Genomic DNA, 72,089 nt, shown 5'->3' on the forward strand with positions numbered 1-72,089 from the left:
ATTCAGAGGAAATTCAAAAAATCATTAGATCTTACTATAAAAGCCTATATTCAACAAAACTTGAAAATCTACAGGAAATGGACAATTTCCTAGACAGATACCAGGTACCAAGTTAAATCAGGAACAGATAAACCAGTTAAACAACCCCATAACTCCTAAGGAAATAGAAGCAGTCATTAAAGGTCTCCCAACCAAAAAGAGCCCAGGTCCAGACGGGTTTAGTGCAGAATTTATCAGACCTTCATAGAAGACCTCATACCAATATTATCCAAACTATTCCACAAAATTGAAACAGATGGAGCACTACCAATTCCTTCTATGAAGCCACAATTACTCTTATACCTAAACCACACAAAGACCAACAAAGAAAGAGAACTTCAGACCAATTTCCCTTATGAACATTGGATTTAAAAAATACTCAACAAAATTCTGGCAAACCGAATCCAAGAGCACATCAAAACAATCATCCACCATGATCAAGTAGGTTTCATCCCAGGCATGCAGGGATGGTTTAATACATGGAAAACCATCAACGTGATCCATTATATAAACAAACTGAAAGAACAAAACCACATGATCATTTCATTAGATGCTGAGAAAGCATTTGACAAAATTCAACACCCCTTCATGATAAAAGTCCTGGAAAGAATAGGATTCCAAGGCCCATACCTAAACATAGTAAAAGCCATATAAAGCAAACCAGTGGCTAACATTAAACTAAATGGAGAGAAACTTGAAGCAATCCCACTAAAATCAGGGACTAGACAAGGCTGCCCACTCTCTCCCTACTTATTCAATATAGTTCTTGAAGTTCTAGCCAGAGCAATCAGACAACAAAAGGAGATCAAGGGGATACAGATCGGAAAAGAAGAAGTCAAAATATCACTATTTGCAGATGATATGATAGTATATTTAAGTGATGCCAAAAGTTCCACCAGAGAACTACTAAAGCTGATAAACAACTTCAGCAAAGTGGCTGGGTATAAAATTAACTCAAATAAATCAGTAGCCTTCCTCTACACAAAAGAGAAACAAGCCGAGAAAGAAATTAGGGAAACGACACCCTTCATAATAGACCCAAATAATATAAAATACCTCGGTGTGACTTTAACCAAACAAGTAAAAGATCTGTACAATAAGAACTTCAAGACACTGAAGAAAGAAATTGAAGAAGACCTCAGAAGGTGGAAAGATCTCCCATGCTCATGGATTGGCAGGATTAATATAGTAAAAATGGCCATTTTACCAAAAAGCGATCTACAGATTCAATGCAATCCCCATCAAAAATACCAATCCAATTCTTCAAAGAGTTAGACAGAACAATTTGCAAATTCATCTGGAATAACAAAAAACCCAGGATAGCTAAAACTATCCTCAACAATAAAAAGGACTTCAGGGGAATCACTATCCCTGAACTCAAGCAGTATTACAGAGCAATAGTGATAAAAACTGCATGGTATTGGTACAGAGACAGACAGATAGACCAATGGAACAGAATTGAAGACCCAGAAATGAATCCACACACCTATGGTCACTTGATTTTTGACAAAGGAGCCAAATCCATCCAATGGAAAAAAGATAGCATTTTCAGCAAATGGTGCTGGTTCAACTGGAGGTCAACATGTAGAAGAATGCAGATCGATCCATGCTTATCACCCTGTACAAAGCTTAAGTCCAAGTGGATCAAGGACCTCCACATCAAACCAGACACACTCAAACTAATAGAAGAAAAACTAGGAAGCATCTGGAACACATGGGCACTGGAAAAATTTCCTGAACAAAACACCAATGGCTTATGCTCTAAGATCAAGAATCGAACAAATGGGATCTCATAAAACTGCAAAGCTTCTGTAAGGCAAAGGACACTGTGGTTGGGACAAAACGGCAACCAACAGATTGGGGAAAAGATCTTTACCAATCCTACAACAGATAGAGGGCTTATATCCAAAATATACAAAAGAACTGAAGAAGTTAGACAGCAAGGAGACAAATAACTCTATTAAAAAATGGGGTTCAGAGCTAAACAGAGAATTCACAGCTGAGGAATGCCGAATGGCTGAGAAACACCTAAAGAAATGTTCAATATGTTTTAGTCATAAGGGAAATGCAAATCAAAACAACCCTGAGATTTCACCTCACACCAGTGAGAATGGCTAAGATCAAAAACTCAGGTGACAGCAAATGCTGGCGAGGATGTGGAGAAAGGGGGAACACTCCTCCATTGTTGGTGGGGTTGCAGACTGCTACAACCATTCTGAAATCAGTCTGGAGGTTCCTCAGAAAATTGGACATTGAACTGCCTGAGGATCCAGCTATACCTCCCAAGCATATACCCAAAAGATGCCCCAACATATAAAAAGACACGTGCTCCACTATGTTCATCGCAGCCTTATTTATAATAGCCAGAAGCTGGAAAGAACCCAGATGCCCTTCAACAGAGGAATGGATACAGAAAATGTGGTACATCTACACAATGGAATATTACTCAGCTATCAAAAACAATGACTTTATGAAATTGTGAGGGCAAATGGTTGGAACTGGAAAATAACATCCTGAGTGAGCTAACCCAATCACAGAAAGACATACATGGTATGTACTCATTGATAAGTGGCTATTAGCCCAAATGCTTGAGTTACCCTAGATGCCTAGAACAAATGAAACTCAAGACGGATGATCACAATGTGAGTGCAGATCGCTCATGAGAGACACAGCCAGAATACAGCAAATACAGAGGCGTATGCCAGCAGGAAACCACTGAACTGAGAACGGGACCCCTGTTGAAGGAATCAGAGAAAGAACTGGAAGAGCTTGAAGGAGCTCGAGACCCCATATGTACAGCAATGCCAACCAACCAGAGCTTCCAGGACTAAGCCACTACCCAAAGACTATACATGGACTGACCCTGGACTCTGACCTCGAGGGTTGCAATGAATATCCTAGTAAGAGCACCAGTGGAAGGGAAGCCCTGGGTCCTGCTAAGACTGAACCCCTAGTGAACTAGACTGTTGGGGAGAGGGCAGCAAAGGGGAGGGTTGGGAGGGGGAACACCCATAAGGAAGGGGAGGGGGGGGGGATGTTTGCCCGAAACAGGGAAAGGAATAACATTCAAAATGTATATAAGAAATACTCAAGTTAATAAAAAAAAAAAAAATGGTTTTAATCAAAAGAAAACTATAGTTCGAGGTTGGTGCTGCTGTTACTTAGTTTTGGTTGGTTGTTTTTGGTGAAGAAAGTTTTTCTCTTTGTTTTTGTTTTGAGATAAGGTATGACGTAGCCCAGGCAGGACATGAAATCATAATCCTCCTTCTTCAGCCTCCCAAGTGATGGGATGGCAGGGCCAACCAGACCAACTTTGTAACTTTTACTTTGGACCAGTAGGAGGAGAGTGTGGCCTACTTGCTTATCTCAGAAAGAAAGCTAGAGAAAGATACGCTGGAAGGAAGATGCTAAATTGTAGAATGTGAAATGGCTGGGAAAGATGTAAACCAGTCACCAGACTAATGAAGATAATGTTCCAGAACAATCTGGCTGCAGATCAGTATCTAAGACCTTTGTAGACCCTGTGATTAAAGCCACAATAGACAAACTTTCTATATATGAGGAGAGAACTCCAAAGGGTACTTGTAGTTACTCTACAATTAAGGAAGTAGTTAGAAATCTCTGAGCATGACTTATCAGTACCAAAATAGTGTGTGTGTGGTAGGAGAGGGTCCACTGGGTTACTGAGGTACACAAAAACAGAAATTTTATTTTGCTTTAGAAAATTCCAGTTATCTTCTCCACCACTGATAATCAATTTACACAAAAACATTTAATGGCAATTTTGATCCTTCATCTCTGTTCATTATATTTATGTGTCTGAGAAGTGTTTTAGCTAAAGGGAGTAAGAATCCTATACTCTCTTTTATGTTTGAAAATTTTATGTTTTGATCAAATCTACCCTTATTCTCTCCCTTCAATTCCTCCAGTATCCCCCGATTCTACAGTATTTCCCTCCTCTCATGAAACATGTGCTTTTTTCTTAAACCCGCTGAGTCTACTTAGGACTGCCAGTATGCACCCAGATGTAGAGAAATCTACTCGAACATGGGTAGCCTTTCAGAGGCTGCATTCCTGAAAAACAAACAAACAAACTAATGCTCCCTGCCTCAGTAGCCATCAACTACCAATTGCTTCTCAATTAAGAGTGAGATCTGATGAGCTCTTGCACATTCATACAGGAACTCTGGCTGGCTTGATCTTGTGCAGATCTTGTGCGTGTAGACATAACTGCTGTGAGTTTATGTGTGCGGGAGTTGTCACATCAAGAAAACACTGTTCCAAAGCCAGCACCAGGTCCTCTCTGTTCTTGCTGTCTTTCTTCCCATTCCTCTGTGATGATCCCATTTGAAGTACTAAACAAATTATAGTCAGTAGGTGAGCTCACAGGTCACCAGGGAAACCAGGAATGTTAATCACACAGGGTTATCTCCTCAAAGGAGGAAATGAATACCTGTTTTCCACCCAGAAAGCTGGGTGTGCAAGTTGCTAATGACCTTTATCTTTAGAACCAGACCTCACCCAAATAGCACAGAATGTTTTTCCCAGACTCTTCCTCCTTAGACCTTTAGCATTAGCTTTGTTTCTCAGTCAATAGAACAGGCGTTTAGGGGAGATGTAGTCGACTCTCGACCCCTGAGATCACCAGTCAATGTAGGTACCTCGAATGGGTGTCAGGGACAAGAGAAGAATGGAGTCAAGGCAAAGTTCTGATCAAGGCTCAACTTTATTGCAAAGCAGCAGGCTTATAAAGGCAAAAACCATAAGCCCAGCCCCTAGATGTGACTGATGATGTAAATCACCTCATGTTGGCCGCCAATGGCATAGATGTCCATTTCTCCACACAAGTCTCTCTTATCAGTCCAAAAGCAGAACTCCCAACTCAGGCGGGGAAATTCCACCACATGCTGTGATGGCAAAAACAGCAGATGCGGCAACACCTGCTATGCAGGTCAGGGCATAAGATGTCGCATGATGTCACATGTATTATAACCCGCTGACCTCTATGTTATCTTGGTCAGAGACTGCACCAGATTCTACATTCTCCCTTAAGCTATAGAACCCATCTTCATGGTAGAGGTCATATGTACCTTGAGTTGAATTTTAATGTAATTATGCTTCATTATGCACTGGAGATTGTATTATTCTAAGAATCTTCCCTCAAATTGCACTGCCTTTAAATATGCTTAGAATAAACCACCTTGTGTCAGACTCCAGAAGTTTTTGATCCCACACCAGCTAAGTTGTGCTGAACTGAGTTTTCTTTCTTCTCCTGGATCCTTTCCCTGCTGGCAGAAGAGCATTCAGGGACCCTCCCACCACCATCTCCTACCTACCCCGCCCCTGTGCATATATGCACACAAATCATCTTAAACTCCATGCATAGAATTTCTCATAGTAGCTATGAAGAATGCATGAGTCTTGGCTCCACCTTACTTAGATTTTTTTTAGACCAGAAATCTAGAAATATGCAAGTAAAAATCTATTCACTTTGTAAACTCCAAGGATCATTGTCCTATACTGTAAAAGTTTTTCTCTGTGATTCCTTAATAAGATAATGGTAAGCAAAATTTGTGGACGGTTGCTGGATGTGCTGTAAAATTCACACATAAATGACCACAACCTTCCCATTCTTTCTGTTGATTAAATCTGTGCTCTGACCACCACCATCACCAGTATCTCTCTGCACCATCACCACCACCGCTACCTCATAGAACACCAGCAGTTTTCTCCCAGAAATGGATATCCTTGTCCTCCTCCTGAACTTCGAAGAGAGCCATCTCTTTGTAATTCCACAGAACCTGGCCTGTTCCAAGATCCCAAAGCACACTGATCTCTTCCTGTTGAAATCCTGCTGAATTACTCAGACAGCTCTGTGTGTTACAATAAACAGCCACATATATTACATGGCATCAGATTTGTGAAATCAGTTGCTGATTAAGAATAAATACTGTCTTCCAGCTGCTCAGAGAGGTCAAACACTTGAAAATGATTGCAGAATGAAAATAAGTCCAATCTGTTCTGGTCTCTGAAATGCCAATAGAGATGGCTATGCATGCACATCTAAGACATGTTTCTCCTACAAATTACAGGGTAAGGTGGGAGCAGGATAGCATGAATAGAAATCTATATTCCAGGAGAGCTAAGACCATACTGTCAAGTTGAACCTTTGCAGGTTGCTCCCTGCTTCTGATACCTGACTGTAGCTCCATTTCTAAGAGATTTCTAGTGACAGGGCCCTTCTCTAGGCTTGTGATTTTGAGAACTCACTTGTTTATAACACTGGGGTGGGAGGTGCAGCGCCCATTAATACACTGTGTTCACCTTCCCAAGAGCACTTTGCCTCTTCTCTGCAGACAATGGGTCAAGGATCCACACATGCTTTCCAAAAAAGCATTAAAGGCCTACGGTTAAAATGCCTTTGCTTCAATAACCTCATGCCAGCTCCAGTGGCTCTCCCACCTGCTTCCATGTCCACCTCCTCCTCCGTGGACCTGGACAGCAGCTGAATCAGAATGACCACTGCTGCTTAAAAGGAAGCAGAGAAAACAGTTCTCTGGAAAAAAGGAAGGAAGGGAGGAAGGAAGGAAGGAAGGAAGGAAGGAAGGAAGGAAGGAAGGAAGGAAAGGAAAGGAAAAGAAAATAAATAACTTCAACATCTCTATATTGGTGTCATAAGGGTGAGTTTTCTATTTCTGCTGCAGTTGAATTTCGTAGCAGGTTATTGATTTTGTTTCCATCTGAATATTGGTTATTCCCTATACAACCATGTTAAAGAACATCCTGAATTCCTAACATACTTCGGTCCAAACATTAATCACAGTGGAGAAGTGTTGCTAACCCCAGAGCACTATGTATCTCTCCAAGCTCCATCACTCCCTGAAACACTAAAGACCATTTTTCTTTTTCTTTCCTTTTTCCTTCCTTCCTATCTTCCTTTGCTTCTTTGTTGTTACTTTTGTTTTCCAAAGGAAATAATCGATAGGTATGCAACATTTTCTCATTGCTCATAAGATAATGCTAGCTCATGCCTCCACAGTCTCTGGCTTTCATTCATACCGTTAATGTAGAAGTCCCTGTATTTAAAAACAAGTCCTTTTCCACACAGGCTCTGCTGTCTGAGGACTTCAGGAGGATCTGTTAAGGAAAGCAGTTTCAATCTCAAGAGAACTTTTGTAGGTCAGGTGAGAAAAGGTAGATTGCTTATCTCATGCCTTTGATAATTCCTTTCCCCCTCATGCCTAACTAAACCTAATTGAAATAGTTTGTTGAAGTCTCTGATGGCTCTAAGATCTCAAAAACAGAATTTAGGGAGGTGGGGAGAGGTTCATCCTCTGATTATTGTAAAGTATATTAAACTCATCACTTTAGTACATTCCTTTTCAGTTCAAACCAGATATTGATAAATGGTTCCAATACACAATGTTTGGAGAGTTATAAATACCGTAAAAAGCTCCTAACCCAAAACATAGAGAAAATCCAGGACACATTGAGAAGATCAAACCTAAGGATAATAGGTACAGAAGAGAGTGAAGACTCCCAACTTAAAGAGCCAGTAAATATATTCAACAAAATCATAGAAGAAAACTTCCCTAACCTAAAGAAAGAGATGCCCGTAAGCATAGAAGAAGCCTACAGAACTCCAAACAGATTGGACCAGAAGAGAAATTCCTCCCCTCACATAATAGTCAAAACACCAAATGCACGAAACAAAGAAAGAATATTAAAAGCAGTAAGGGAAAAAAGTCAAGTAACATATAAAGGCAGACCTACCAGAATTCCACCAGACTTCTCATCAGAGACTGTGAAAGCCAGAAGATCCTAGGCAGATGTCATACAGACCCAAAGAGAACAAAAATTCCAGCCCAGGCTACTATACCCAGAAAAACTCTCAATTAACATTGAGGGAAAAACCAAGATATTCCATGACAAAACCAAATTTATACAATATCTTTCTACAAATCCAGCCCTACGAAGGATAATAGATGAAAAATTCCAACCCAAGGAGGGAAACTACACCCTAGAAAAAGCAAGAAAGTAATCTCCTTGCAACTAAACCAAAAAAAGAGAGACACAAACATAATTCCAAATAACAATAACAGGAAGCAACAATCACTATTCCTTAATATCTCTCAACATCAATGGACTCAATTCTCCAATAAAAAGACATAGACTAACAGACTGGATACATAAAAAGGACCCAGCATTTTGCCGCATACAGGAAACACACCTCAGAGACAAATATAGATAGACACTACCTCGGAGTAAAAGGCTGGAAAACAACTTTCCAAGAAAATGGTCCTAATAAACAAGCTGGAGTAGCCATTCTAATATTGAATAAAATTGACCTTCAACCAAAAGTTATCAAGAAAAGATAAGGAAGGACACTTCACATTCATCAAAGGAAAGATCCACCAAGATGAACTCTCAATCCTAAATATCTATGCTCCAAATACAAGGGCACGTACATACCTAAAAGAAACATTACTAAAGCTCAAATCACACATTGTACCTCACACAATAATAGTAGGAGATTTCAACACCCCACTCTTATCAATGGACAGATCATGGAAACAGAAACTAAACAGAGACATAGAGAAACTAACAAAAGTTATGACCCAAAGGATTTAACAGATATTTATACAACATTTCATTGTAAAACTAAAGAATATACCTTCTTCTCAGCATTGCACGGTACCTTCTCCAAAATTGACCACATAATCAGTCACAAAACAGGCCTCAACAGACACAAGATCATAGAAATAATCCCTCCCATCCTATCAGATCACCATGAACTAAGACTGGTCTTCAATAACAACAAAAACGACAGAAAGCCCCCATACACATAGAAGTTGAACAACACTCTGCTCAATAATAAATTGGTCAAGGGAGAAATAAAGAAAGAAGTTAAAGACTTTTTTAGAATTAAAGAAAATGAAGGCACAACATAACTAAATGTATAGGACACAATGAAAACAGTGCTAAGAGGAAAACTCCTAGATCCAAAAAGAAACTGGGGAGAGCATACACTAGCAGCTTGACAGCACACCTAAAAGCTCTAGAACAAAAAGAAGCAAATACACCCAAGAGAAGTAGAAGTCAGGAAATAATCAAACTCAGCGCTGAAATCAACCAAGTAGAAACAAAAATAAACAAATATTCAATAAAACCAGGAACTGGTTCTTTGAGAAAGTCAACAAGATAGATAAATGCTTAACCAGACTAACCAAAGGGCACAGAAAAAGTATCCAAATTAACAAAATCAGAAATGAAAAGGGAGACATAACAACAGAATTTGAGAAAATTAAAAAAAATCATCAGATCCTACTACAAAAGTCTATATTCAAACAAAACTGGAAAATCTGAATGAAATGGACAATTGTCTAGACAGATATGAGATACCAAAGTTAAATCAGGAACAGATAAACCATCTAAACAGTCCTATAACTTCTAAAGAAATAAAAGGAATTATTAAAAGTCTCCCAACCAAAGAGAACCCAGGACCAAATGGGTTTAATGCAAAATTCTATCTGATTTTCAAAGAAGACATCATACCAAACTGTCCAAACTATTCCACAAAATAGAAACAGAAGGAGCACTACCAAATTCCTTCTATGAAGCCACAATTATACTTATACCCAAACCACACAAAGATCCAGCAAAGAAAGAGAAATTCAGACCAATTTCCCTTTTGAATATTGATGCAAAAATATCAATAAAATTCTCACAAACTGAATCCAAAAAAACATCAAAATGATCATCTATCATGATCAAGTAGGTTTCATCTCAGGGATGGTTCAATATATGAAAATCCATTAACGTAATCCACTATATAAACAAACTGAAAGAAAAAAACCATATGATCATATTATTAGATGCTGAGAAAGAATTTGACAAAATTCTACACCCCTTCATGATAAAACCCCTGGAAAGATCAGAAATTCAAGGACCATACCTAAATAGAGTTAAAGCTATAAACAGCAAACCAGTAGCTAACATTAAACTAAATGGAGAGAAACTTGAAGCAATCCCACTAAAATCAGGGACTAGACAAGGCTGCCCACTCTCTCCCTACTTATTCAAAATAGTTCTTGAAGTCCTAACCAGAGCAATCAGACAACAAAAGGAGATCAAAGGAATACAGATTGGAAAGGAAGAAGTCAAAATATCACTATTTGCAGATGATATGACTATATATTTAAGTGGCCCCAAAAGTCCCACCAGAGAACTACTAAACCTGATAAATAACTTCAGCAAAATGACTGGGTATAAAATTAATTCAAACAAATCAGTAGCCTTCCTCTACTCAAAAGAGAAACAGGCCGAGAAAGAAATTAGGGAAATGACACCCTTCACAATAGTCCCAAATAATATAAAATACCTTGGCGTGACTCTAACCAAGCAAGTTAAAGATCTATATGACAAGAACTTCAAGTCTCTGAAGAAAGAAATAGAAGATCTCAGAAGATGGATGAAGCAAAGAAGTGCAGACCGACAGGAGCCGGATGTAGATCGATCCTGAGAGATACAGCCAGAATACAGCAAATACAGAGGCGAATGCCAGCAGCAAACCACTGAACTGAGAATAGGACCCCGTTGAAGGAATCAGAGAAAGAACTGGAAGAGCTTGAAGGGGCTCGAGACCCCATATGTACAACAATGCCAAGCAACCAGAGCTTCCAGGGACTAAGCCACTACCTAAAGACTATACATGGACTGACCCTGGACTCTGACCTCATAGGTAGCAATGAATATCCTAGTAAGAGCACCAGTGGAAGGGAAGCCCTGGGTCCTGCTAGACTGAACCCCAGTGAACTAGACTGTTGGGGGAGGGCGGCAATGGGGGAGGGATGGGAGGAACACCCATACGGAAGGGAGGGGAGGGGATGTTGCCGGAAACCGGAAAGGAATAACACTCGAAATGTATATAAGAAATACTCAAGTTAATAAAAAAAAAAAAAAAAAAAAAAAAAGCAGGTGCAAAGGATCTCAAGTCATCAGCAATTCAAAGACCACACACTTGGAAACTATTCTGTAAAGTGGAAACAGCCAAATTTCATTCTCCAAGGGAAAAATATTTTTGATTCACCAAGGGAAAATGGAAGACTGACAAGCCAGCTAACAGGTAAGCTGAGATTTTAAGAAACAACTCAAATTACCTTCAGCTACAAGGGATATAAGGTTGAAAGTCACAATTGAGTTTCTGGAAACGGGAAATTTTTACCAATTTCTCAATGTTTGAGGGTCACTTACTTGGTAAAGCATTAAGAAAGGAGCAGAATAAAGAATTGGGTACAGACTTCAGACTATAAATACAAAGAGATTTGTCTGACCTGTCAAAGTTTAATAAGGTGACAATAATTTGCCAGTCTCATATCAAAAATCAAACAGACCTTTTCATTCAGTGCTAAGATAAACAATTTTATGGTGAGATAAAAAAAATATTTCTGAAGTCTTCGAGAACATTGGATTAGTAAGAAGAAAATTCTCACTAAAACTTCTTATGCAGGGGTTGGGGATTTAGCTCAGTGGTAGAGCTCTTGCCTAGCAAGCGCAAGGCCCTGGGTTCGGTCCCCAGCTCCAAAAAAAAAAAAAAAAAAAAAACCAACTTCTTATGCTGAAAACCCTGTTTCACAGATCTCATTGAAATGCCAGAGAAACAGCTCAGCAATAAAGTGATTAGTAGTAGTAGCAGCAGCAGTAGTAGTAAATCTATAATGCTCACTACTCCCTAAATGAGCTTGCAAATGCGACGTCTGCTGAGTTTATAATGCCCTTATGAGATGTCTTCTATATCTTGCAGTATACACACAGAAAAAGTAAGATACAGAGGTATTGTGTAATTTAAACAACCTCCACAGCCTAGTTAGAGTAGAACTCAGATTTAGATGGTGTGATTCTAGGAATTGTGCTTTTAACCCAAAAGTGAGAAAGTAGCAATGGGGTAATACTCCATTACCCCATGGGTGTTCAGCTGTGTTATCAGGAATAAGAAGTGTTGAAGACCTGAGAAATGGAGGATAAATTTATTGGAGATTTGCACTCCTTCTTAGGCTACACTGGCCAAAGAAGAACAGGATGAATACCGTGGTCTTGAGGATCGAGTGCAACATCAATTAAAGCCTGTGGTAGCATGATTCACCAGTGACAGGAGAAGTAGGATTTTTATGGATTGACTACCAGACACCAATCTCCCATTCATAGCATCGCAGATAAAATACAGTCTAAGATGTGAACAACTACTTAGGCTCCTGAGGAAGTGGAGGCCAATAGAGTTTTGTTAAAAGATTCTTGAAGAGATACTACCTGACCGCCTACATGCTCTGCTTGTTAATCCTTTTCTAAATTAAATTTTAATTGATGCTTAAAACACAAGGACTTTAACATAAATGAAAAAATATTATTGCAATGCGTGCATAATGTTTAAATCAGGTTAAACATCTATACCTTTCCAAACATTTGTCACCCCTTTATGATTAAAACTTTATAAAATCCTTCCTTCGAGCTTGTCACCCCCTCATCAGAAGCACACCAGAACTACTTTCTTCTCTAACTGAAACTTAATACCCATTGGTTACCTCCCTACCCACCACCGTCTTTCCACACCATTATTCCTACTCTCTGGTTACCATCATTCTTCTTTTATGTCTGTGAGACCAGTTCTTTCTGGCCCCGCATCTGAGTGGCAGATGCGGTACTTATCTTCTGTGCTAGGCTGACTGTAATAAACTCCTAATTGTCACAAATGAGAGAATATCAGTCTTTTTACGACTGAATAGCATTCTTTTGTGAGCATACTAGATTCTCTTTTTCTGTTTATCAGTGGATGGAGATTTTGATTGGTTCCAGTTTGTGGCATTATGAATACTGTTTCAATAAATATACCAGCACACTATCTCTGTAGAATGTTGATTTCATTTCCAATAGATATAAACCAAAAGATAGGATAGCTAATTCATAATGTAGTTCTAATTTTCCACATTGTTTTCCATAATTCTGTATTAAATTATATTCTTACCAGCAGTGAACAAATGTTCTCTTATGTCTATATCCTGCCCAGTATTTACTGAGTTGAGTCTTTCTGATACCAGCCATTTTTACTAGAGTGAGTGATGTTACCTCAGAATTTTAATCCACATTTATATGATGATTAGTGGTATGAAACAATTTCTCGTGTACCTACAAAGCATGCCTAAGAAAATGCCTATTTAGATCTGCTACCCAATTTTTAATCAGATCATTTAAGGGGTTCTGCTATTCAGTTTTGGGGTTTCTTTATCTCTTCTAGATCTCAACCCCTTGTCAAACATATAATTTGAAAATACTTTTTCCACATTCTGTAGATTGTTTCTGGGCTCTGGTGATTTCCTTCACTGTGTAGAAAATCCGAAATAGATGTAGGTACTTTAGAAAGTGTCACACAGGTCCAGGTGGTGTCACATAGAGCGGTGGCAAGTGTGAGGATAACCTCAAATAAAGGCTAAAATTGCTCTCATTTTCCTGAACTAAACAAATCCAAAATCCTCAAGTAAAGAAAAGACAAGCCTCCCCTCTGTGAAAAGTGTGTACTACTGGACATCATTCTGTGAAGGTGAAAACTGGAGTATCTGACGGGGAGGAGCCCTCTGCCTCCTTTTCCAGGAACATCTGTAGAACTGTGCCTTGAGCTTGCATACAGTATTGATTTGTAAAGATAATAAATAATTAACTTTTTCTATCAAGAAATGGACATGAACTGTGTCATATGGGGGTAGATGTGGGTGAGTTCACATGTGTATGCAGGTGTGCAGCATATGTGTATAAAGGCTAGGAATGAGTTTCAAAGATGTTTATTCAATTCCACTCCATCTTGCATTTTGGAATAAAGTATCCCACAGGACCTGGTGTTCCTCACTTTAGCCAGACTAAGTGAGGAGTGCGTGCCAGGGATCCATCTGTCTCCCCCTGCACAGTGCTTGGATGGCATTGACTGAGCCATCTCCCTAGCCTCTATGTGAATTTCTTATGTCTCATGTTTAAAATAATTATTATTTATTCACTGTAGATTTATGGATTATTTTCAGCTAAAAAGGACTTCTTTGACTTCACCTGTATTCCATGGATTTCTAAGTAACCAAGGAACTCAGCCAGTTAGTGGGAGAGCGAGTAAGAGAGACATTCTCAAACCTCACTCTAACAATGTCAATATACTTCATTCTTCACAGAAATTTCTATAAGATTAAAAGTGTCTGGCTTACAGCAATGCCAACCAAACAGAGCTTCCAGGGACTAAGCCACTACCCAAAGACTATATATGGACTGACCCTGGACTCTGACCTCATAGGTAGCAATGAATATCCTAGTAAGAGCACCAGTGGAAGGGGAAGCCCTGGGTCCTGCTAAGACTGAACCCCCAGTGAACTAGACTGTTGGGGAGAGGGAAGCAAGGGGGGAGGGTTGGGAGGGGAACACCCATAAGGAAGGGGAGGAGGGGATGTTTGCCCGAAACCGGAAAGGAATAACACAATTAAAATGTATATAAGAAATACTCTGTTAATTATAATAAAAAAAAATATATAAAAAAATAAAATAAAATAAAAGTGTCTGGCTACAGTTCTCAGATGTGTTAGGCAATCGCTGTCCTTTTGTATGACTGCTTTGTACCGGTGGATGCAGTTGTCCTGTGGAAGTAATTCCCACTTCCCATCCGTGTCCTCTGCAGTCTCTCCTGCTTTCAGAAAGCATTGTAGAACACATGAGATATTCACTTATAACCCATTTTTTAAAGAGCGCGCACACTGTGATACGTAACATAAAGGAATGGCTGTTTGCTGATCCTCTTCCTTTAGGCCCAGAGAGACCACGTTTTAGATGAGCATTCAATCAGTCGAGAATATTTTCAAGGTCTCTTTGCACGTAAGTGTGACAATGTGATGGAGAACTGGACTTTAGGAGTGGGGAAGTAGCAAGGGGCACACTGTCTTGGTTTTCTTTCTTCTTGCTCTAACAAAATACCCTGACAAAACAACTTAGGAAAGAAATCTCTCAATTACAGGTCTCAGAGGTCAGGAACTTAGAGAAGCTAGTCACATCTACACTCAAGAGTAGAGAGAGAATGAAATGAATGCATGCATGCTTTCTTTTTTCTTTCACAATACAAGTAATGTTTAATTTACAAAATAAAAATGTGAATCTAGATGTATATTTGTTAACATCACTCTTCTATAAATCATAAAATATTATGGAATTTCTATATATATTCCTCATTATTTTGTTGCAAAATCTGTAGAAAGGAATTTTATACATTTTATTTTATTTTTTTCTCCATCTTTATTAAATTGGGTATTTTTTATTTACATTTCAATTGTTATTCCCTTTCCCTGTTTCCAGGCAAACATCCCCCTAACCGTTCCCCCTCCCCTTCTATATGGCTGTTCCCCTACCCATACTCCTCCCATTACCGCCCTCCCCGCAACAATCCCATTCACTGGGGTTCAATCTTGGCAGGACCCAGGGCTTCCCCTTCCACTGGTGCTCTTACTAGGCTGTTCATTGCTACCTGTGCAGTTGGAGCCCAGGGTCAGTCCATGTACAGTCTTTGGGTAGTGGCTTAGTCCCTGGAAGCTCTGGTTGCTTGGCATTCTTGTTCATATGGGGTCTCAAGCCCCTTCAAGCTCTTCCAGTCCTTTCTCTGATTCCTTCAATGGGGGTCCCATTCTCATTTCAGTGGTTTGCTGCTGGCATTCACCTATGTATTTGCCGTATTCTGGCTGTATCTCTCAGGAGAGATCTACATCCGGTTCCTGTCAGCCTGCATGCATGCTTTCTAATAACTATTTTCTCCTTCTTTAAGCAGTCCAGGACTTGAACCTAGAGAATGACACCATCCACTTTTAGGTGGAGTCTTCCCATATCAATTAACATAAGCAAGAGAACTCCCCTTCCCCAAAATGCCCTCGGACCTTCCTATTCTGAACAATTCCTCACTGAATCTCTCTTCCCAGGTGATTCTAGATTATGTCAAATTGACAAAACTAACTCCATAAGTAACCTCCATTGTCTTCTGCTATTGTCCCAGGAAAGGGAGCTATCTGGTTGACCTCCAAACAGAGAAGTTGGAGAAGAAAGGAAGCACAAAGGCAGAAAACTTGATTCTTTTTCATGACACAGTAGAGTAGCATTTCAGCTTTATGATGTCTCTTCTGTATTTCTCAAATTCAAAAGCCAAAGAAGTTGCCATATTGTTTAAGTTATCATAGTTGATGTTTCTTCCTTGTCTTATTACATGGTATAGTATATGTGAAGATTCAGCGATTAACAGTTTTTAATGATGTGATGGAAATACAGGAGACAGAAGTACTAACATAATGTTTGAGGAATTGTTTTATAGAAAATTAAATGAGAACTACATCACTTGTAGGATACTTGTCTGGTAGAGTGTCTTCATCTTTGTTTTTTATCTGTAATGACTAGTTCTTGAACTACAATTAGAAAGGCACTTATATCATGATAAGGTGTATTTTATCCACTCATTCCCAAATATAAATGTTCTAAATATGCTTGAATCCAAAATTGAAAAAGCAAATTATACTTCTCCGTGCCAATGGTTTTCAGCTTCCCTAAGAACAGTGAAATGATTTACTCAGTCTGTTTATTGGAATAGTTTTCCCTTCTCATAGCTGCCTTCAGAGAAACTAATTCAGGCATCTCTGGCATATTATCTGACTGTTCTAGAGAGATAGCGAATAGCTCTGCACTAAGAGTGTTTTTGATAAACAAGACAGATGATAGAAAACATGACCCAATAGGGAAGCTGATGGTGAGGTTCTGTCCCACTTGGGTTTCTGTTGTTGTAATAAATGCCATGAGCAAAAGCCACTGAAAGAGGACAGGGTTCATTTGGTTTACATGAAATCTCTGTCCATCATGAAGGAAGTCAGGTCAGGAACTCAAGGCAAGAAACTGTGAGGAGAGGCCATGGAAGAATGCTGCTTGTTACTTCCTTGTTCGTCATGTCTTGTTCTACAGGTTTCCTAATGCTATAGAGGTCCACCCTCCCATAGTGTTAGATTCTGTCAAATTGACAATTCATACTAACTTTCATAAGTACCTTGATAAATTGCCCCCTCTATTAATTAGGAACCAAGAAAGTGCACACACAGACTTGCATACAAGCAAACTAATGGAGACTTTTCTCAGTTGATGTTCCTCTTCAGGTTCTTACAAAAGCTATTTGTCATAAAATGCATTCTGAATCACATGGATTAAGGAGGGCACTAAAGCAGGATTTCTCAGCATTTGTACTTTTTCTTCTGTTCTAGTTTGTTTTCTGTTTCTGTGGTAAAACATTCTGACAAAAAGAAAATTGAGGAACAAAATGTTTATTTTAGCTTACACATCTAAGACTCCATCATAATATTACATCTCTCTCCAAACTTGAGAAATAAATGAAATGAAATTCTATGATTCTACCCAGTGAAATCACAGAACTCTGGGAATCCCCTGTACTTGTAGAGACTGTGTCTCTGATAATAGGATATGATGGGGATTTTTACAAAGAATTTGAATAACATAGTAGCTGTTTCATAGAACATGAAGGTACAGAATGACTTTTTAAAAATTATTATTTGTACATTTTTTAATATTCAGATGAAACTCTATAATCTTTATAAACCAGAAGAGAGATGTGATGATCCCTTTGTTTCTTCCCTCCTACCTGTCTTTTCTTTGTTTCCTTTTTAAATGCACTTTGTTCATTTTCGTACATTTCAATTAAAAGAAATTGCATCACAATTTCTTCTTCCCTGTCCTCCCTTCAGTTCCCCCCCAAGTCCCCTCCCTCCAGTTCCTATGCGCCTCTGCTCTCAGACTGATAGCCTCTTTTTCTTTACTATTGTTATATACACAAATATTCATGTATATTTGCATAAATGCATGTATATATCTGCATAAATATATAATACAACCCTCTGAGTCTGTTTTTGTTGTTTGTATGTATATGCCTACAGGAATAACCATTTTGTACTTGGTAACCAATTAGGTGTCTTATCCCTGGATGAGGCTAATTCTCCCTCTCTCAGCAGTCATTAGAAGCCTACAGTTCTTGGTTGTGGTGTGTGTCTTAGTTAGGGTTTTACTGCTATGAAGAGACACCATGACCAAGGCAACTCTTATAAAGGACAACATCTAATTGGGGCAGGCTTACAGGTTCAGAGATTCAGTCCATTATCACCAAGGCAGGAGCATGGCAGTGTCCAGGTAGATGTGAGGCTGGAGGAGCTGAGAGTTCTACATCTTCGTACAAAGGCAGACAGGGGAGGACTGGTTTCTAGGCAGCGAGGACAAGGATCTTAAAGCCCACACCCACAGTGACACACTTTCTCCAACAAGGTCACACCATCTGGGCCAAGCTTATTCAAACCACCACGGTGTCTCTTAGTTAAGGATTTCTATTCCTGTGATAGGTCATGATCACTTTCGGGGGAGGGGTTTTTAACTTTCAGTTTATAAATTCATTTTCCAAAGAAGTCAGGGAGGGAACTCAAGGAGGAACATGGATGTGATAACTGGAATAGAGGTCATGGAAGAGTGCTACTGACTGGCTTATTCTCCATGACTTGCTTAGCATACTGTTTTATATCACCTAGGACCATCATCCCATGATATAACCCACAATGGGCTGAGAACTCCCAAACCAATCACTAATTTAAAAACTGCACTACAGACTTGACTATAGGAAAGTCTTATGGGGGCATCTTTTCAATTGAGAATCCCTTTCCCAAATGACTCTAGCTTGTATCAAGTTAACATAAAACCAGCCAGCACAGAATACGGTCTCATGAGATTTTTCTCTACTTCCACAGTAGTACATTTAATGTCAATGCTGTTGATCTAGTCTTGTTTGTGTAGCCATTTCTATGAAAGACTGTTTCGTGGCAGACTTCTTGGTATTCTGACCCTTACAGTTTACTGCCCCTTCTTCCATGATGTCCCCTGGACCACAGACAAAGAAGCTGTGATTGATATATCCACTGAGACTGGAGTCCCAACAATCTATTGATCATTGCATTGTGTCCAGTGGTGGTTTTCTGTTTTGATCTCTAATTGCCTTAAAAGAATTTTCTTTGATGATAGCAATATTTATCTATGGGTATAAGGATAGGATTTAAAATGTAGTTAGAAATTATGCTAGTATAGTAAAATGGCAGCAAAGGACTCCATTCCAAAACTCATGACCTTAGTAGTCCCAGGAATGTGGCTAAGTTTCTAGTACCAGCCACCATTTTACTCTCTTGGGTAGACTCTAAGTCCAATTAGATACTGTTGTTCACCACGGATGAGTGCCTCTTATGCACTTTATAGTATCATGCTTTACTGGTCATTGTAGTTCACAATGTTTGTAGGAATAGTAACCACTTTCCCCTCTTAGCAGTTTGCATAGTGCCTTTCTAGTAACAGGGAAGCTAGAACACAGAAATGAGGCCTTCAAGTTGAGGCTTTAATGCTCAAATGCCAAGGATGCCCTATTATGGTAGTTGGATAGAATATAAATCCAAATCTAACAATTGAATTCAAATACCTTGTATTCCTCATAGTTGATGTTTCCTCAAGAAAAGAGCAGCCATTATATGCATTAGGTTGAAATAGACAGACAGACAGTCAGACAGATAGATAGGTGGATGGATAGATAGAATTCCAAATTTCACTAATAATAGCTTCAGTGAAATGTCTAGAGTTTAAATGAGACTTTGCACACTAATCTGGAACCTGAGAAAGAAGCTCCAATCACATGTCTTACCTTACAAAGAAAATATATTTCTTCTTTTTTAAATACCTAATATTGGACCAAGGGAGATGAGTCCATCAGTAAAGTGTCTTCTCCACAAGCATGAAACCCTGAGTTTGGATTCCCTAAGTTCATATAAAAGATGCCAGACAGGGCATGTCTGTACCCCAGTCTTAGAGAGACAGAGGGGAGGAGACAAGCGGATCCCTGAAGTTCATTGGCCAGACAACCTAACAAACAGACAAGCTTCCGGTTTAGTGAGATACAGTCTCAAAAAAATAAAAGTGGCAAGAAAAGATATCCAACCACAATTTGGGTCCTGCATAGGCATGAACACATATGTGAGCACCTACAAACACATATGTGCACATGCATAGACCACATACACACACACAGCATACACAAAAATTAAAAATGCCTGATGTTAATGATACAATGTTATAAATACTATTTAAAGTCTATAACATTCCTAATAGAATTTAAATTGTATACAGTACATGTGCACGTGTGACCCAGCTCAAAATAGACAGCATCCACCCAGCAGTCACATGTGAAAAGTAAGAGTATCTTAATATTTAAGCTCATGTGAGCACCACGATAATGGAACCTAAAGCTGCTCTAGATTATGGAAATCAACCCCAACCCTGTGAATGAGCTCCTCCTTCATATAGGGAAGAGGCAATATGCTTCACTCAAGACAGCAGATGCCAGAGGCCAAAATAGCTACATTCACAAGGGAGATCTCCCTGCGGAATCAGCAGATGGTGAAAGCTTCCCAGAAAATGCAGCTTTTTTTAAACACTGGGCCCTGAAAAAGAAAGTAAGATCTAGGTAATTGGAAAAGAAGGTTATAAGGTATTTCAGGTCATAGGAACTGTGTGGTAAAAGATGATCAGGAATGGGAAGGCAAGAGTATACAATGTACCTCCATTGAACGAGGTGTGCGGAAGGAGGAATTCAGGAGCAAAGTATAAGAACCACAATGACTTCCAGAGTGGTTGTACCAGTCTGCAATCCCACCAACAATGGAGGAGTGTTCCTCTTTCTCCTCATCCTCGCCAGCATCTGCTGTCACCTGAGTTTCTGATCTTAGCCATTCTGACTGGTGTGAGGTACAATCTCAGGGTTGTTTCAATTTGCATTTCTCCAATGACTAACGATGTTGAACATTTCTTTAGGTACTTCTCAGCCATTTGATATTCCTCAGCTGAGAATTCTTTGTTTATACCTCATTTTTTCAAAGGGTTATTTGATTCTCTGGAGTCTAACTTCTTGAGTTCTTTGTATATATTGGATATTAGCCCTTATTAGATGTAGGATTGGTAAAGATCTATAAGGAAAAACATTTTAACACTGTTAATGTTTAGCATTGCCAGCACAGGCGATCAAGACTGGATTCAGTTAGCATGTAGAAGTGTTCCTAAGTTCTGCAGATAATGAGCTTCCTCTATCAGAGTACAAGCATGAAAAGCTGCCGTTACCTTGTCCTGGGTATTCACTCTCTGTTTAGGGAATATTAAAGCAACTGTTCTTGGAAATACAATGCTCAGGGCTGGAGAGATGGCTCAGTCAATAAAGTGCTTGCTGCACTATCCTGAATATATGACTTTGATCCTTAGCATGCACACTACAAAAAGTCAGGAAGTGATGGGAGAGGAGAAATGACTCCGCAGTTAAGAGCACCTGCTGCTTCAGCAGAGGGACCAAGTTAGGTTCCCAGCACCCATATCAAGTGCCTTACAACCACCCATAACTCCAGCTCCAAGGGATCTGGTGCTCCCTTTTGGCCCCTGTATGTATCAGCACTCATATGTCTATACACAGACCGACAGACAGGCATACACAGAGATGCACACATTAAAAATAAAATATAATTTTTTTAAAAGCAAAGAGTGGCAGGACACATCTGTAATTCCAGCAGTGGATAAGTGGAAATAGGTTTTCAAGTTAGCCAATCTAGCTCCATTGGAAAGCACCAGGATCAGTAGGAGACAATGTCTCAAAAATTAATTCATTCATTCATTCGTAAAAATAAAGTCTGTCTGTCTGCATGTCTCTGTCTTGGAAAGGATTATCAGTGCTGTGATGAAACACCATAACAAAAAGCAAGTCAGAGAGGACTTACACTTCCACATCACTGTTCAGCACCAAAGGAAGTCAAGACAAGAACTCAAACAGGGAAAAAACCTGGAGGCTGGAGCTGATGCAGAAGTCGTGAAGGAGCACTGCTTACTGGCTTGCTCAGCCTGTTTCCTTGTAGAATCCAGAACCACCTGGCTAGGAATGGCCCTACTCACAATGGGCTGGGCTCTCTGCTATCAATCACTAGTTAAGAAAATGCCCTATAGTTTGCCTATAGCCTGATTCTATGAAGACACATTCTTAATTGAGGTTTCTCCTCTCAAGATGACTGTAACTTGTGTCAAATTGACATAAAACTATTCATCACACATGTCTGTCTGTCTGTCTGTCTGTCTGTCCTTGAACTACTTGTTTCCTAGGCATAGACTAAGTGTATCACATAGGTTTTCTCCCATAATCCTAAAACAGTCCTGTAATTATTGTCACCCTCATTGTGCAGATGAGGAAATGAGGCTTAAAGAAATTAATCGGCTTGCCCAAGTTCATGCTGTCAGTGAGTATAGAAACAGAGCCAAAAGCAGGTATTTCTGGAACTAAACTGCATGTTCTTAGACAGTTTTCCTGGTGTTGTTCTCATCAGTAATTAGTAGTTTCACGTTCCGAAGCCGCTGTTGGTCCTGGCTTTCCTTGTGCGTCCTATGCTGCCACCATCTGGTCGCTTTTGAGGAGTTCAGGCTTTTCTTCAGCAGTTATTCTCAGCCTCGATGGCATGCAATCCCTGAAGAGAGGGCTGAAATGTGTGTGGATTCCGTGTACATGACTTAAAAATCTCCAGTCTTTCAGTATATGCCCCCATTACGCTGATGTGATGTGTGAGGGCCACTGAGATCTGAATAAAAATTAATTCAGTGACTAAATTGTACTAGCGGAAGATGGATAAATCCAAAGCCAGCCAGCCACGGTGGGACAAGGCTGCTGAAGAGAGTAGAGAGAGCTTGACGCACATGAGGAAGAGACGCTAGATTTAGGACAGAAGAGCTAAGACGGAGAAACATACTCTAAGGCAGCATTTCTCAACCCGCTTAATGCTGAGAGCCTTTTATACAGTTCCCTATGCCGTGCTGATCCCCAACCATTATTTTGTTGCTTCCTCATAACTGTAATTTTGCTAGTTATGAATAGAATCGTAAATATCTAACATGCAGGATATCTGATATGCACATCCCCAAAGGGGTCATGACCCCCAAGTTGAGAACCACTGCCTAAGGTCACAGGGAAGATATTCAAAAGGGTCAGGAAGGAGCCAATAAGTATGCTTTTCTTAGTCATTCGCTTGCAGAAGGCTGACGACCATAACCTAATGAAAAATGAAACACCTTCACATGTGTAACCATGGGAATAGATCCTGTGCCAGTGCCTTGCTGACATCCGGTTTCTTCTGCCAGTCTTCACCTACCAAGCCCCAGGGTGTATGAAGCCTGGTTTTCCCTGTGTAGGAGGTAAAGGCAAGACAAAAGCATGTTTTATCTCTATGGCAAAGTGAGGTAACATCTGATGTAGAATGAGCAAAGATTGGCAATTGGAAGCTCTACACTGTGCTCTGACCTCTCTGCCCTCCCAGTGTTTGTAAGCCTTGAAGCCAGCCAAGCTGTCGGAGACATACAGTTCACTCACTTCTCGGATCGCTTTGTGAGGACAGAGCTGTAACACTTAACTGAGGTTCTTAAAATGATGAAGCAGGTGTTCAATCCTGCTCGATTCCCGACACTACACGTATCACTTCAATCTATTGTTTCAGTTCAATCGGGATGACTACCTGTTGAAGACCAACCCTGGGCTGCAGAGTGAAACCCTGTTTCCAAACCAGCAACACCAAACCCACAAAATCTGTTGACAGAGATGCTATAAAGTGTAGATTTAGCACTCCCCTAACACTACACCATAGACACTGTTTAAATGGTCTAACCCATCAATCCTGTGAACATACTAAGAAGGTAAGGACTGTCACTAGGCCTGAGAAGCTGAACAATATGCAGGGCCAAACAGAGCTATGAAGCTGTCAGGCTCCTTCCAAATCTATTAACCAACACTGCATTCTAAAGCCTGTTCAATGCATGGCTGCATCCCATACCTTATATCCACAAGTGCACATGCGTGAATGCACAGCCTCCCACATCTTATGCGTAATGCACAGTCCTGGTTCTGTCCCTTACCCGCAGTGGACTGGCAGAAGGAAGAGATTCAGAGTTCATATCATCGGAAGCACATCAAAGACTCAGCATCCATTGTAACATCCCAGCCCCCTCTATCCACCTGACAAGGAGTGAAGTTTAACACAAGATGACAACAGAACTGACAAGCAGGAAGTTTCCATTACCAACACATGGAACGCATAAGGCCTCTCAGAAGACTCGGGACCAGATTCTGTAGTGATGGCTGTTAATGTTCCAACTAGCCATGGTTATACTGGAACAAGCTATGACAGGCTATATCATACACTGCAGACATATATTTTCTCATAGTCCCAGAGGCTATAACTCTGGAGTAGGTGTGTTGATAAGGTTGTTATCTTCTCAGGTTTCCCCTGCCTGCTAGACTATGATCTTCTCCGTGTTTTCCTGAGATCATTCTTCTGTGTGTCTCTATCGTAGTCTCTTAGGAATTCTTCTGTCAAATATGATTAGTGCTTTTATTAACATCCTCATTTTAGAGCTGGGTGGTGGTGGCGCATACCTTTAATCTCAGCGCTCAGGAGGCAGAGACAGGCAGATCTCTATGAGTTCGAGGCCAGCTTGGTCTACAGAGCAAGTTCCAGGGAAGTTTGGGCTGCACAGAGAAACCCTGTCTCACATATATAATAAATATACATATATTTATATATAATACATATATAGCAACTTACTTATCTCCATGAAGACCTGTCTCCAAGTACGGTATGCTATAAAGATTCTGCCTCCAAGTACAGTCACAGTTTGAGAACTGTGGGTTGGGACACTAATGTATATTTCGGGAAGAGAACGGCTTATAGCTGTCATTCGTAACGACAGTTCCAGGGGATCTAGAGCCCTCTTCTGACCTCTGCAAGCACCAGGCACTCACACAGTGCCCTTACATGCAAGCAAAACACACATACACATAAAATAAAAATAAATAAATCTTTAAAAATACTTGACCCCATGACTTATAATTTAAATACACCAGTCTGTTGGGATTACAGGAAGTTTTGTTCAAAGCAAGCTGATTCAAATTGCCTTGTTTCTTCTTATAATCACATGCATGATTACTCCCACATTAAAAATAAGATTTTTTTCAGGCAGATAGCATTATTATTTTGTCTAGAATATCCTAGCAACAACCTGAGAAGAGCTGCGTACCAATATATTGAAATAAATTCCTGTTTTTCAAAATAAATAAGACTCCGTAATCAGGTTTTTAATTAATTAAATACCCGTGCATATAATTACCAATTTTATACATTTAATACAAATGAAACTCTAGAGAAAATTAGTATAGAGTAGCAATTATAAGTTTAGTGTATTTATATTTCATAAGTTTTCATGTGAAATAGTTGAGAGAATAATAAACAGCTCATCAAAAAAAGTAAATTTTACTCTAAGAACTCAAAGTAACAGGAGTGGTCTTTACTGCAGGGTTGATTATGGGCCCAGCTGTGCATTCTGGAATTTGTTTTGGTCCTTTCCATAACATTCTAGAATAATAACAAAACATCTCAGTAAACTTGGGATGATTTGGTCACTCCTGGTGATGATTCCGACATCTCCAAGCACAGTGGTCTACTACTGCTACAAAATTACTGACTAGTAATTCTGTCATCTTATGGATTTGCCCCACTCCCTTTAATGAGAGAAACTGAAGCAAAAGCCCAAAGTCATGCCAATCAAAAGAATATTAGCTCAAAATCTCTTGTTAGAAGTTTGCTTTCGTGTGCAGTGAGCTGAGGTCAAACAGACTCTAAGCCAATGTTTTCTAGAACAAAAGGTCTGCAGCCCACACTGAAAGCCAAGAGCATCAAACTGGCAAGCATCAATCTTGCATCTAAAGAGAAGATAACTATTGGCCCCGAGAGCGAAAAGCACTAGTTAAAGGTTCTTTGGGTTTAGAACCAAACAAATATTGTATAGATAAAGGACCAAGAGTCAATAACCATATTCCCATTCTCCTGGAAGAAGCTAATTGTGAATTAATAAAAATATCATTTAAGCATTTTATGTTCCCTTTTAAGGATTGATTAAAATAGTTACATGTATAAGGAAAGATAAACTAAAAGCACAAAGTATTGTGTCTCTTGCAATGCAAAGGTTTGAATGGCCAACGATGTGTTTGCTTGGGTGACATTAATTATGATTACAGCCAAGCCTCGATTAATACAAAAAGGAAAACAAATTATTCAGATATTTTCACCCACCGAACAATTCTTTCAGCAAGCTACAAATGATTGTTATGGAGCTGAATTTTCCCCTAATTGATTAAATAATAAAGAGGACAAGAAGCCAGTCACTGGGAGAGGAGGAGGCAAGGCTTCTGGGTCCGGAAGAAAGGGAAGAGGGACCCGCAGGAGAAAGGAACTTCCTTTTGGACCGCAAGAGCAAGGCTTGTAGGCTGGGGCCTGTTAGTTCTTGTGGCAGAATCCACCAGGATCTGCCACTGGAAGATTATAACATAGAATAGTTGGTGACTTTACCATTCTAGATTCTGCATCCAGTAGTTGTGTTATCTGTTGATTCTAAACTAAGATTGTCTGGTGTTTTCCCGTTTCGAGGAGATTCAACTGAGCTCCAGGCAGAGTGTGGGTTTGCGAGAGTGCGCCCCAACTAGCTGTGGAAATTTGGGAGTGCTACCCGGTTTGGCAGCAGCAGCTGCAGGGAGGAAGATCTGGAGAGGCAGAGCCAGCTTTGGTGAGACAGGTTTTGGCAAAACAGAAATATATGCCGTCTTGGGCTATGTGCCGGGCTGGGAATAGACCTAGACTGCCAGCCGGCGATAGCGTGGATTGGTTTTTGTAATATTACACACAACAGTTACCAACATGAAAATGCAAACATTTGATATGGAGAATTGCGTCACGTCATGTTGACTCACTGGTAAAACATTTGCTCCTCATCAAAGGCAGAACCTGAGTGATGGTTATTTGACATTTGGGACTGATGATGAAGTGGGATTGCCGGTGGAGGCTTGCGCTCACCGTGTTAGGATAATACTGGTTTTACATGTTTTCCTGCATTTCGCACTGCTACTTTAGCCACCTAGAAAAGGAACAGAAACTTTCCACTTCTCTTTGAAGTTCTATATCACGTGAGATCCTCTGGCATTTAATCTTAAAGTGCCCGTGCGATTACACTTTTAGAACAGTGCATTGCTCTCAAATTCTGCATAATCAATCCTTATAATAGGTTATAGGATTTTAAACAATTGTTTAACTTAGAGATTTCTTTTACAAAAGGTGTCTTAGTTTGCTTCTTTCTTACTAGGATAAATACCATGATCAAAAGCAAACTGAGGAGGAAAGGATTAATTAGGCTTATAGGCTACAGTCCACCATGCTGAGAAGTCAGAGGCAGGATCTGGGGCAGAAAACAAGGAAAGCTGCTACATGCTGGCTGTCTTTCCGTGATGTGGTCAGCTTGCCTGCTTTAAAGAAAGTTATAATACACATATATATCATATATATTCACATTTGTTCTTATTCAAGAGACGTTTCTGTGCATGCTAATCTTCATGCCAATATTGATTTTTTTTATACAGTGTAGAGAAAGGGATAGGACTGCCCACTGTGGGCTAGACCCTCTGACACTAGCCCCTAATCAAGAATATTCCACCACAGATCTGTAACTTGACTAATCTTCTGAGGGCAGTTCTTCAATTGAGGTCCCCCTCTTTCCAGGAAACTCCAATTTGTAACAAGTTGACAAAAAAAAAAAAAAGCCTAACCTACACAAGACAATCCTGTAGGTTCCTTCTAGATAAACATGGAGATCCTGATCCCAAACCCTATAAGTTATAGGGTGTTATATGAAAAGCTTTTGTAGAACGGTGGAACTTGTGATGTAGCCATTGGTGCTTTCTAAAGTAGAGACTGAGGTAAGCATGGTTCATTTTGCATTCTTTTTCTAGATCTTAAAGATATTTCCCTTCAACTATAGAAATGGCTTTGAGATGTATCACAAAAATCTATTTATCCTGCTTTATAAAAAAGCAAACATCACCAAGGTTCTTCTCTTGCTAACTCAGAAACCATACATGTTTACAAAATGAGGTGTTGCTACAACCGCTGTCTCAGATGTCTTAGATGACTTCTAAGAAGCAGTTATTTGGAAAAAAAAAAAAAAAAAAAAAAAAAAGAACCATTGCTTTCAGCCATGTCTTAGTTAGGTTTACTGCTGTGAACAGATACCATGACCAAAGCAACTCTTATAAAGACAATATTTGATTGGGACTGGCTTACAGTCATTATCATCAAGGCTGGAGTATGACAGTATCCAAGCAGGCATGGTGAAGGAATAGCTAAGAGTACTATATCTTCATCTGAAGGCTTCTAGAAGCCTGGCTTCGAGGCAGCTAGAATGGGGGTTATTAAAGCTGATGCCCACAGTGATATACCTACTCCAACAATGCCACATCTCCTAATAGTGCCACTTTCTGAGGCAACTATATTCAAACCATCACATTCTACTCCCTGGCCCCCATAGGCTTGTTCAAACACATGAGTTTATGGGGGTTATACCTAGCCATAGCATAATGCAAAATACATTCAGTTCAACTTCAAAAGTCTCTGTAGTCTATAGCAGTCTCAACAATGTTAAAAGTCCAAAGTTCAAAGTCTCTTCTGAGATTCATCCAATCACTTAACTGTAATTCCCAAAGCCAGACAGGAAACCAGCTGGGCAAACTCCAAACCCTGCATCTCCATGTCTGAGGTCAAAGTGGCCTTCAGTTCTCCAACTCCTTTTTCATCTTTGTTGACTGCAACAAACTTCTTTCTCCTGGGCTGGTTCCACTCCCTGTTAGCAGTTTTCCTCAGCAGATTTTCCACACCCCTGGCACCTCAAATGTCTTGGGGTTTCCAAGGCAACTTCAATGTTACAGCTTCTTATTCCAATATCTGGAATCCACACATGATCTTCTGGGTACCTCCAAAGGGCTTGGGTCCTATCTCCATCTTTGCCCCCTGTAGCACTCTAGGCTCTGGTTCATTCCACTGCTGCTGCTGTTCTTTGTGATCATACCATGGTACTGGCCTCTCTAATACACTGAGGTCTACCACTGAAACTAGGCTTCACCAGTAGACTCTCTCATAGGCTCTCCTCATGGTGCCAAGCCTCAACTTCTTTGTCTGACCCCTTTTGTCCTGGGCCATCAACTGCAACTGAGGCTGCACCTTCACCAATGGCTTCTCCTGACCTGTCACAATGCCAGGTCTCAGCTGCTTTTCATGACCCCTTCATACCTTCAAAACCAGTACCACCTGGGTGATTCTTACACATTACCAAGTCCACCTGCAGCATGAGGTACAACCTTGGCTATCTCTGGAACAAAGCTTCTTTGTGCTCTCAGAAAACAATTTCCAGATTCCACCTCAGTCAGATGCTCGTCTCTTCTTAATCATCGATAATTTCTTAAAGCTCTAGCTAACCAGCTAACCAATTATCCCAGTAGCCTCCTTCTCCTCTTGACTATAAAGCCAGAGCCAAATGGATAAAGCTACAGAGTTATGCTGCTAACTGGGGATAGAACATGACCTCCTTGTTCTATTACAGTATTACAGTATCACCAGCATTCTTTTTTCCAATTCCTTCACTGCCCAACTTTGACTGTTGTGGAACTTGCTCTGTTGATTGACTTTTACCTCAGAGATCTGCACAGCTCTTTCTCCTGGAATTAAAGGTGTGTATTACCATGCCTAGATTTAAGCTTTTTCTTTACCTATGCTGGCCTTGAACTCAGAGATGTGCTTGGCTTTGTCTCTTGGGATTAAACGTATGTAGCACCTTACCTGGACCTGGATGGGATCTTACCTCAGAGTCGCACTGTTATTCTGCTATCTCCTAGAACATAGGATTCTGATCCATTCCTGGTGCCCCTTTAACACTTGAACCATATATTTTCTATTTTTCCTTTCTCAACTTGCTCCTTTTCATTAAAATGTTCTTCGTAAGAGTAAACTTTAGTAACCACACAACATAATTTATACCAGTATTTGAGACTTCCTTTTTCAAAGCAATTAATCTCTTCACCTTAGCCTCAGGCAGACTATTCAGACAAGGGCAAAAGGCGACCACATTCTCCACCAAAATACCACAAAAATAGTCTCTAGGCCTTGTATTGAAATTTTCTACTGAAACCTCTTGGGCCAGGTCTGCACAGTTCAAAATCACTCTTAGCAATAAAGTCTTCCATAATCCTACTAGGATAGCCAATTAAGCCCCACTTAAAGGATTCTACTGCTTTCCAAATCCAAAGTCCCACAATCCACATTTTTCCAAACAAAAGCATGGTCAGGCCTATCACAGCAATACTGCAGTCCTTGGTACTAACTTCTGTTTTTACTGCTATTAATAGACATCATGACCAAGACAACTCTTATAAGCTGCAGAAATGGCTTTGAGCTGTATCACAGCCAATGCATTTCTCCTGCTTTATAAAAAAGCAAACATCACCAAGGTTCTGCTTGCTAACTCAGAAACTGTGCATGTTTACAAAATGAGCTGTTGCTACAACCTCTGTCTCAGATGAGCCAGTGCACTGACTTCCAAGAAGCAGTTATTTGGGAGAAAAGAAAAACCAAGTATGTTAAAATATAGCTTTCAGCCATGTCTTATTAGGTTTACTGCTGTGAACAGACACCATGACAAAAGCAACTATTGGAAGGACAACATTTAACTAGGGCTGGCTTACAGGTTCAGAGATTCAGTCCATTATCATCAAGGCTGGAGTATGGCAGTGTCCAGGTAGGCATAGTGAAGGAGTAGCTAAGAGTTCTGTATCTTCATTTGAAGGCCACCAGGAGAAGACTGGCTTCCAGGCAGCTAGGAAGAGTATTAAAGACAATGCCCACAATGACACACCAACTTGAGCAAGGCCACACCTCCTAATAGTGCCACTCCCTGGGCCAAGCATATTCAAACCATCACAGGCCACTAGGAAAGTCACCTTAGTTCCTGTCCTGTCACAAGCTAAGATGAAGAGTATTAATTGCTGTGGAAAGAAACTTTGGTCCCTCTACAGAACTAAGTCCTGATCATTAACTTAGAGCAATCTTGCACAATCACATAGTGGTCCACTGATGATAATTTGCACCGAGACAACATGAGAACTTGGTTAGAAGTAACTAGACCATTTGTCTCCACTAGATTGGCCAGTTTTCTAAAGTGACAGTTCTTTGTTGGTTTTATTCATTCTTCTTGTGCTCTCACTGTGGTTCCAGCCACCACAGTTTTGAGATACTGCCAATCTTTCAAGTCCAGTGGTTTGGTCTTAGTGTTCATCTGGCTCAGCCTCTGATCAGTCTGATATTATACTTTTTTAAAGCTCTCCTGTCCATCATTTCCCTCTTCCTGTTTTAATCCCTTTCCCCCACATTCTTGTTCTCTAGACATTCCTCAATAAGTGGTCAGCACAAACATTACCTGGCTGATATGCAAAAAGGTTTTACCTTTACGAAAATCTGTAGAAACCACAGTGTTTAAGAATTGGACCCTTATGGGAGCTGGAGAGATGGCTCAGTAGTTAAGAGCACTGACTGCTCTTCCTAGAGGTCCTGAGTTCAATTCCCAGCAACAACATGGTGGCTCACAACCATCTGTAATGGGATCTGGTGCCCTCTTCTGGTGTGTCTGAAGACAGCTACAGTGTACTCACATACATAAAATAAATAAATATATCTTTAAAAAAAAAAGAATTGGACCTTTAGCCAGGCATAGTGGTGAATGCCTTTAATCCCAGCACTGGGAAGATAGAAAGGCAGGTGGATCTCTGTGAGTTCAAGTATAACCTGGTGAGATCCAGGACAGACAGAGCTATGTAGGAGACCCTGTCTCAAAAAAAAAAAAAAAAAAAAAAAGAAAGAAAGGAAGGAAGGAAGAAAGAAAGGAAGAAAAGAAAAAGAAGAAGGATGGGGATAGGGATGGGGAGAAAGAGGAGAAGAAGAAGGGAAAGAAAGAGGAAGAGAAGGAGAAAGAGGGGGAATAAGAACTAAACTCTTGGAGCTGATGCCCCAACACTTGACTCAAGACAGACATCACTCTGATGGTCTGAATGTGTATGCCCTCCAAGCTCACATTCTAAACCTACTTCCAAGGTGATAAAAAGTAGGGTCTTCGGGAAATGTAGGTCATCAGAGCTCTATCCTCGTGAACAGGAGTGTTTCCCTTAGAAGGCACCTTCTGTGACACAGGAGACCCAATCAGATAGTACAACTACTGAAACCTTGATATTGGGCTTCATCCTTTCTAAAAGTAAGATCAGTGGATTTTTGTTATTTATAGATCACACAGTATATGGTATCTTGTTATAGTAGCTAGATAAGAATAAAACAACCATTTACTACAGTCATATGCTTTATTTCTGAAGAGTTTCATTTCTTTTTATCTACTAATGTTAGTTATGATATTACCATTTTAGTCTTCTACGAAAAGACTCAAGGTTTGTTTAAAAGACTTTTATGGAGAACTGGCAAGATGACTCAACAAGGCACTTTCCACCAAGCCTAATCACTTAAATTCATATTGGAAGATCTCACACTGGAAGATGAGAACCAGTCAAACCCCAGAAACACACACACACATACACACACACACACACACACACACACACACACACACACACACACACACAAATTGTAATAAAAAATTAAGAGATTTATCAAAGGACTAGAGAGATGGGTTGGCAGCTAAGAGCACTTGCCACTCTTCCGGAGGCTCCAAGTCAGCTCCTGACACCTACATTGGGCATCTTAGAACCAACTGTGACTCTCGTGGCTCCACTATCCTCCTCTGGCCTCTGTGTGCACTTCCATGCCAACACCCTTCATCCTCCCACACATAAAAACACACATAATTTTTAAAAGCATTTACCAAGTTAACAGCACAGCTTTTTCAGTAAATGTTAACGATTATTTCTTCTAACTCCAGTGGCCCTTGATAGGCAGAATTGGAAATGGGCCTACGTTAGAGAGCTTGACCAAAGCATAACCAAGACACAACTGGATTTTAATTTGCTTGTATAAAATGACAAATTGGAGACACTGAAAAAGTTCTTTGCCTTCTGGAGAAGGCAGGCTATACCCTCTAGGATAAATATACCCTGGTTTTTATAAAAAGAATTGTCAGGGCAGAGTGACACACATGCATTTACTTCTTTATTGTCTATGGTTAATTTTGTATTATAGCCGCACTATCCCAGAGTGACACCCATTTGTTTACTTGTTTATTGTCTATGGCTAATTTTGTGTTTCAACAGTAATGTTCACCAACTGTGAAAGAGACCAGCCCTGTAAAGCCTGAAATACTTTGGAGAAAACGTCTGATGGCCCTTAATCTAATCTAATCCTTAATCTAATCCTTAACCTAATCACTTCACTTAACCCTTCACTTTCCTGATGAGAAAATTAAACACAATCATCTACTTCAGAAGACAGCAAAGGAAATTTCCTAATCTATCATCTTTGCTAGGGTACAGAAAATTCATCTGCATGGCAACTACTTATTGTCATAAATAAGAACTACCTCAGTGGCTGGTTTTGTTCTTTCCCTGGCACAATCACAGTTTCTGGGAGCCCCCATAGAACATGGAGTTTTCTTCAAGCACTATAAATCTAGCACTCACTGCAGAAAGGTCCTATTAGGACCAACAAAATCTGAGGTTGAAAAAGAGATGATATGTGCTCGAGCCAAAAGCTCAGCTTCACTTGATACTCAGAGTGGTGCTGGCTTCCAATTTCAACAGCATAGTGCATCAAAGGCTATAGAACTGCTGTCATCCGGAAATAGAGTCTAAGGAACCAAAGGTCCTCCCTCTTCCCTCCTCCCTCTTCCCTCCTCCCTCCTCCCTCCTCCCTCCTCCCTCCTCCTCCTCATTCTTCTTTCCTCTCTCTCCCCTCTTCCCTCTCCCCTCTTCCCCCTCACCCCACCCCCATTCTGCCCCTTGACTTGCTTAGATACTTCTTGGAAGGGTAATAGGCCCTTAGAGAAGTTAAAAGGCTCTTGTTTCCCTGTGACTCCTTTCAAAGCTTGATTGCAGTCAATAAGACTAAACAAGACCAGGAAAAGGGTGGGCCCAGCATTTTTATCAGTGGCCTAGGAGGGTTATCAGTGGATTTTCCACTAAAAGAAACGCTTCAGGGCAGAAGCTTTAATTTGCTCTGATTAGTTTCACATTCTTTCCTAATTCAGCATGAACATTGAAAATAAATGCAGTCCCTCGGGATGTTGACAGAAAAGTTAGGCATCAACCTAAACCTTCTAGAACAGTGAGCTGGTTCCCTCTTCCAACAGTGGAATCAAGCAGACCGCAGGAAAAGAAAACACCATTTTCTTCTTAGGAGAACCAACCCTGTTTTATTTGATGTCACAAAGAATATCATCAACTCACCACTGCGTATTGACTTGCTTGCAATCATGCAAAATGTTTGGGAGATGCACAAATAACCACTCTTTGTGCTGTCAGAAAGTTCCACGTTATTCCTGCAACACTGCTCTTCCCTTGCTGCGGGCAGGTCGTTCAGGATGGCCAGGCGGAGCTGTTTAAAGTGTATTCCCCACCCTTGTGGCTGGCACAGTGAGCTGGGACTTCCAGGTGTCTCACTGGGATATGCACATTTTCAACAAGCCCCCTATAGAATTTTCATAGGTATTCAAATTTGGGACTGTGGGATTGTGAAAAGGGGAATTAGCACCGTGTTTAAACTCTGCCACTGTCTACCTGGTGACTTTCAATGCTTTACTTGAAGTAAGCACAATATACTATTATATCTTGCCAAACATTAATGAGTTTTGCGCATTAAGACAGGAGAGCCTGAGGTATCATGTCAAGGCAAGATTTAAAATGACACTGGATGCAGAAGTATGCATTGTTTGAGAGCATTGTTTCTTTTTAAAAGACATACTCAAGGATATGCATTTTAATTTCTGGAAATATTACCTCTACTTTCACCTATACATTGGATAGGGTAGATTACAGTCTAATATACATTTTACATCAGAATGAAGAGAAATCTCAGAACTGACTAATTTACCAACAACTCCTCCGAGCCCAACATGATCTTCACAATTAGCATGTCTCTGGGGCAAAGCTTGGGCTACCCGAGATGAGAAGCCATCTAAACACTTGAATGTTGCTACAAACTAAACTAATGAATATTTGATTCCTGCCAGCTGCTTCATAATCCTCCTGCCCAAAAGCCTCAACATTACAAAATCCAATTTTTGCTTTCTCTAGGGCTTTGCACCCCACGTGTACAACAGCCAAATCCCTCTGGTGTTTTACTAACGACAGCAACAAAGACAGTCAAGGCAGCTGTAATTGAAGTCCCTTCTAAAAGACAGATCCAAAAGTTTATTAATTCTTTGCAGCAAGAACATGCAGTTCAAAGCTGCTCTTGCTCTGCCATTCCCTTAAGGCTGCTGTAGTGTGAGGTCCAAACTGCAGCCAGGAAGGGGAAGTCAGAGGAAGACTGGAGGCTGAAGAAAATGGGAAGCATCTTAGGCTGATAACACATACTTTATTCACTAGCACACTGGCCAATAGGCTGGCAGATACTGGCAGGCACCCAGGCACTCATCAGCAGGTACAGGCCACAGGCAAGTAGGAACAGACACACATGTACGTCAGCATACAGGACTCTCAGAGGTAGGCACATTTGCCTATAGGCAGACACACAGGCAGGCTGGTAAGGATAAAACCTCTGACCTCTGATCTTTGACCTCAATACCATAGTTAAACAAACCCATACAAAGGTGGCATTCTGCCGGACAGCATTATATAATGAATTACATCATTGCTTACTCTTGGGTTCCCGGGACATGTGGTGTCACCCGTTTTATGCTGATTCCCAGCACCACCTAGATGTCCAGTGTTAACCGTCTTGGTCCATGCCAGATATCAAGATTAGCATCATGTTCTGTAAATGCAATTGACCATTATGGCCCTCGGTTTCCTACACATAGGCTCAGGGATGAAAAAACTGAGGATCCACCAAAATTAAAGTAGATGTTATGGGAAGTAACATCTTTAACAACATTTCAGGTTAAATTAAAAGATAAACCTGAACCCATTAATAATAATAATAAAATGTGTTGATTATATAACTCATTACGGACTTTGAATGCGTCCCTTAATGGATCCTTTGTTAGTCATTGTTATCTTGTTAACATCTAGAAATCATCTCAAGAGTTATGCCAAGGAAGGAAGAAAGGAAAGGAAGAAGGGAGGAAGGAAGGACTTCGATGTGTCCTTAACACATCAAAATCCTTCCTTTTAAAGAACAATCATCAACTATCCTCCTGCCAGCCATTCAAATTATCGACTCATCACACATTAACTTGTGGCTATTAATAATTACAAAATCATAGCTTATAAGTGTGGTATTTGTGTGTGAAGTTTGGGGTGCAGAATTCTATAAGCCCATCTCTGCTTTCAATATCTATTGTAAATTTGGGGTCCTGGAGACCAGAGTTGGCTAGAATAAGGAAAGCTCAAAGAACTCATAAGAAGCTGTTTTACCTCAAGTATGGTATAGGATACAAGACTGACAAAGTTAAAGTCAGGGCAGGGAAGATGTGCACTCAGAAGAACCTTTTTCTCATTAATTAATGTATGTAGTCACTTTATATCCCAACATCAGCCCCTCTTTCCTCCCAGCCCCCCTTCACAGCTCCTCCTCCCATTCCCTTCATTGAGGTCTGTGCTGAGTTCCAGCTGCCCTTCTGCTGTGGGTCCATTTGCTCATGACTTACCCAGAAACCATAGACGATGATTTAGGATTTTGTCAAATGAGAATATTTACCTGTGCCTTGGTGTTCCTAATCTTTCCTGGGGAGTTGTGGGCAATTTTCCACATGGCTAGCAGTTTCTAGGTTCTCCAGAGATCAAGTGGATCCCACCGTAATTGGCACTGTTGGGCTGTGTGACACAGCCTGAAATCCTAGAAAGTAAATCCTGTGTGTGTGTGTGTGTGTGTGTGTGTGTGTGTGTGTGTGTGTTCATTTGTGCATATGTACAGGAGGCGTGTGCACATGTGTGTGAATGCATGTAGAAGCCCGAAGTCACTATTAGGTGTCTCCCTCATTCTCTTCCCACCTTATTGTTGGAGGCAAAGTACTTTTCCTGAAGGTGAGGCCGGCTGACCAGGTTGCTCCAGGATCTATCTGCCTCCTGCAGCAATCGGATCACAAATGTGTGCTGCTGCACTCAACCCCCTTTTTGTATGGGTGCTGAGGATGAAAACTCAGGCTGCCACGATTGTAGGACAAGCCATTTTCTTACTAAGCTATCCACACCCCTGGCCCCTAATGTCTTTAAAATTCAATTTCAATAATGCCAAGATGTTTTGAAAAGCTTCTCTTCCCTTGCATATGCTTTCTGGAGTGGGGATCTGGAGCCCAGTTATAGGTGAGGCACCTGATATGACCTGAGCACTGGTTTCCAGGCCTCTACCATTTCAGTCACTGAAGCATAAAGAAACATGAAGTCACAAGTCTCATTATTACTTGTGACTGGGTTAGGGGAATCTAAATAAGGGTTAGAGGCCTTGATGGCCATCAGTCAGTTCATTTGTTTCCCTTACAGAATCTAGACCTCGCTTCTAGTGTGTCCCCAATTTCTATGGTGTGGTATTTCAATAACAACAAGCCCATGTATTCACTAGTCAGACCAAAATTTCAACTTTAATGCAAACGCTGAAATCTCAACGTGTGACTATATCTCTCCTCCTGTTTTCTTGGCCATAGCTCCTAAAATTACATTTTGCAAAAGCACAGTTCTTCAAGCCAGCCAGACTCAGTATGAATTTTGTGTCGGTTTTTGCAATTCTCTATCTTATACCTTAGCCCAGTGACTGTGGTGACTCCAGACACTGGAGTCTGTTTCCTCCCGACAGTAAGACTGCCACCTTCTGCTTGGGTGTTGTTTTTATTTGATAGCTGGAAAATCGTGCTTGGGAGAAATCCAAGGGTCATGTGTTTCCCTTGTCTTTAGGGATCTCAGCCATTACATTAGTTGATGCTCATTTCCTGAAAAATTAGCTTATTAATTTTTTGTATTTTATGTGTGCTTTGGTAAGTAAAAAAAAAAGTCAGATAAAAGCTACCCAGCCAGTTTGTCTTGACCTTGCTTTGTAGTCTAGAATGACCCTGAGCTTCTGATCCTCCTGCCTCTGACTCCTGAGAGGGGGGTTTTACAGGCCTTCACTGCCACACCTGCCTTCTGTAGTAACCAAGGCTTTTCTCATGTTAGATAAGCACTTTACTAACTGGGCTACATCCCCAGCCCGTCAGGTTCTTACACAGAATTAAGTCCTTACAAGGTCCAGTTGCCTCTCTGATTTTCTATATCCTTTCTCTCCCCTCTTTTCTTGCAGCTCTAACTGTAATATAACATGGATGATTTCCATAACTGACTGTAATGCATCTCAAGGAGAGTCCCCACATCCTAGAGAAGGACTCTACGGCATAGGGGAGGCATCAAACCATGGAGGATTAGCATCTAGAATTCTTACCTTTGTAAGGCTCTGTGGAATCATAATTGCCTAATTACTTAAGTACATACCGCCGAAACAACCAGACAAGGTGTCTAAACACAAACACTACAAATAACACGGGAAGCACAAGCCATAATTCTTAAGTTACAGATAGGAAGCTAGCAGTAAAAACCAGTTCTTCCACATCTCATATCCCACAAGGAGGCCAGTCTGTGCCTTCAGTTTTGTTATAGGTACAAACATGGATGCCCTGGCTTCTATTTCCAGTGGGGCCAGCCACAGGGACAAACCAGCCCAACTGCACATAAGAATCCAGGTCTTCACAGCTGCAGTGGGGAGCAGTATTTTCACTATCACGTAGGCTGTGCAACCCCACAGTTTCCAGCCTATAGGGACCTCAAAGCTCCCTTAAATAGGCCATGGCATCTTCATGATAAAGAAAACCAGTTCATCTCTTCTTAGACAGTAAATAACTACCCTTAAGTTATTAGTTCACAGTTATCGTGAAGACTTTCTTTTTTCTGTTCTGCATCATCAAAGTCTTTGTTCCCATTCAGAAATTATCTAAGTGAGAGAGGTGTGCACCAATCCCCTATATTTCAGAATGGGGCCTCAATGACTCCTTTTTCCCATAACTTATTTTGGCAGTTCAGAGAAGAGACAGTAGAATGTTCTAAGAAAGAAAATCCTTCTACAAAGTAGAACAGAGTTGGAAGACCCGAGAAATAGCATCAGAGTTAGCATACACCAGTGCTAAAATATTTGGTTGTCTGTGTTGGCTTATCTTATTAAGATGTACACGAGTACATCAGTAGAGTGGTATTGTGTATCATGTTTTGCATGGTGGTTTCCAGTCTCAGGATAGGGAGAATTTTAATCTCCCTGTGTCTTAAGCGAATGCCAAACTAATTATTCTAGAAATGGAGGCCAAAGCAGCAAAAAATCCCCAGCTGATCCCAATATGCAGCCATAGCTTGAAAATCGCAGGCTGTAGCTCTTTGGAATTCAGCTGTCTTCGGTGAAACTGAAACATCAGCGATGTGGCTGAGCATCTTCCGGTCCTAGCGCTTTAAATCCACCATCAAGTTCCTGGGACCCGTGTTCTCCTTCCTGTGCTCTCAAAACAATGAGAACAATGGGTGCTCTTGTGGCTTCAGCTCTGAGACTCTAGTGAACACATAATCTCCAAAGTTTATACTGCTTCGCAAGATGCTGGTCACCTCTATTTACCCAGTCATTCACGGAGGAGGTTGAGGGGGAAGGAGGGAGTAGAGGCCATTAGCTGTCAAAAGAAAAGGATGAGCCTAACAGGAAATATGAGAACAAAGACGTTAGAAATGGAAAGAATCCTTTTTGTAAGCAGGGGAAGTACCTGTTTATTGATGCCTCCCTGTTGGGGAAATTATGTCTGAACATTTTCATAATTACAGATTCACATCCCAAATATGTTAGGTAACAATTTCCATGACTCATTACTCATTTGCAAAGGATGTTGTAGTCGCGTCTTGCTTTTGCCCCGACAGTGCTCCGTTCGCTTCGTTTCTGTCTCCTCCAGAACAGCTGTCTAATGAGATACACCAGATCAGCTACATGAGCTTTCTCTGAAGGCTCTGAGAAGAAGAAAACCTAGAGCAGGGTCCACCTGCACAGCACACTCACCTGCTGCGAGCCACTCTGGCTATACACTCTGCCTCTTCCCACGGCTGTGCTACTAAAGGACTGTGTGATCCTCATAAACTCCAAGGTAGAGTGAAGCAAGAGGTTATATAAATAGAGAATGTTTACCCTATCAAGAGGCAGCATCTTGGAAGAAGCCAAACCACCCACTGAGGTCAACTTGGAATCTGAAGCAATGTGTCTCTGCACAATGAAAGTAGTGTAATGCTGTCAGCCTCCACTGGTCTTGAACACAGTCCTTTTATATTCTTGTGAAATACAGCCGAATATTCAGGTCTTCCCGTGCTTGTGAATGCCTCTAGTTCAACAGCGTGACCTTCCATGATTTTTTCTGTCTTGCCTCCTGCTTCCTCAGTCCTTACACCCTCTATTAGAACACAGCCTGTCCACATAAGGAGGAGTGTCATAAAATGCTGTCTTCTGGACATGACATGGCATCTCTCTTCACATGCTCACAGTAGTAGCTGTGGTCACCTGCACAGGATTAAGTCAGCTAAGACTCGAGCACACACAGAGCCGATAGTCCCCATGTCCCACATCTCACTGGGGTTAACACTACTGGCAGTTAACAGCTGCTGGGGGGAGGGAGAATCATTCTTTAGTGAGGATGTGGCCACTGGTAGGATCCCCACTCTCCAATAAATGTCCCCACACCCAGGCACATATAGATAGCACTAACTGGACTTCGTAGGTTTTAACAATTTTTTGTTTTTATTTTTTGCAAGCACATGAAGTTGAGGGAAGGGTATATTAAAGGAGATTTGGGGGAAGCTGGATGGGAAAATAAAGAGTAAATACCATATTTTTTGTATACATGAGAAATTCTCAAGAGCAAATTTTTTTTAATTCCCATTAATTTATTTAGTTATTCACTTGTCATCCTGATCGGAGCCTCCCTTCCCCCTCACATGGCTTCTCCCTGCCATCTCCTCCTCTTCTTCACCTCCAAGAAGGGGGAGGTCCCTCCCAGGGAACCAACACATTCCTCCACTTCAAGTCACTGAAGGACTAGATATATCTTTTCCACCAAGGCCAGACATAGCAGCCCAGTTAGGGAAGCAGTACCCGCAGGCAGGCAACAGAGTCAGGCTAAGTCCCTACTCCAGGTGTTGGGGACCTGCATGAAGACCAAGCTGTAAATCTGCTACATATGTGTGGGGGACCTAGGTCTAGCCCGTGTATGCTCTTTGGTTGGTCGTTCAGTCTCTGCTGCTTGCTTCTGTGTGCCTGATACCAAGGCAGACATAGTGACTTGGAAGTGGATGAGCGAGCTTCTGATCCCTGCATGAATGGAGCTCTGTGCCTCGATGAGATAGGAAGACACAGGTGTGTCTGTCCTCAGGAGTGTTCTGGTGTGAACTGTGAGTTGGAAATTGATGAATGTGGATCCCAGCTGTGACCCTGTGAATCTACGTGCTGCCATGTGTCGGGATGCTCTTGGGGCTTAGTTCTCTGTGCACCTGAACTCATTGGAGACCACTGTCAACTCAACTTTAATGAGTGTGCCAGTCAGCCATGTCTCCATGGGTGTCTATGTGTGGATGGAAGGAACCACTCCTACTGTGACTGCACAGGTAGTAGCTTCACAGGGACACATTGTGAGACCTTGATGACTCTTTGTTCATCAAAGCCTTGTCACAATGATGCAACATGTAAAGACACTGTTGACAGCTACATTTCTCACTGCTGGCCTGGATGCATAGGTACCCTGTGTGAGGTGGACATAAATGAAACCAGTAGCTGGGCTGGAGAGATGGCTCAGTAGTTAAGGGCACTCACTGGCTGTTCTTCCAGAGGTCCTGAGTTCAATTCCCAGCAACCACATAGTGGCTCACAACCACCTATAATGGGATCTGATGCCCTCTTCTGGTATATATGTAATGGATGTATATATAGGTCATATGCATTAAATAAATAAATAAATAAATAAATAAATAAATCAATCAATCAATCAATCTTTAAACCAATGCAGTAGCAACCCCTGCCAATTTTGGGGGCAGGAGGATGTCCCCAGCTGTCTTTCTCCTTCGATTACCTTGGAACCTCAAGCTACATTTGTATCTGTCAGCCTAGATTCACAGACAGGAGCCTAGCATAACTGTCCTCTGAGAGGCTCCACCCAGCAGCTGACCAACACAGACGCAGAGACCCACAGTCAAACATTAGACTGAGCTCCGAAGTCTTCTGGAAGAGTTGGGGAAAGGACTGAAGAACCTGGAGGGGTTAGGAACTCCACAGGAAAACCAACATAGTCAACTAACCTGGATCCTTGGGAGCTCCCAAATTTACAATTTTTATGAGTCTAAACCATCATTAAGCTCTAGTTTAATTAATCATAACTACCATCATTCAGCAAGCACTACATAATAGAAGCTAACCTAAACAATTTGGTTTCTTTTCACCTAATTTTTTACATACTTATTTAGTGTGTGTGTGTGTATGTGTGTGTGTGTGTGTGTGTGTGTGTGTTGTATACATGTTGTGGAATGTGTGTGTGTAGTGTAAGTGCAAGTGTTGTCGTATACACATGTGGAAGTCAGAGGACAAATTGGTAGTCATTTCTTTTCCATCTGTCATAAGAGTTCCAAGGATTGAATTCAGGTTCTCTTGGTAGCAAGTTCTTTGCCACCTTGCGGGCCAAGTTGCATAATCTATTCAGTGCTCATCTACCACATTTACTTTACTAAGATAGTCCCATCGAAGAAAACCAAAGCTCTAGGAGGCAAAATAACAATCAAGACCACAAGGCCAGAACACCCAAACCTTTTCATGATACAAAGTGGATGGTTTTTCCTGTCCTATAGTCACTTGCTCTGTTGTTGTTTTTTTTATTTTGTACTTCAGAAATATATTTTGATATTTTCTGTCAAAATCTAAGTACTAGAGCCAGTGTACAAGTTTTTAATTTTTAGCTAAACATTTTCCAAACTAGATATTTAAGCATATTCTTTCCCTACCCACTCAACTTCATGTGTTCTCTCCCCCCCCTCTCTCCCCCACACCCCCATGAAAATTAAAAACAAAAATTAGACTAAAATCACACAAGAGCATACAGAGAGGGGGGGGTCTGCTAACTACTCCTGGGCTTGGGTTCTGCCCTGGAGTGTGAGCACATCCAAACAAACTGTTCCCCAGGTAGCAATTGCAAGTAGCTTTTGCAGACTCTCTCTTGATTATTTCTCCCTGCAAAGATTTCTCCCCACTCTGAACCAAATTCCCTTCCAGATTTTCTTGTCTCTCTGATTTGAGTTTGGATTACTGTTTGGGGGACAGGGCCTCCCTTTATATCAGCTGACCTAGAACTGGCAGTCATTCCCCTGCCTCGGGCTCCCAGATGCTGAGGTTACAGTTGTGATCCACGACAAGCAGCTCTCACATGTGTTTTACCTGCTTCATATTTTCCTGATTGTCTTACATTAGTGTTTGATGTTAGGATAATGTGTTTTGTTTCTTTCTCTGAGCACACTAAAAGCCTGTTCGGACCACAGAACCACTCAGCCAGCCTGGAGCAGTTCATCTGGAGGCACACTCTACACTGTTCTTGTTTTCAGTCATGGGTACTCTTCACCACTCTCTCATCACTGACTGAGCACAATTCTGCTGCTTTAACTCAACCACCACTTAATCCTTCCCACCTGTTTAGAGCCCAAATGCAGGAATCGAGTATCCAGGATGAGAGAGTAAGAGGGCAATCAGAGACAAAGTTCACTTTGTCTTAGGTTATGAGAGTAACATTGCTAAGAGAGGTCAGAACTAAGCAGTGCATTTGAGTTGCTATAAAACATAGAATGTTTGTGAAATACTGACTAGAGAGCATTCCATGTGTTCAGCAACCATCAGACTTCCCTAACTGCTTTTAAAAATCACTTCTGTCTTCTTTATGTAGAATGTTTTTCTGATACCTCGTACCACAGGGCAAAATGAAGTACACAGTGCGTTAACAGGATGTGTGCTTTAGGCACGGTGACCACCCGGTCAGTCTGTGCAAAGCAATGAGTGAAAAAAGAAATACTTATAAGTTCAGAAAGACAAACCTGAGAAACTCAAAATGTGTGGTTCGATAGTTCCTTAGGAAGAAGCAGGAATTTACGCAATGGTACTTATGGGTAATTTGAAATAAATCTGACCATAAGCTATTTTTCAAGTTGGTGCTGAGCTATTGACACCACCCATGACTGTCCATTTTCATCCCAGTTTAGCTTTCTCAAACATAAGAGGAAGAGAGGTCGTGTCCTGTGGTATCCAAGGTTTATTTAACATTACTGGCTCCACGTTTCTCTAACCCCCAAGCTCCTCGCTGAGGATGATCAAGCTCATTTTTGGAAGCATAAGACAGAATATGAAAAGAAAGAAGAGAGTGGAGCATCCCTCTGCTCACTCACCCACAAGCTCACTGTGACTGTGACTGTCAACTTAGGAATCTGACGACATCACCGTATGATGGGGGAGGCTGGAATGTGAGAGTCTCATACTGTCTGCTGCCTCTGTGTGGGGAACTGTAAAGCGTAGCCTTCCCTTATTTATGGTGTAAGTAGAGCCGGCTAGCACTTACTGTCTTTTCTTCTGTGGTAGATGAGTTGAGAAAACGACTTTTCAGCTCAGCCAGAGAATCGAGATGTTTTATATAATACATGTATTTCTTAAGCACGCGGAGCCTTTCTTCTGCACGTAACTCCTACCTAGAATGCTAGTTGATATTTCCTATTTCTCTTTAATGCCTGGAGAGCTTTCCAGAATTATAAATGTAAGTCCCTGCTATCTCCTGCCCTCTCTCTTGCTTCAGAATGTGTGGCCATACCACCTTACAAGCTAGCTAGGTGGAGCCTCACATGACGTAGGTTTGAGTTTCAACTTTACCTTTCCTTGCTTTGGGGACCTTGGTGAAACTGACCACCTTTCTGAATCTCAGGACCTTTACCTACCCAAAGAGGGAAGCGTATGCTCAGCATTAGAGGGTGAAAAGGGCACGCAAAGCTATTTAACCGGCTCGTCCGCAGCCCGCTGCATCAGGCAGCTTGAAGTTTCCTGTCGTCCTTTCCTGCCCTAAGAGCCTACAGCTACTGCTGAGGTTTTCATTTCTATTTCTCCAGCCCTTTTCAGTAGGATATAAGGAGGTCTTTCGTATGTACAGGTTGTTCTTAAGTATAGTTATTTTGTTATAATTTTATATTATTAATTGTGGTTATAATTAAATAATTATTAAAGTCATAATATAATTATTGTATTATAATTATTATAAAATATAAACAATATTGTTTTATAACTGGGAATTCCATCTGTATATATTTAACAAAATAGAAATTTCATAATTATGTGTTCTATAATTATGTATATTATGTGTCTATGAGATATATATATACCACATATATATGTGAAATAAGTCTGATCATAAGCGATTTTTCAAGTTGGCACGGAGCTGTTGACACTACTCCTGACTGTCCATATCTGTCACAGCTCAGCTCTTTCAACCATAAGAGGAAGAGAGGTCGTGTGTGTGTGTGTGTGTGTGTGTGTGTGTGTGTGTGGTGTGTAGATTAATCAACGTCCTTTAGAATATGGTTACTAGCAGCTGGTATAATGAATCTATTACCTGATTCTAGACACATGTGTACAGTGTGGGTTGTTTGACTTTATTTCCATTTAGTGCATAATGACAACATTAGAAGGTATGGTATGGAATGATTCTACTGTAAGAAAGCTTGTAATTTATTTAATCATTTCCTCTATTAGCTTTCATTTTCTGGTGTTTTTGAGACACAGTTTCTCTATGTAGACTGCCTCTGCTTCCTGAATGCTGGGATTAAAGGCATGTGCCAACACCACCCAGCTTCACTTCCCATTTTTAATCTATAAAAACACTTGTTAGGCAAGTTTTTATTGTTGTTGTTGTTGCTGCTGTGACGGTGCTTGGTTTATTTGCTGGAACAAGTAAAACGGTAAGAATAATCTCTGTGCAAGCCTACAACCTAAGGGAGGGGGTTTCTAGAATTGCAATAACTGAATCAAAGGCCACAGGGCTTCCTAAGTCCTTCGTGAACTGTCTTCAGGTTCTGTTTTTGAACTACTGCACCATTTAGATAACATGCAAATAACTCATTTTACGGGGAGCCTTTGTAATTACGATCCATTTTAATCATTATTGATTTTATGCACCAACAAATAACATCTCCTTTTTTATATTCATGATTACCAGAGGAATTGGAGATTTGTTCTGCTTATTGTTTCTAATTATTTCCGTTTTGAATTATTTCTTCTCGTGCTTGTTTCTTTCCAGCCTTTTCCCTACTGATCAGTGTTATGTATACCTTGAGTATCTTTATCATAAAAACAGTTCACATTTTTCATCTGCATCTTGATAATATTTATGAATTTTAACTCCGTGCTTTAAGGGGTTTTTTCTTATTTAATTTTATTTTTATTGGATAGTTTATTTATTTACATTTCAAACTTTTCCCGGTTTCCCCTCAAGAAACCCCTATCCCATCCCCCCTCCCCCTGCTTCTATGAGGGCACTACCTCACCCACCCACCCATTTTCAACTCTCCACACTGGCATTTCCCTACACTGGGGAAACGAGCCCTCACAGGACCGAGGTCCTCTCCTCTCATTGATGTCCAACAAGGCCATCCTCTGCTACATATGTGGCTGGAGCCATGGGTCCCTCCATGTGTGCTCTTTGGTTGGTGGTTTAGTCCCTGGGAGCTCTGGGAGGTCTGGTTGGTTGATATTGTTGTTCTTCCTATGGATTGCAAACCCCTTCAGCTATTTAATTTTTTTTTAACTTATTTACTTTATATCCCACTCACTGTCATCTCCTCCCACAATCCTTGCCCTCTCCACCTTCCCCCTTCTCCTCTGAGCAGGTGGCGGCCCCCTGGGTATCCTCCCACCCTGGCACTTCAAGTCTCTGTGAGGCTAGGCGCTTCCTCTCCCACTGAGGCCAGGCAAGGCAGCTCAGCTAGAAGAACATATCCCAAGTACAGGCAACAGCTTTTGGGATAGTCTCTACTCCAGTTGTTCCATGAGTTGACCTAATGAAGGTCAAGCTGCACACGTGCTACATATGGTGGAGAGGCCTAGGTGCAGCCCGTATGTGCTCTGTGGTTGGTGGTTCAGACTCTGAGAGTCCCAAGTGTCTAGGTTAGTAGACTCTCTCAGTCTTCCTGAGGAGTTCTTATTGCCTTCAGGGTTGGTTTAAGTTTTTGAAACTCGAACTTGCCAAGCAAATTTTTCTATCGAGTCCTCTCATAAATAAGCAAAGAGGATTCCTGCTGTATGCACGCATCCGTTCTTAATCCAGAAATCAAGGCAGCGATCCTGATGATTGGCATTCTTTCCAGAAGCCCATTTGAAATCATCTGCTGGTACGGGAGTTGGCCCCCGACCCAGATGCTGCGCTATGAACAGGCAAGGTGGAGATCTCCTGTGCTACAGCATCCAGCCAAGATGGAGACCTAAAATTCTAAGCAGGATATCGCCAGTGTATCATTGTATCTGAGGGAGTTGGAATCAGAGTGAGTGACATCCTGAGGAGACCGGGACAGCGGATGGGATCTTGCCAGAGGAATTGATCTGTCTGCCCCCAAGACAGAGTTGCTAAACTGAGAAATGAGCATATAAAAGGGTTTCGCTGACCCCCCAGCGCTAGGAAGAGCTTTGTTCTCTGACTGGTTTCAGCTGCATGCTGAGTCGTGCTAACGTTTTTTTTTTTGTTGTTTTTTTTTTTTTTTTGTTTTGTTTTTTTATCATTTTTTCTTTTATTGGATATTTTTTAATTTACATGTTAAATTATATCCCCTTTCTTGGTTTCCCCTCCAGAAACCCTGCTATCCCCTCCCCCTCCCCCTGCTTCTATGAGGGTGCTCCCTGGACCATCCACCCACTCCCTCCCCCCCCCCCCCCCCCGACCATTCCCCTACACTGAGGCATGAGCCTTCACAGGACCAAGGGCCTCTCTAGAGGTAGCGACTTACTTGCCTTACATTTAAATTCTACACCCTGGCTTCCTAGACAACACAAAAGCTAATAGTGGCTATTAGCATTTATCCTTGACACCAAATAATGTCTGGACCCTGTCCTAAACCTTTTGTATTCACTGTGGCTTTTAATCATTGAACTTCAGAAACTATTTTTCTCCATGGTTAAAGTTGAAGAAACTGAAGTAAAGAACGGTTCAGTAACTGTCTCAAGGTGAAATCAGCATTTCCAAATCAGACAGACTAAGTCTAGAGATGGCACCTTTATAATATTTCAAAATATTCTATATTAATATTTATCAATAAAAATTTGAGGACAAGTGTTAACTTTAATATGTGTGCATATATATATCATATATATATATATATTGCTTTGTGTATCTGTTTTTTTTTGTTCTGGTTGATGGAGGAGGGTTAAAAATTATGCAGAAGACAATTAGATCTAGATCTCTGGCTTTCGCATCAGCGGTGCTTCAAGAAAGAATACAAGGGAGGAATACAAACATGACAGGTCGGGGGCAGTCTGAAGTGAGTTTTGCATGGAGTTAGCTTCAAAGAGACACAGATTGGATGTACGGTCAAAGTCTGTAAGATGGAGTTCATGTTTATCATTCCTGGGATTCTATGAGCACCGGTCTCCAACAGATCAGGGGAGGGTGCAGAACAGAGGGTGGATTACCAGAAACAGAATATTTGAGCCATCTTCCAATGAACCTTCCCAGACAAACGGGCATGAGTATTCCTAGAGTCTTTTCTCTGTAGGGTCTTGGGTTTATCACGGCTGCAACTTCAGAAGTATAGGTGGCCAGGTAGCAGGTAGCTGCTTGAGGTCCCACACAGTAAACAAGAGAGCTGGACCCACACCCTGCAAACAACTTTTTACCTCTTTCCCTCTGCTCCACCTTCCACAGTACTGCTAGGTTTATTTTTGGTGTGTGTATATAGTCTTATCCTTCCTCGTTAATTCGTCTGTACATTTCCATCCCCTATGGGACACAATGTGGCTTCCAACCTTTCCCTGTGGACAACTCTTAATGGTCTAGCCCACCTGCTTGTTAATCCCTCTCCTTCTAGGTCCCACTTGAAATTTCCATTCCTGACTTCTGGATATACTTGTAAGCCCTCAAAACATCTCTCTCTCTCTCTCTCTCTCTCTCTCTCTCTCTCTCTCTCTCTCTCTCTCTCTCCCCCTCCCTCCCTCCCTCCCTCCCCCCCTCTCAGATTTTATTTAGGGTATGGGGAGGGGAGTTGAGGGTGTAGTAGAGACAGAGAAAGGCAGAGAGAGAGAGAGAGAGACAGAAAGAGAGAGAGAGAGAGAGAGAGAGAGAGAGAGAGAAAGAGAGAGAGAGAGCGCCATGAGCATGTGAGGAGAGAGAGAGAGGAGAAGGGGAAGGGGGAGAGAGGGGTAAGGGATAAGAGGGGAAGGGAGCAAGAGCAAGAGGAGAAGAGGAGACAGCAGGAGAGTGAGGAGAAAGCAAGCAGCCCCTCAATTTCTCTCTTTAGATAGCTCCCAGCATCCTTCATCCATAACAACACAGGCACAAATGAACCACGACTTTTGTCTCATTTCAAATATTGCCTTCTGTGCTGCTGGGTCTGGCATAGGGACATAAGGGGAGTTGTGACACAGCTCTTGCCCATGGAGTGTCGCCAGGTAGTTGATTCCCAAGTCATGAGCTGATGGTCGCTGTTGCCCTGAAGCCAATCTGCTGTCTCTTTTGTTTTACTTTTAAACAAAAAGTACTCAGAGCTAATCACACCATAATAAATGAAACATATGTTGTTCTCAGGAATGAGGAATGGAGTTGGTCATGTGGCTGTGGAGGATGAGGAACAGGCCTTCAGCTTGGCCGTTAGGGCCATGGGAAAGGATCTAGACAACATAAACAGAGACCATAAAATCCTACACAGTCCTTTGTACAAGTTACTCTTTGCAAGATTTGGCCTTGAATTTGGAATTATGAGGAAATGCATATACTCTCCAGTCCAGTGACGGTTGCATTAGTTAGCCAGGGTGAATTTGGGGACATCAAGGATAGAGAGCTAAAGTGGTCTCATGAAGAAAAGGTGTGGATAGGAAAAGAAATTTACAAATACATGTTGTATCTCTGGGTTTATCTCATGGGAGGAAGGCTTGTATATGACTTAGAAATAAATAGTATTAGCAGGAGAGTACATGAGACTATGGAATGGCTAGGATAGGAAACAAAGATGATGTTCAAGCATATAAAAAGTTAGTACTCAGTTCTCCTGGCCACTTGAAGGATTGGAGATGTCACTGCCTAGAGAGAGATTAGGGAGCACTGACTGCTTTACTTACATAACTTTTAAAACTTGGTAAGAAATTATTTCAACCCTAGAAGTCTGTTGTCTTTCTGCTCTTACATGAAAACTGTTACTAAATACTGCTGTCTGATGTACCAGGAAACCATAAGAGCTGTGCCCAGCTACCTGTGAAGAACAGGTTGTGTAAAAACTACAGAAATGTGCTTCTTTCTTTATGTTTAGTTTCTGTTTTAAGGAAGCAGGGGTTGGGACTAATTGTGATAGTATATGTGATTTGTATATGCTTGCCCCAGAGAGTGGCACTATTTGGAAGTGTGGTCTTGTTGGAGTAGGTGTGTCATTGTGGGTGTGGGCTTTAAGAGCTACTCCTGGCTGCCTGGAAGTCAGTCTTCCACTAAGCACCCTTCAAATGAAGATGTAGAGCTCTCAGCTCCTCCTGCTGTACCATACCTGCCTGGATGCTGCCCTGCTCCTGCCTTGATGATGATGGACTGAACCTCTGAACCTCTAAGCCAGCCCCAGTTAAGTGTTGTCCTTAAAAGAGTTGCCTTGGTCATGGTGTCTGTTCACAGCAGTAAAACCCTAACTAAGACACTAAGGATCTGGGATTCATAAAATTTATGTAAATTTAGGGATTTCTAAAAAATATTAACAATGTTCAAAGCCTTGATGATGTGGCTTTAGTAAAGAAAAGACAGGGTTCAGGGTCTCTGGTCAGGAAAAGGTGAAAGAATGAGAAGGGAGAAGGAAAAAAGGGTGAGAAGAAGGAAGAAGGAAGAAAGGAAAAGAAGAAAGAAGAGCAGTTGAACTGACAGCTCCGTCCACTACGGACTCATTATCGACTCAGCGTGACTCCCGTTCCCCTCAGGACCCTCCTCACTATGTGAAGCCTCTCTAGCTGCTTTTTGGTAGTTCACAGAGTTCAATTATGCTATCAACCTGCAACCCTTGGCAAGGTAGCTATTCAGTCCTGTGTTTGTTTCTCACATAGAATATGAGCTCCTTCCACAGAGGAAACAAAAGTTTTAGCTCTCTAGTGCCTCCATCCACTGAATAAGCCGACGAGTGGGTTGACAAAATATTGAATACATGGTTCAATTAATTACCATTGGTAATTTCCTGTGTTTCTATTGGTCCTTAAATTAGAAAAAAGGAGCTGGCAAGACGGCTTAGAGGCTAAGAACACAGGCTGCTCTTGCAGAGAAATGGGAATTGGTTCCTCGCAGCTCACAGCTCCCTGTGACTCCAGATCCAGGATCTTCATCGCCCCCGTCTGACCTGCACAGGTACTGCAGTTACTGCATTACATATTCAAACATACACACATAAGTAAAAGTAAAATCGTTTTTTAAAAAGTAAATAAAATTAGCAAATATCTTCAGTGTACATATAAAGTCTTCCTTAAAACATGATAACAAATCTCCGAGACAGGTAATTCAACAGTTACCTGAAAATAGGCAACTCATGAGAAAATAGGTTCAGAGAGGTTGAAATACTCAAAAGAAATTACACAGATGGGAGTCACCAAAAATTGTTTACTTTCCAATATGTGTTAGATCTTTCTTACTGTGTATTAAATTATTTAAATTTGCCTCTTCAATATTCATTCATTTGTGAAGATTTACAGTTGGAAGAGTTATAAAACATAACCTTTCCCATCAGAAACATAAAAACAGCTGATATCCAAAGGGAAGACATTGCCCAATTTTGTTAGGGACAGATGTGGGGCAGGGGGATGGCTTTGTGGCTCCTGATTTCAGCACTGTAAGTTCAGAGCCAAACCCCGCCACAAGGCTTTGGAGAGGTAAGGCTTACTCTCTCTATTCCTCAGCCTGACATACTGGCAACTGGGCACCCTAGGGATGAAAGGATTCAAGTGAGATGACCTTTAGGAAATCCCCACAAAAGCGAATGATAATAGCAACTTACAAGGACTGGGAAAATGGCTTAGTGGTTAAGAGCACTGTCTGCTCTTCCAAAGGTCCTGGGTTCAAATCCCACATGGTAGCTCACAAGTGTCTGTAACTTCAGTCCAGAGAATCTGACACCCTCCCACAGACAGACATGCAAGAAAAACACCAATGCACATAAAATAAATGTGACAAATAATAAAATGTGACAAGTAATAAATAAATGACTGACAAATATTAGGTACTAGCTGTCATCATTAGAGCAGAGTGTGCTCCTCCTCTTTCACAAATACATCACCTTAAAGATGTGCCTGGTAGTGGTAGTGGCCAAGGAAAAATGACAAAGGTGGCACAGTGCATATGGAGGGGCGGAGGAAGGGCAATGAAAGTGATTAGGAGAAGGTAGAAAAGTACTATTCAGAGGTCAGAGCCAGCTTTGCTGGGCTTTTCCTTTGCTGAAGTGACATGCTCTCTGAGAGAGGAAAATCAACAAGTACGGTTGAAAAACAGGTACGGTTGCACGGTTGAAAAACATAGCCAGCAGATGTTTTAATTACTTATTTTCTTCCTTTCTGAAGAGTGGTTTCTTCCTATATTGGCCAGCTGAAATAGATAAATGCATGTAAGTAGCTAAGAAGCAGAAACAGCAGGACACGCACTCTTATCAGCTGAAGGATTGCTGAACTCTACTGACTGCTTCTCATGCCGAGCCCCATCCCAGCTGGTTTTCTGTATAAGGACGGATGCTCCACAGTTCTCATTAATCAGCCTCATCAGAGGCACAACTGTGCCTTGACATCCTGCCAGTCTAGCTTTCAGTCACTTCCCGATAAGGCAGAGCTCGGGTAACAAAGATGATCGCATTAGCAGAGGCTCAGACTGCAACTCTTCCCTCATGACTTCTTCTTGTGGATCTAGACCAGTGGCTCTCAGCCTTCCTAATGCTGCAACCCTTTAATTGCAGTCCCTCATGCTGCGGTGACCCCCAAACACAAAATCATTTCATTACTACCTCATAACTGTCACTTTGCTACTGTGATGAGTTGCAAGTATCTTATACACAGAACATCTAATATGCAATCCCTGTGGGGTCTCGACCCATAGGTTGAGAACCAGTGGTCTAGCTGGAAAGATCAGTATCTTTCTGGGATGCTGTGCATGTCCCATCAGAGAGACAGAGAAGGAGAAGCAAGACGCACCCTCAAATCTACTTGAATGAGACTCACATCCCTTCTATTCATCTTCACTGGTCAAAGCAAGTCACATAACTAAGCTTTGTCTTTGGCAGGAAGGGAAAAGTTGATCCCATTGAGCATCAGTAATTTGTCTGTCACTCATTTCTACTGACTGTTATTACTGGTTCTTGTTTTACCAGGGCAAAGGTCATTGATCTTTTTCATATATCCTGCTGGCTTTCTGTCAGAAAAATGATTAGTTCTTGGTTTGATATTAACTTTAATGTTACCAGATAGGCATACATATATGAATAGATGTATCTGTTTGGATTTTGCCAAAATTAAATTCCCAGATCAGTACATAGATTTACTCCAAAGCAAATCCTCACAAATGTTATATTGATAGTACAAAGACTCTAAATGGTCAAATTGCTGACAAGAAGTGACTGTGAGTGCTCTGCCCTAAGCAGGACATCTATATCAGCCTTCCCTCCCCAGGGCTCAGGAACATCATGAAAGAGGGGCAGAACTGGAGGATGGGAAGGGAGCTGTGAGATGCTGTCTTCTGGTCATGACATGGACTTTCCACTCAAGAACTCATAGCAGCTGTGGCTACCTACACAAGATCACTCCAGACAAAATTCCAGCATGGACAGAGATGAGACTCGTGAGGCCCCCTATCTGAAGACCTATTAGTAATTGATGATTGCTGGGGGGAGAAATGATCACTTTCCTTTGGTGATGGTCTATGCTCCATTGGATGGCTCCACCCCTGAGCACATACGGGCAGCACTAATTGAACTTAGTTTTCTTACATTAAAAAAAGAGTAAAAATAAAAAGAGGAAAGGACATAAAGTTGGGTGAGGGACCTGTTAGGGAATTCAGGGGGAGGTGAAAAGAAAGCAAGAAGATAAGTAAAATTTAAATACATTGAGTTAAGAAATAAATAAATATCCATCCCTCTGTTCAAAGACATTTAGGGTGTTTCCAGCTCCAGGTTATTATAAATGAGGCTGCTCTGAACATAGTGGAGCATGTGTCCTTGTTATATTTTGCAGCACCTTTTGTGTATATGCCTAGAAGTGGTATAGCTGGGTCCTCAGGTAGTACTATGTCCTATTTTCTGAGGAACCTCCAGACTGATTTATGAAAATGTGGTACATTTACACAATGGAGTACTATTCAGTTATTAAAAACAATGACTTCATGAAATTCTTAGGCAAATGGATGGAACTATAAAATATCCTGAGTGAGGTAACCCGATCACAAAAGAACACAATGGTATGCATTCAATGATAAGTAGATATTAGACCAAAAGTTCAGAATACACAAGATACAATTCATAGACCGCATGAAGCTCAAGAAGAAGGAAGACCAAAGAATGGATGCGTCAGTCCTTCTTACAAGGGAGAACAAAATACCCACAGGAGGAAATACAGAGAAAAAGTGTGGAGCAGAGACTGAGGAAAGGTCATCCAGAGATGGCCCCACCCAGGGATCCATCCCATATATTGTCACCAAACCCAGACAGTATTGTGGATGCCAAGAAGTGCATGCTGACAGGAGCCTGATATAGCTGTCTCCTGAGAGGCTCTGCCAAAGCCTGAGAAATACAGAGTCAGATGCTCTCAACTAACTATTGGACTGAAAACAGGGCCCCTAGTGTAGGAGTTAGAAAAAGGACAGAAGGAGCTGAAGGGGATTTCAACTCCATAGGAAAAACAACAATATCAACCAACCAGACCCCCCCCCCAGAGCTCCCAGAGACTAAACCACCAACCGAAGAGTACACACGGAGGGACCCATGGCTCCAGTCACATATGTAGCAGAAGATGGCTTTATCAGGTATTAATGAGAGGAGAGGGCCTTAGCCCTGTGAAGACTCAATGCGCCCATGTAGGGGAGTGCCACTACTGGAAGATGGGAGGGAGAGGGTGGGTGGGGAAACACTCTCATAGAAGCAGGGGAAGGGAGGAAGGAATAGGGGGATTCCAGAGGGGAAATCAGGAAAGGGGATAACATTTGAAATATAAGTAAAGAAAATATCCAATAAAAAAGAAATAAGTAAATACATATATTTAAAAGTTATATTGTTTTACCATTCCCTATTAGCTATTGGTTATTCTTTTAATCTGTTAAATTTTTGACTCATGATGCTTGGCATTTATAATAATTAAATCTTTTATATATTCACTAATATGTGCTAATAAAAATGACTCAAAGAAACTGAGTATATCTCCCAAGATAAAATGGCTTTACATTGCAGCTCTGCAACTAAACTGCCCTGTGATATTAAAAAGGGCAGGTCTAAATCTTGGGTTTGGAAGTTCATGATGTCATTCTTAATGGAATTGGTGAGACTGGAGAATGTTCATTATTTAATGACTGTAATGGGCTCTGAAAGCGTTCTGTACTCTGTGTGATTTTCAATGCCAAGCCACCAAAATCAAATCAGAAAAAAAAATCACCTAATTACCATGGAAGTCATTCTCTCCATGAGTCAGGGAAACTCACATCTACGTAATTCACCTCACACACAGCTTTCAATTATATTAACCATTTGAGTTTGTATTTTTATTCAAATCACCTTAAAATACCTCAACTCAGTACTCTAGTTCAGTGACATGGTCTAAAATCGTATCTGAGGTAAGACAAGCTATTTTCTTCAGAGAGCTCTATAAAAAAAAAATCTATCTGAATCAGAGAATCGGGATCTCAGTCCCACCCAGTCCCATTCTCATACTCCTAAAGGGTTTCCTGGAAACTATAGTGTACACTGTGACAGATGATTCTAGATCTTTCCATTTAGAAATTAAGGGAAACTACATTCATGTATTTAAAATGCATATGCAAGCAGTTTTAAGGTGGCATCCACAGGTATGGAAGGGGAGAGGACCAACTCCATTGTGGCTACAATCGGATCCATCCACAGAGCCATATTAGCACAAGAATCAGATGCCCACAAACAAGATGCAGAACAGTAGACAAGTTAGGATCAAGATGATCCACCAAGACCATTGCTAGCTGTTCTTGGCCTCATCACAGAGGTGTCTTCATGCCATTAGTCTTGCAAAACTGTCTAGCCTCATTAAGTATGTGACAGCATGTGCCACACCAGAAAACTGCACATAAGAACAGAAAATGAGAGTAAATTGCATTCTGGGAAACCATGATTTATTACTGTTTCCCACTATCTTAACTCATGAACAATCCTCCCCCTCCTTCTTAGTTAGGGATCCTATTGCTGTGAAAAGACACCATGACCATGGATTCTCTCATTAAAAAACAATGTTTAATTGGGGCTGACTTACAGTTTCAGAGGTTTAGTTCATTATCATCATAGCAGGAAGCATGGCAGCATGCAGGCAGATGTCAGAGCCACCTAGGAAAGGCTAAAGGCAAGTAAGTAGGTTTTCTGGAGATGGCCTACTGCTTTGAATGGCTATGGGGGCTAAGGATGGCCTTCAGGGATTTTGTCCCAAGATTGCTTCTTGCTGCTGATATACCTTTTCTGTCACTATTACAAAGTCTAATGGTTCCTGGGCATTAGATCACTCTATTGAACAGATTTCCTTTATGTTCATCAACATAAAGATGAACTTTCATGAGCTAATGCTGTTTAGATGAATTGCTTTTAGGAAGAAAGTTTAAGAGATGGTTTTAGTTGTTTTTCCCAAAGGATATAATAAAGTTAAAATCAAGAATAGAATGTGCCCCCCCACTCCTCATAGAATAGTAGGCAAAGACTGTATAATAAGGAATACAATGAACTTTCACAATTACATTAAAAAGAGAAATAGGTTTGGGACAAATTTGTGATCAAGGACAAACATTCATTCTAGGTCAGATCCAAGGGTGAAGCCATAGGTGTGCACGGTGATAAGGTAAGACCATGTGAAACTGTGGCTTTGAACTTTTTTTTTTTTTTTTTTTATTAACTTGAGTATTTCTTATATACATTTCGAGTGTTATTCCCTTTCCTGGTTTCCGGGTAAACATCCCCCTCCCCCTCCCTTCCTTATGGGTGTTCCCCTCCCATCCTCCCCCCTTGCCGCCCTCCCCCAACAGTCTAGTTCACTGGGGGTTCAGTCTTAGCAGGACCCAGGGCTTCCCCTTCCACTGGTGCTCTTACTAGGATATTCATTGCTACCTATGAGGTCAGAGTCCAGGGTCAGTCCATGTATAGTCTTTAGGTAGTGGCTTAGTCCTGGAAGCTCTGGTTGCTTGGCATTGTTGTACATATGGGGTCTCGAGCCCTTCAAGCTCTTCCAGTTCTTTCTCTGATTCCTTCAACAAGGGTCCTATTCTCAGTTCAGTGGTTTGCTGCTGGCATTCGCCTCTGTATTTGCTGTATTCTGGCTGTGTCTCTCAGGAGCGATCTACATCTGGCTCCTGTCGGCCTGCACTTCTTTGCTTCATCCATCTTGTCTAATTGGGTGGCTGTATATGTATGGGCCACATGTGGGGGCAGGCTCTGAATGGGTGTTCCTTCTGTGTCTGTTTTAATCTTTGCCTCCCTATTCCCTGTCAAGGGTATTCTTGTTCCCCTTTTAAAGAAGGAGTGAAGCATTCACATTTTGATCATCTGTCTTGAGTTTCATTTGTTCTAGGGATCTAGGGTTATTCAAGCATTTGGGCTAATAGCCACTTATCAATGAGTGCATACCATGTGTGTTTTCTGTGATTGGGTTACCTCACTCAGGATGATATTTTCCAGTTCCAACCATTTGCCTCTGAATTTCATAAAGTCGTTGTTTTTGATAGCTGAGTAATATTCCATTGTGTAGATGTACCACATTTTCTGTATCCATTCCTCTGTTGAAGGGCATCTGGGTTCTTTCCAGCTTCTGGCTATTATAAATAAAGCTGCGATGAACATAGTGGAGCACGCGTCTTTTTTATATGTTGGGGCATCTTGTGGGTATATGCCCAAGAGAGGTATAGCTGGATCCTCAGGCAGTTCAATGTCCAATTTTCTGAGGAACCTCCAGACTGATTTCCAGAATGGTTGTACCAGTCTGCAATCCCACCAACAATGGAGGAGTGTTCCTCTTTCTGCGCATCCTCGCCAGCATTTGCTGTCACCTAAGTTTTTGATCTTAGCCATTCTCACTGGTGTGAGGTGAAATCTCAGGCTTTGAACTTTTAATGAGCTTATAGAACAACATGCTTTGGACTTACTATCAACATCTTCCTGTAACTACGCTTTTGTGTAATATTTTTCTATGAAGTAATTTTCTAAAGAACTTTTGTCTAAGAAGGTATAAAAAGTCCAGAGAGAAAAAAATAGAGTATGACATCTGGGGCTCTGCCCTGCCCACCAAATATATGTGTGTGTGTGTGTGTGTGTGTGTGTGTGTGTGTGTGTGTGTGTGTGTGTGTGTGTTTGTCTATATGTATGTACACTTAAGAGTTAAAAGAGTTCAGAATTTCTCACTGGGCATTCTTGCCAGGCCCCTCTGATGCCAAACCTGGCCATTAACTAGCAGACATGGTGCTGGAAATGTAGCTGAGAGGTCTACATCTTGATCCATGGGCAGCAGAAGGATACTGTGTGCCACACTGGGTATAGCTTGAGCTTATGAGACCTCAAAGCCCACCTCCTGAGTGACACACTTCCTTAAACAAGGCCATACTTCTTAATAGTGCAACTCTCTGTTGGCCAAGCATTCAAAAATATAAGTTTATGTGGCCTGTTCTTATTCAAACCACCACACACCTCCTTAAAATATACCTCATAAAATAAGCTATCAGAAGTCCAATGATGGGCTCTGTCTTTTGAAGCCCACACTCACACACTGAGTAAGTACCTTTGCCCTATAATAAACTTTATCTCAATTCCTTAATTCCTCAGTTTCTCTGGTTTCTTTCCCAGATTCCGGTACAAGCCAGGAAAGAGTAGAAGTTCATCTTCTCATTCTGTATCTGAGAGCTCCCCAGCTTCCATCGTAGTGCCATGGTTAAGGCACGGATAAGGACGTAGATCAACTGCCAGATCTTTACATCTCCTCTGTTTCTATGTCTGAAGCTGATTCTCCTCCAATATGTGTAAACACATTCATCTTTTTCTCACTACCCTCTTCAAATGTGTGGAGGGGTGGAGGAAAAGATATCCCTTTCCCAGAGCCTGTCCTTTCTCAGTTAGAGAAGATTGAGAAGAAAATTGTCTGATATACTTTGGCCAGAGTAATAACCAGGGGACTTCCTGTGGAAACAGGCAGCCATTGTCGTGAGGCCAAAGGACATTTTCGTGTCTAAGGATTAACTCCCTGTAGACTTTTCAAGCTAAAATGGCCTTGTAGACCAGCAGGGCTCTTAAACATTAAGCTTTGTTCCATGTTTTAGAAGGTGATTTTTTTTTCTTTCTAAAGTTAAGACAAACTATTTGAACCTTTAAGAAATAGTTTTAACTTTATATCTCTGGCTTTTTCCTTTTAGAATTAATGAACAGACATAATTGGGCTTTATTTCTCTTTGTGAAAAATCCATTGCACATTTTATGTGTCCGCTAACTTCATAGAGTAGCATTCCATTCATTCTGATGACATAATCTTCCAGCCAGTTATTGTTTATCCAAAGGAGAACAAAAGCTGAACTATAAGAGGATTACAAATGTCCAAGGAGGGCACTTAAACCTTACAAGGCATTTTCCCAAACTTCAGCTGGACCAGCCCTTCCATTATCTCTTACCCTTTCAGAGCTCCCCCTAGTTTCTACCTTGCTTGCCCGTGTGTCTTCCTGCTTCTTCATGAGGGTGGGCATACCTCATTAGCAAGCTGGGGGTCCCTGCCCTCACAGGGGAAGTCTCATTGAGCTGCTAGCAGTCTCTGCATTTCAAAGACACTGAATTAAGTGGGATGTATATGGATTTCACAAATGAAAGAATTAATTATCTAAGTAAAAGGATTAAGCTTAGGAAAACCTTTTTTCTGGAAGATTTTTGTTGGTTTCTAGAAACTAATCAATTAAGCAACTTTATTCAAAGTTGTTCCTTTTTTTTTTTCTTTTTTGTAAGGTAGTAATGATAAAAGGGTTTTATATGACAATGTGAAAAGAGGAAATCTCACAGGGCCCCACCCCTCAATGAAGACCACAGGCAACTAATGGCTACTGGGAGAAATAGTTTTCTCTAGAGATAAATTACCTGATGGGCATTAATTCTCAACCTGTGGGTCACAACCCCACGGGCTACCCCTTTGTAGGGGTTGCCTAAGACTATCCTGCATTTTGGATATATACATTATGGTTCATAACTGTAGCAAAATTACAGTTATGAAGTAGCAATGAAAATTACTTTATGGTGGGGGGGAGTCACCACAGTACTAAAGGGTAGAAGCATTAAGAATGTTTAGAACCCACTGGATTATCCAACTTCAAGTGGTTACCCATTTCCTATCCCTAAGCACATGTGCATATGAACAACACTAAATGGACTCGGAAGTGTTTGGGGTGCATGCATGCATGAATGTGTGCGAGCACGCATATGTAGTAATAATTAAAGCAAAACAAAATCATGATTTGAGATGGAACAATGAGCACAGGAGGAGTTGGAAGGGGAAAGGGAGCAGAACAATGTAAACACAGTACTCATGTACAAAGTGCTCAAGGAAATAAAACTGAGTTATTTTATTTAAACAGAAAGGTCAAGGTCATGAACTGAAAGCTTGCTGGTTTTTATGAAGTTTGTTAAATTCTCATGTGTACTGGATCATGCTCTCTAGCCCTAAGTAAATATTATTGACCCTATTTCACAGGTTAAAAGATTAAAGCACACAGAGAACATGCCACTGTTGGGAGAATCTTTTGTGTAAATTGCTTTTCTGTCCTTCCTCACCTACCTAAGGCATTCTCTGATTGTCCAATAAAGAGTCAAGAGGCCAATGTCTGGGCAGGAGAGGATAGGAGGGACTTCCAGGAGGGAAAGGAAAGGAAAAAGAAGACAGTGAGAAGGTCAGATGTACAAGGAATGAAGATAAGTAAAAAGCCGAATGTAGGTTGGAATAAATGGGTTATTTTGATTTGTAGGAGTTAGTTGGGTCCCCAAGCCTAGTCAAAGGTCTTAATTATTGATAATTAATGAAAAGTTTCTGCATCTTTATTGGGAGTTGGCACCTCAGGGACTGTATGGTTTTATGCCGTGTCAGGGGTGGTACTAAGGAAATGTCAAAGGGTACAGAGTTTTAATTGGAGAAGTCATTTAAATAGGGTGTCTTAGTGGGGGTGTCTAGTGCTCTGAAGAGACACCATGACCATGGCTACTTGTTTTAAAAAGGATATTTAGCTGGACCTGGCTTACAGGTTCAGAAGTTCAGTCCATTATCCCCATGATGGGAAACCTGGTAGCATGCAGGCACATGGTGCTGGAGAAGGAGTTGAAAGTTCAATTTCTGAACCCACAGATTGCAGGGAGAGGGAATGAGCTACTTTCCCCGCCTTGAGCTTCTGAACCCTCAAAGCTCACCCCACCTTTGTGACACACTTCCTCCAACATGGCCATACCTCCTAATAGTGCCACTCCCTGTGGACCTACGGGGTCATTCTCATTCAAACCACCACATTTCACTCCCTGGCTCCCCAGGCTTGTAGCCATATCATAATGCAAAATGCATTTAATCCAACGTCAAAAGTCCCAATAGTCTATCAGAGCACCAGCACTGTATAAAAGTCCAAAGTTGAAATCTCTTCTGAGATCCATGCAATCTCTTATCTGCAACCCCTATAAAGTCAAAAGGCAGATCACATACTTCCAACATAAAATGGTACAGAATATACATTTCTATTCCAAAATGAAGGGAAAGGAGCATAGTGAGGAAATACTGGGACCAAAGCAAGACTGAAAACCAGCTGGAAAACCTCCAAAACTCTGCCTCTTCCTGTCTGATGTCAGAGCACCCTTCAGCTCTCCAACTCATTTCAGCTTTGTGGAGCACAGCACACTTCTTTCAATTAGACTGGTTCCACACACACTTAAGAGCTTTCCTTGGCAGGTATCCCGTGGCTTTGGCATCTCCAACATTTTGTGGTCTCCAAGGCAATCCAGGCTTCCTTTCACAGTTTCAAGCAATGTCCTCTCTGGGCCTCCATGCAAGGACACCCATGACACATGTTTGGCCTCAGTGCCTTCCTTAGCTGTGGAGAGAGATTCCACAACCCCTTTCTTGTTTCTTTGACTCTAAAGCCAGAGCCATGCAGCCAAAACTGCAAACTTCTACTGCTCGTTGGGGCTGGAGTATGGCCAACTCGTTCAAATACTTTTTTCACCAACTTTCTACTTTTTTTTTCTTTTTTTCGGAGCTGGGGACCGAACCCAGGGCCTTGCGCTTGCTAGGCAAGCGCTCTACCACTGAGCTAAATCCCCAATCCCAACTTTCTACTTTTTGATGGTTTCCTTCACTGCCTAATTTCAGCTGTCCTGGAACTTGACCTGTAGACAAGGTTGGCCTGGAACTCAAAGTTACACCTGAGTACGATCCAGAGTGCTGGGATTAAAGGCATGTGCCACCATACCTGGCCCTAAGCTTTTCTTTAATTCCTTCTCATGAGTAGGAGGCTTAGTTGCATCTTACCCAGAGGTTACTACTCCCTTTGTTCCATTTAGCATCAGGCTTTAATCTTGTATCTCCTTGAACACAGGACATGGCATCATTAAACTTCTTGGTACCACTTTGCTGTTCAAACTGTACATTTTGTATTTTCCTTGCTCAGCTTGCTCCTTTTTATTATAGATCTCTATAAGTATGGCCACTGATAATCACACAACACAGTCAAGACTAGGCTGTTTTGAAATCTCTGCCAATGCTGTTAATCTATAACTCTTAACCAAAGGCAGGGTTTTTTGGTTTGTTTATTTGTTTGGTTTGATTTGGTTTGGTTTGGTTTGGTTTGGTTTGGTTTGGTTTGGTTTGGTTTTGGACAAGGATAGAAAGCAGCCTCATTCTTCATCAAAACATCCCAATAACGATCTCTAGTCCATATATTAATTTTCATCTCCTCTGAAACCTCTTGGGCCAGTCTCCCAGAGTTCAAATCACCCTCAGCACCTGTCTTAGTCAGGGTTCCTACTCCTGCACAAAACATGACCAAGAAGCAAGTTGGGGGAAAAGGGTTTATTCAGCTTATACTTCCACATTGCTGTTCATCACCAAAGGAAGTCAGGACAGGAACTCACACAGGGCAGAAACTTGAAGGCAGGAGTGAATACAGAGGCCATGGAGGGGTGCTGCTTACTGGATTGCTTCCCCTGGCTTGCTCAGCTTGCTTTCTTATAGAACCCAGGACTATCAGTCCAAGGGTAGTACCACCCACAATGGGCTGGGCCCTCCCACCTTGGTCACTAATTAAGAAAATTCATTACAACTGGATCTCATGGAGTCATTTCCTCAAGGGAATCTCCTTTCTCTGTGATAACTTCAGCTTGTGTCAAATTGACACACAAAACCAGTCAGTATAGCACCACTATCTTCCATGCTTCTGCTAGTATGGCCTATTATTCCCATTTAAAGCATTCAGCTGCTTTCCTAATCAAAAATCCCAAAGTCCACATTCCTCCACACAAAAACATGGTCCAGCCTATCACAGCAATACCTCAGTCCCTGGTACCAACTTCTGTCTTAGTTAGGGTTTCTATTGATGTGAAGAGACACCATGATCATGGCTAGTTTTATAAAAGAGAATATTTAATTGGGACTGACTTATAGGTTGAGAGGTTAATCCATTATCATCATGGTGGAAAGCATAGTGGCATGTAGGCACACATGGTGCTTGAGGAACAGAGAGCTTTACATCTGGATCAACATTCAATGGGAAAAGAGGGTGAACCACTGGACCTGGCTTGAGCTTCTGAAACCTCAAAACCATTCTTTAGGGACACACATCCTCCAACAAGGCCACACCTACCCCACAAGGCTACTCCTCCTAATAGTACCACTCTATAGGTGTCTATGGGGATCATTTTCATTCAAATCACCACAATGAGTGGTATCCTGTCAAATATGATACATTTGTTGCTCTTCTCATCACTGCCCCAAACTATGTGGCAGAAACTACTTAAGGGAGAAAAGACTTATTTTGTCCATGGCTTTAGTTCATAACATAGGGAAGGCATGGCAGAACTCATGGTGACAGACTTTGCAGTAGAGATTCTTCACATCTTGGTGAGTCAGGAAATAGGTGACAGGAAATAGAGACAGAAAGGCACTCCTGATAACATCTCTATGGATGCACCTCCTTCCTGGGACTTGCTTCCCTCATCTAGGCTTCACCTCCAAAAGAGTCCACGTGCTCCCAAAATAGCAACACCAGCTAGGGCCTTGCAAACAACTGAACTTACAGGCCACATTGCACATTCAAACCGTAGCATGGGGTAATTACAGTTACTGTAATAATAATGTAATTATCATGTGCTGTATACTTGAAAATTGTTGAGTATATCATTAAATGTTCTTATACCAAAAGTGATAAATATTTATGTGAATAATATATAAATTGGATTGGTTATTTCACATTGCATACAGATATTAAAATACCAGATTACACAACATAATATATACATTATATATTTGATATATATTATGTATATTGTATGATATGGTATTTTAATATATATTAATATCATTATTATATACTATATATTACTATATGTAATTACAGAATGTATAATATGTAATGTATATAATATGTAATTTATTATATATTATAAAACATGTAATATATAACCACGTTATAGATTATATATTATACATTGTATTATATATTTTATGTTTATATCATATATTATGTATTATAAATTACATATTACATATTATATATAGTATATTACATATCACATATTACACATCATATATTTATTAGCCTAATAAAGCTGGGAAGCATACACACACAGAGTAAGCAAATGTTTATGCCATTATTTAAACCAAAACTCTTTATTATTATATAATAGTACATTTCCATGATTTTTGTGTGCACTGTTGCTTACCATGACAAGCACAGTTCCAGATTCACTGCAAACTTCTTGACTCTGCCTTAGAAGCAAACAGAACTTATGCAAGGTATCAGGCAGAATTCAGCAGACAAAGACATAGAGCAGGAACTAGACTGTAGTTCCGTCTTACTCCTGTGGGGTTCCTGACAACTTATTTAGTTGTCTTAAGTTTATACTTTTCATCCCCAAGTGGAAATGGAAATAGGAACACGTCCACTTGCAGAGTTATTTTCAGGATTCGAATTCTCATTGAGCATTTAATGTCTCCCATCTACATCTGTTACTGTGTTAAGGCATGAAAACTGTCTCTTTAAGCTTTATATTCCTGGTGCCCACTTAATAGGTGCCTTATAGTATGCTCTCAACATTCACTTGATGATTTAAGTGTTTATTATCAAAGAGTATAAACCTCTACAAGCCCTGTTCTATAGTAAACAAGATAGAGAAATACCCAAAGTCAGATACTCAGTTACCCAATCCAGGAAGAAAATGCATACACAGAATAAACTAGACTATTGGGCCTAAAAGAAAATCAATGGCAAAACTGTCTGAAAACACAAGAAGAAGAATGGAGTATTAAGATATGGCTACATACACCCTATCGTAAAAGATGACTTCTTTATAGTTCTAGAAAACAAAATATTGACTGAGTACTTTCATACATCACACATGGCACATCATATATTATATTTTTATTAGTCCAATAAAGCTGGGAAGCACAGTATAACCAGTGCTGTTACTACAATTAACAGTAGAATTACTTGATTACTATTGATTTCTTTGTCCTGCTTATTGAAACTGCAAAGCAGTCTGCCAATGGAGCGAAGGGGGTTTATCCTTGATTTCTGCTGAGGCAGCAGAATGTTCATTCAATATCAGATGCCAAAGTGCATGAGACAGATTGCCAAATGCAGAATTTGTCCCTACCAAAGCGTGCAGAAATATCTCCCTAACGCACTTTGCTCACTTTTAAAATCTAAAAAGAGAAACAGTGAGAAAAAAAAGAAAACGATTTTGAGAAGAAATATTTCTGATGAATGCTGTGCTTTGGATGTCTCCCAAATTACCCATGCCAGAGGACCATCTCTCTCTGCTATAATGACTGGACTTTAAGGGTAGCATTTGAAGAACTGGGTGTTTCTTTAAATAGGCATGAAACATTGACATTTGGGCTAACTAATGCAGTCCTTGGAAGGTTCCTATTCAAGTGGGTCTTATTTAGAATTAAACGACCTCGAAATGGATTGATGAGACAAGACATATTAGTTATTTTTTGTGTTTCTGTGAAGAAAATAGTGCCTGACAAAATCAACTTAAAGAGGGAGCAGCCTACTTTGGCTCATGGCTTAAGAAATAATATAGTCAGGAGGGTGGGGAGGTCAGGGAGGCGGATGGGGAACACCCGTATGGGGGAAGGGTTGGGGATGCGGACTTACGGACAGGAAATCGGGAAAGGGAATACCATTTGAAATGTAAGTAAAGAAATATATCTAATAAAAAAACTTTTAAAAGAAATAATATAGTCAATCATGGCGCAGAAGGCTTTATGGCAAAACTGTGAGGTGGTTGGTTACATTGGGTCACAGTTAGGCAGCAGAGAAAGCAATGCCAACACTCAGGTCATTCCCTCCTTTCTATTCAGTTCAGGACTCCACCCAGTGGAAGGCCACCTCTTCAGTTAAACCTCTCTGGAAACTCTCACAGACATGCCGAAGGCATGCTTCATAGGTGACTCTAAACGCAGTTGAGTTGACAATGATTGGCCTTCACGCAGCGCTTGTATACTTCTGACACATCATGTATCTGTGTCAGACACATCATGTATGTATATTTTCTTGGTAGAAAGAGCTGGCAAGAAATCATATTGTACTCTGTGAGGAAGACCCACCTGACATCTGATTCCTGAGGAACCAAGTAGGTCGTCTCAAGTGGCTGAGGAGCATGAAGTCTGACAAGGTTAATTAACGTAAAGGTAGTCTCCAGAAATGAGGTTCTCAAAAGATTCGCAAAAATTAAAAATGTCTACCTAACAATCACCTTGGGAATGAGCTCAGCACAAGATGCTCAGCATAAAAGTCCACTTATGGTTTTTTTCTTCTGTCCTTTCCAAACATCAAGAGCATCAGAAAGAAGCCTGAGAGCTTGGATGAGAAAACAAAGGAAACACAAAGAAGGAGGTGGAAGGCATCCATGACTGTCACCCATGGCTGCCAACTGCAAGGAGGTCGGTGCTGGGAACAGTGATGCAACTAGCATTGACTCCAGCTCAGCTGGGATGAACATATTGTACTTGGCAGTGCTGCGCTATTCTCTGGAACCCATCTTGTTTCTTGAAAGAGAAGGTAAGATATGCTAGCCTAAGTGTGAACGAGAGAGCTGTGGCACTCACCCAAGTTCTGACTAAAGAGGAGATAGATTGCTTTCATCTGGTGTCTGAACGGGGGCCGGAGGAGACAATACAAGGTTGTGTTTAGGTTACATGTCATGAGTCATATTTACATCACAGGTCATGAGTCATGTTTTTCCACAGAGGTTTGAATCTCACAACTAGATTGTTTCAGTCTGCCCTAATGTCTGTCCTTTTGTTTTCTTCTGTTTCTCTCCTTCATTAAGTCCATCCTTTAATGTATGTCAGTATGACTTTGTTTGTCTGTTGTACTGAGTCTGAAACTGTGCCTACCTGAAGGCTTTCTTGTTAATCTATGTCTGTCCCTCTATAGACATGTGTGTGTGTATGTGTGTGTGTGTGTGTGTGTGTCCATAACAAAGGGGCTCTCTCTCTCTCTCTCTCTCTCTCTCTCTCTCTCTCTCTCTCTCTCTTTTTGACTAGCATGGAAAGAAGGGAAGGAATGAGAGACACGTTGTAGAAATCTTTAACAGAATTTTCAACATATTAAGTGGCAGGCTCCAACTTACCCAGCTAACAAACACTGTTAAGTAATGTCCAAATGCTGCTTTCAACATTCACAGAGGCCCTTCACCATCTGAAGCCACTTCCAGTCCACTTTCTGTTTCCAATAAATGATTGTCATAATGCTTTTGCAAATATGCACACATTAGGGTTACAGCTTCGAATAATAATACATAATTTTAACTTACAGTCATGCCTTAGCTTAGGTGGTCAGAGTTGATTACCTGGGAAACCCAAGGCAAGTAAGATTGATTTGCTTAAAAACAAATTAGGCTGAGTACACAGTAGGTCAGCAGTCTTAGTGACCCTCAAGGTGTATTTCTGCATTCTATTTCTCCCCCAACTGACACTTTCTCTCACATGGGCAATGGGACATAAAGCCCTTTGTTAAAAGACAGAAACACAGACTCAGATACACAGACACTCTGGCTATGAGGTCCAGCAAATGTTCTAGTTTGTTACAATGGCAGAGGTATTTTCATCATAAAAATGAATCACCACAAAAAATAATTGAGAGCTTATATTAAAGCATGCCGAGATTCCTAAACAATATTTTCAACACAATTTTTCATCTTCTCTTAGTCCCTTTTTTACAGAACAGAGCATTAAGCACTTGACCGAACAGTGCCTTGAACATAGAAACAGTTCAATAAATAAAAACTACTGTTACATGTTACACGGAAACATGTTTCTTGAACACTGGCAAGGACAGCCACTCAAAAGGACATCCATGTTTCCGCTTTATATGCTGTCAGAAAGTACTCTGTTATGCACTCTCTTTCACTTCAAACCTTCTATTTACAGACATAAGACTCATATAGAATAAGTTACACTTGTACATTTCAATGCTGCAGAAACTTTAATACTTACAAAGTTCAAGATGGTGTATAAAACACAATTCATTGAGACAGACCCTATAAGAAGAGTGTTTGTGGTGGTTTCAATAACAATGACCCCCATAGGCTCATATATGTGAAGGATTTCTCCCCAGTTGGTAGAATTGTTTGGGAAGGATTATGAGGTGTGGCCTTGTTAGAGAGGGTGGGTCACTGGAGTTGGGTTTGAGATTTTAAAAGCCCACACCATTCCCAGTTAGTCCTCCCCTGCCTCCTGCCTCCTGCCTCCTGCCTCCTGCCTCCTGCCTCCTGCCTCCTGCCTCCTGCCTCCTGCCTCCTGCCTCCTGCCTCCTGCCTCCTGCCTCCTGCCTCCTGCCTCTTGCCTCCTACTTGTAGATCAGATATAAGTACTCAATTATTGCTCCAGCACCTTGCCTGTCTGTCTGCTGCTGTGTTCCTTGCCATGATGATCATGGATCCTAGCCTTCTGAATTTGTAAGCCTGAATAAACATTTTTTTATGGGTTGCCTTGGTCATGGAACCTCTTCACAGAAGTAGAAAAATAACTAAAGTAGTGATTGATAGGCCTCAGAGCCTATGGGTGTGAGTAGAGGTCCAGCAGGAAATGCTGAGGTAACATCAAGCATACTCTGAGCCTGGTTTTTTTGTTTGTTTGTTTGGTTGGTTGGTTGGTTGGTTGGTTGGTTGGGTGGTTGGTTGGTTGGTTTTGGTGGTGATGGGTTTTGGTTTGTTTGTTTGTTATAGCTGCCTATGATGTCATTCAAATGGGGCAACAGCACTTGTTGAGGCAGCGGGCCTCCATTTTCTCCTTTGTAATGAATGGAAATAGAACCAGCTGGAAGAGGACACAGGCTGCCATGAGGGTACCTTTGCATAGAAGAAAGGAAATGTCTTAGAATCCTGTGGAAAATCAGAAAGAGAAAATAGTAAAAAGATATTTTTATAAATATTGGAGTTAAGGACTACAAAGAGCTGCTGAAGGGCCTTCAAGGCTCATATCCAAGAGAAAAATACTTTTATAACTCAATGGAAGACATTTCTCTCTGGGAACCTTCTAGAAAGAAAGTGGGATACCAAACAAAGCCATGCTATTGGGACCTTTGCAGGTAAGTACTTGACAAAGGTATTTACTTCCCTCAAAAGTCATTTGCTTCCTTACCACACATATGAGGCCAAACAGTCCAGAGTCACAGACAGAGAAAGCCCAATATCCCACACACATGTTCACAAGGTCCAGAACTTTCCTGGCTCTGTGAGCTCATCCAGGAGTAGGATGATAAGCTTCAAGTCTTTCACGGGCAACTTTCCAAACACTTTGTTCTACAAACCAAAGAAGTATGTACTTGTGGTCCTCTTCCAACACTGAATTAGTTCCTGTTTGGGGACACACACTGAGAAAATGGAGAAGCAACCAGAAAAAATAATAGAGGAGACCCCTCCATCTACTTCTATAAAAAGCGTGACACAGACAGCATCAGTCAGGATGCCCTGATGCATTATCTTTGAATATCAGGTGTGCATTAGGTGGTGGAGAATAAGCCGAGACCTATGGTTATAAAATAGATATACCAGGTGGCCTGGGCTTCTGAAGTAAGTGCAAATGCTTCAAAAACTGGCTTCCCACTTGGAGTGCACCTTGCAATTGACTAGACAAAGGAATGAAAAAAAAGACAGAGTGACTGGTGGCTAGTGACAATGCCATCCAGGTCTTGACAGTAAACCCTGAAACTATGATGATCTGTTATCATGAGAAAGAGAAAAAAATAATTTCTTGAAAAATAATTTTTTCATGATAGACTATACCCTAATATGAAGGAAATGAGACTCTTACCTTCACTCTTGGTGTGGAAAGCTGATGTGACTTCACTTGGGGGATAAAAGAAGACACATTTATATGAAGACAATAAGAAGTCACAAGGTCTCTATTTCCAGGATTTCATATATTTGAACTTGGGGATACTAAACACGGATTGAATTTTGACAATGAACCACAAAAATGTGTGAAAACACTAGGCCTAAGATCCAGACAGTGGTTTCCTGCTGACTTTGGATGCCTGTCCAGCTCTGGGGTCCTATGTTAGTGTCTGTGGTTCTTCAGGGTGATGCAGGTGCTGGGAAAGGCTCCTGTCAAGGAAGCGAACGGCCCTCCAGATGGACCATTTCCTGCAGTTGGTAACAGTTACTCTCAGTTTTTTCTCCCTTCATGTAAATTAAATTTTTTGGTATGCCATGCATTCTTTATTTTCCCAATAGCATCATTATCAAATGGTGGAAAACTGAAGTAGAAAAATACTTGGGTTTTTTTTTTTTTCACTTTAGGAATTTCTGTTGGGGAATGCTTGTTTGATTAATCAGAAGTTACAGTGCTGCTCTCCCTGGACTTTGCAGGCAAATGCTAATGACCCAAAAGGTGCTTAGAGTAGTGAGAGCTGAGATGTGGAAGGCTCCCTAAGGACACGGTACAATTTTCCACATTCACTTTTACTTATGCCATGAAAGCTACTGTTTATGAGATTATAATTTTGATTTATGGCTTTTTAGGTTTTTCCTGACAGCTGTTTATTTTTAAATCATAATTCATAGAAAAACCAAATGCTTTCACTTACGAAAAGTATCCCTAGTCTAAGTAAGATCTAGTGCACAGCTCGTAACCAAGTGTTATTTGTCTTATAAACAGTCTTTGTAGAAACAGAAACACCTTCTGATGTAGATTTTCTGA

The sequence above is a fragment of the Rattus rattus genome, chromosome 3 (genome assembly GCF_011064425.1).
Source record: "Rattus rattus isolate New Zealand chromosome 3, Rrattus_CSIRO_v1, whole genome shotgun sequence".
NCBI lineage: Eukaryota > Metazoa > Chordata > Mammalia > Rodentia > Muridae > Rattus > Rattus rattus.